The sequence below is a fragment of the Aythya ferina genome, assembly GCF_964211825.1.
Source record: "Aythya ferina genome assembly, chromosome: Z".
Taxonomy (NCBI): domain Eukaryota; kingdom Metazoa; phylum Chordata; class Aves; order Anseriformes; family Anatidae; genus Aythya; species Aythya ferina.
This window is the reverse complement of record NC_140299.1, coordinates 50,700,197-50,765,414: the sequence shown is the minus strand read 5'-3', so window position 1 is coordinate 50,765,414 and position 65,218 is coordinate 50,700,197. Positions and strand designations below refer to the sequence as shown.

Sequence of the window (65,218 nt, the reverse complement as noted above, 5' to 3'; positions counted from 1 at the left end):
CTGTAACTATTTTTTCTGTAACTTGTTGTTGGTTTTTGTTGGTTTTGCTGGCTTCTTCAAAGCACAGACTGCAGCATTTACTCAGATGGACTCTTCTGTAGCAGACATTCCCTGAGTGCTATGGGAATAGAAACGTTGTTTTTGCAGAGTTATATTGTTTAGGGGAAAGGAATGTGGTATTGAGATATGCTTGCAGTGATAAGAAAGCTTAGCAGGCGACCTTGTAAAATACAGACAAACAGACTCCTTAGAGCAGTTAGGCGAAAATCACGGTGTTAAGTCAAGTCAGACAAGTGAAGAAACATTACCACTTCAAGCAGTAAAAACGTCAAAAGAAATCTGAAATTTAACAGGCTGGCAACTGAAGGCCATGCATTGTTTGTGAAGCATCAGATAGATTGTGAACCTGGATTACCCACTCGGTGGGGAAACAGGGGAGGGTCCTGTCATCAAAAGGTATATAAACTGTGTTTTGGAACTAGTAGGGGCACTCTCCTGCTTGTGGAGCGCCCGCCATTGCAATCGTGAATAATTTACTACTTCACTGAGACCCTCGTCTGAGTCTAAGTTACTGGCTATGGCGTGTTTCTCACAATTTGGGGGCTCGTCCAAGATCCAGTCACCTGCTGGGGAGCCCCACCACTGCAGCAGCAGGAAGGCATGCCCCGCTGATTTCAGTGGTCCTGTGCATCGACGGTGGTGGTTCTGCAGAGAGCTGACACAGGGACCGAGACTGATGACAGAGACAGGATCCGTGAAGTAGTGGGGAAAAGGAAGAAGGTAGGCACTCCGGGTTTTAAGAATTGATCCAGTCACTCTGTGCACAGACCAAAGTAAGAAATATTAAGTATTGCCTTGGGGGTCGGGTGAGACTGTGCAATGTGTGATTGAGACGTACTTTTGTGAGTGTGGAGTTTTACTGATCCGTGGTTCCGTAGCTCTGCAAGGGGCACGGCTGGAGACGGACGAAGCATGAGATAAGGGAAGAGTCTCAGGAAATTTGGTGTACAGTAAGCCCTTGCACGGTGAAGTGCTTGGCAGTACACCAGCGAGTCTGGTAAACTCATAGGTGAGTTACCCTTAAAAAGGGTTACTGAAGGTGTTAAAGGTGTGGTATGTAGTGTCTGACAGAGCTGTTCCAAGTTGAATGAGCAGGGAAAGAGGATGTAGGCATTATCTAAGTAACAGTCTAGAAGTTTTGGTATATTTGCTGTAGTGTTTGGTCAGTTGCCCAAGTATCGAGAAAGGCGGGGGTGGGGGGAGACAGCCTGCTCCACCAGGGGCCTCTCCACAGGCTGCAGGGGGGCTTCGGCTCTGGCACCTGGAGCGCCTCCTCCCCCTCCTGCACTGACCTTGGTGTCTGCGGGAAGGTTTCTCATTCCTCGCTCTCCCAGCTGCTGTTGAGCAGCAGGTTTATGTTTGTTTGGTTGTTTTCATGGATGTGCTCTCACAGAGGCACAGACTGTGTTGCTCATGGCTTGGCTCTGGGCAGGGGTGGGCCCCTTTGGGGCCAGATGAGATTGTCTCTTATCTGCCATGGGGAGGCTTCTGGATTTTTCTTGTGGGGGCTGCCACTGCAGCTTCTCTCTCTTCCCCCCCAAAAAACCTTGCCATCAAACCCAACACACTGGGGCAGCTAGGTCATTACTGGCCTGTAAAGTATCAGGGATTAAATTAACCAATGAAACCCTCAAAAGTGATGGGGGTAGAAGGGGCTGGGATAACAGTGCCACTTTTGGGGGATACCAAGCTGAGACTAGGGGATAAAACGATCACTGGGCTATTATTATATGTACCCAAGGCAGGGACTAACTTGTTGGGAAGGGATTTGATGATGAAATTGGGCATTCAAACAGTAAATTGTTAGACTGGAATAACAGTGTTATTAATGGAGTGCTCTCAGGCCCTGAGAGCAAACATATATTCACCTCTGACTGGAAAGACCCTGAAATGGGGGCGGAAGCAACAATACAGGTGGACAGTTTTACCTTGGGTTTACAGGTACACCAATTTATTTGGGCAAGTTCTAGAACAGATTTTGGAGCAATTGAAACCTTCCGAGGAGGTGTTACTGTTACAAATATGTGGATGATTTTTTATTGTCAGGACAGGAGAAAAGAGTTGTGAAGGAAGCTACCAACACGCTATTCAACTTTCTGGGAGAGCAGAGCTTGGGAGTATTGAAAAATAAACTACAATATGTAGAAAACGAAGTCAAGTATTTAAGGCATTTAATGTCTGAGGAAAACCAAAGAATAAATCCAGAGAGGATTCAGGGAATTGTTGAAAACTAAGAAAGAACCAAAACGTTTTAAGAGAAAGATTTTTTTTTTTTTTTTTAAGGAATCAGGAGCCACGAAGTCTGAAGGAAAATGGATACTCCCTGATGGGAGAGAAATGCTGAATAAAGCACCAGTGAGGCAAATATTAATTGTTTTACATCAAGAGTCATTGGGAGGTGCAAGCAATGTGTGACGTTGTGCTAAGAAAGTGTGTCTGTGTAGGAATATACACTTTAGTAAAGCAAATATGCAGGGGATGTACCATATGCCAAAAGGTAAATGAAAAGGTCATCCGTAACCCACCTAGAGGGGGACAGGAGCCAGGGATCCTACTTTTTCAAAGTATACAGGTAGACTTTACTGAATTACTTGTTTGTCCTAAGTGACCACGTGACTGTCTGGGTGTAAGCTTTACTGCAAGGGTTAAAGCAGGCCTTAGAGACTGAGTGGGATTTTCACACCCCCTGGCACCCCTCCTCTTTTGGGAAGATGGAGTGAATGAACCAGACATTAAAGAAGCAATTAACTAAATTAGTGTTAGGAACCCAACTTCCTTGGGTAAAATGCTTACTCCTACAGGTTCAAACAGCACTGAGAAAGGATATAGGAATTTCATCATATGAGATGCTGTTCAGATTGCCCTATCTGGGCAGAAGGGATGAGATACCACAATTCAAAACAAGAGAGTTGCCTTAAGGGTAAGAGGGGCTGTCCTCTTCTTTGTCATCTCTCAGCACCCATGGGCTGTTGGCTCAAACCCCACCTTTGGAATTCCCCATTCACCACCATCACCCAGGAAATTGGGTCCTGATTCAGACCTGGAAAGAATCAACTCCGGCCTGAATGGGAAGGACAATTACTGACCACTGAAACAGCCGTAAGAACTGCAGAAAAAGGTTGGACTCACTATACTCGAGTGTAGGTATCCATCGACCCTAGTACCTGGGAAGCTGTTCCTACAGAAGACTTGTTGGAAGTTGAAATCAAAGAGAAAAATCTCGTAGTGGACTCTGAGCAGGATAAAAGCTTACAATTGTAAACTAACCTTTTATTTTCACAGATAACTAATGAGTGTGGCTTGCGAGTGAGAGAAAGGACTAGCCTATAGCAAATCAAAGTGCTCCCAAGGGGTTTTTGTTCTAGTAGTACATATATCTTATTATTTGTATTGATAATTATTTGGAAACCTAAAGTTTAAAAATAATGACAGGGAAAACTCAACTGTTACTTTTGTTTCTAGTAATTGTAGGCCTTGGAGAAGGCCTCGGTCGATTAGCAATTTGAAAAAGGCATGACCAGATAATAGTAATAAGGGATACCCCATCAAAATATGGGTCACCGTGACAGAGGGTTATGTACACAATCTGTCACAGAATCACAGAATTTCTAGGTTGGAAGAGACCTCAAGATCATCGAGTCCAACCTCTGACCTAACGCTAGCAGTCCCCACTAAACCATATCCCTAAGCTCTACATCTAAACGTCTTTTAAAGACTTCCAGGGATGGTGACTCCACCACTTCCCTGGGCAGCCTGTTCCAATGCCTCACAACTCTTTCGGTAAAGAAGTTCTTCCTAACATCTAACCTAAAACTCCCCTGGCTCAACTTGAGCCCATTCCCCCTCGTCCTGTCACCAGGCACGTGGGAGACCAGACCAACCCCCACCTCGCTACAGCCTCCTTTAAGGTACCTGTAGAGAGCGATAAGGTCACCCCTGAGCCTCCTTTTCTCCAGGCTCCTTTTCTCCAAGATCTTACGGTCCACCCTACCATCTAACTGGGGAGGCACTTGTGCACTTGTTCAATTAGCTATACCCTTCACCCTGGCATTTGAGAAACATCACAAATAGTTTAAGTAAATTACTTTTAATAGGTTTTTTTTTTTTTTTTTTTAATAGTTTAATAGCTTACGTAAATTACTTTTATGTAAAAAGTTTAAATTAAAACTTTGCTGTTAAATGGTGCGTGTTGGAAAGCTGAGACTTTTAAAATGAAAGGAACAAATGCTATATTATCTCAATGAAATATTTTCCTTGTTTAAGGGAGGGAAGTCTCAATGCTGTGTAGTCTGCTGTGTCTGTAAGATATACAGATGACTGATATATACGATTTATGCTGGCTGTAAATGTATCAGATTGTGACAGTGGTGGTATTTCAAAGCTGTGTCAAAGTTCTTGTTCAGAGATCAGTTCTAAGAGCTGCAAAGCATATCAGAGTTTTAATAAGCTGAAATCGTTTTGAGTCAAGTTGTAAGCCACAAGGGTAAACAACACGTTCCTTTGTTTTGCTTTGCTTTGAGGTAGAGAAGACACTCCTGATTCCCTTGGGCAGCAGTCTGTAGGGATGGCAGCGTCAATGCTCAGTCCTCTGTGGCTGTCTTGTGCCTCTGAGCAGTGACCCCTCTGGCTGATTTAATAATGGCACTTACCGGCTTCTCCACACAAAGGAAGCGTACCACATATGTGGTTTCTATCAGGCCCAAGCTGCCAAGAGCAAAGGAGCAAGAACAATATCGATATTCAGTTTCACAAGCAAAGTGTCTGACATCAGCCGAGGCATGATTTACACGCTTTTCTGTTTGTATTTTCTGTCTCAGCCTAGTGGAACAAGATGAATTCAATCACATAAATACCAGGAAGAAATCTCAGGTGTAAGCAAACGACAGGGAGCTTTAAATGTTTAAATATGTCTTTTTAATCTGGGAGATAAAATGAAAAACTTCCCATAACTCCTTTGGTAAAAGCAATATGCTTCACTTCAAGCACAATAACTGCAAATCAAATATGGGGAGAGTTGTAATATACATCTCTAAAACAGAATGAAAGCTCAGTGATTTAACACCCAGCGCTGTGTTAAATCTGTGAAGCAGACATAACCAAAACCAACGCTAAACACCTGCAGAGGGCTCAGCTTGTACACCAGTAAAGTATCCCAAATTTTACATGTCTCGTGTACTGCCTGTGAATACAGATCCTTTCACTCTAGTGCCAGCTGCAGTGTAAAACTACCTTGGGTTGTAATCCTACTTTACTGACAATTTTATGTTGCAGCAGGTGCTATAGAGACGAAATTCCTCTTTTTTTTTTTTTTTTTTTTTTTTTTTTTTCTTTTACCAGCTGTTTTCACTCTTCCTAACTGGCTTTGCTGTTTTCCAAAGGGCTGGGAAAGAAAAGGTTGCATTAAAAGGCAGAAGCAAAAAGGAAGAGAGAACAATCTGTGTCAACAACAAAGGCACCATGTAGGAAAAAACAGGGACTCCCTGCTGTGGCTAAATTACCTGTACTCATATAAGCCCCTCTGACTGGAATATATATATATATATATATTTATATATGTATATATATATTTTTTTTTCCTTGAGGGGATGCCTCTTAATAGCTGAAATTTGCAAAAATGATTTTGCTAAGGCAAACTGAGCTGGGAATGAATGTCTGTGAATGGACATGCAGTCCCCAGCTTCAGATGGGGTCAACCTCATGTCCTGTGGAAAACTACCAGGTTTTTAGCCTCTGCCTGTGCCTCCTTATAGGAAGAACCGTCATAAATGAGGTGAGGAGAAAATCTTAGTGTTTTCCTGCTGACAAACCCTTCCTACAGGAGTTTGTGTGAGAAGAGCCACTGGGTTTCGAAGCGCCCCTTTGAAGCATTCGCCGAGTGGCCCTGGTGTGGACTGATTTACGGAGGCACAGCCTAGTGAGCCGTGCTCGTGGAGGGATGCTGCTGCTTTGAGGCCATAAAGCGGACTTTCAGCAGTCCCCGCCGCCTGCACCCTGTGGCACCGAGGGAACGAGCCGGCAGCCGGGGACACGACGCGCGCCCGGGGGAGCCGGGCTGGCACCAGATCAGGCGCATCCACACGCCGCCACCGAAACCTGGCTGGAGCCGGCTGCGCATAATTACATTTTATTACATTGCGGCTGCCGCAACGCTTGGAGGAACCGGGGGGGAGGCAACAAAGGGCGGCGGGGCCGGGCCGGTCCCCTCAGGAGGGGTGGGGAGGGAGGGGGCGGGGCGGTGCCTGACAGTTGCAGCCGGCGGCGGGTTTTGAATCGCGGCGGGCGCGCGGCCCGCCTCGGCGCGCCATTGGCTGCGGGCCGGTCACGTGGGCGCCGGCGGAGGGTCGGGGGCGCGGGGCTGGGCGGGCGCCGGCCATTTTGGATCGCGGCGCCGAGCCCGGCGCTGCTCCTGGGGCGGGGGGGTGCTGCCGGGGTTGCCGCCGCCACCGCAGCCTGCGCCATGTCGTCCTCCGTGCCGCTGAGCCGCCGCTCGCGGGGCACCGCGGCCGCCGCGCCGCTGAGCCCCACGCGCATCTCGCGGCTGCAGGAGAAGGAGGAGCTGCGGCAGCTGAACGACCGGCTGGCCGCCTACATCGACAAGGTGCGCGGCCTGGAGACGGAGAACAGCACCCTGCAGCTGCAGGCCTCCGAGCGCGAGGAGGTGCGCGGCCGCGAGGTCACCGGCCTGAAGGCGCTGTACGAGACCGAGCTGGCCGACACCCGGCAAGTGCTGGACGACACGGCGAGGGAGCGGGCCAGGCTGCAGATCGAGCTCGGCAAGGTCCGCGCCGAGCACGAGCAGCTGCTGAGCAGGTGAGCGGGGCTGGGGGGGGACGACCCATCCCTTCCCATCCCTTCCCATCCCTTCCCATCCCGTTGCAGGGCTCCCCCTGGCGCCGTGCCGTGCCGGGCAGGGAATGAATGAGCGTGCGGCAGGAGGAGGCAGCGCCGCCCCGATCCGCCCCGGCGGGAAGCGGCGGCCCGGCCCCGAGGCGGGGCGAGGCATCGTAGCTACACATCCATCCCTCCCCCCCCTTCCTCCCCCCGATCCCCATCCCTCCAAAAAACATCTCATGCCATCCCCCTGCCACGGGCAGGGTCTCCTGCCAGCCGGCCGGGTTGCCCGCAGCCCCGTGCAGCCTGCTGCTGGTTTTCCCGTGCCTCGAGGCGCAGTTCTGCGCCTGCTGCAGCTCCCCGTTAACAAAAGGGAATTTGCTGCTCGTTGTTTTTTTTTTTTTTTTCCCCCCCCGCCGTTTGGGCGAGCAGGGCGCACCAGATGTCGCCCTGGGTATGCCGTACTTTACCCGTGGGTTAATCTTGAAAGAAAAGCAAAGAGCCGTGCTTTTAACCCTGCTCTGCTCTCGTATAATCTGTTAATTTTTATTTTCAGCTGAATGCAGTCTCTGTTCTAATTTTAATAATGAAAAAAGATACCGCGTGTGTACAGTACTTCCCTGACGTTTTCATCTGTCTGCAGACATCTCTTGCATCGTCTGGGCTCCTAATGTGCCTCGCTTTGCATGCTTTATTGTGTGCTGCGAACCAGCAGGTCGTTGTGGTTGCTCTTTGTCAACCCGTGAAAGACTTCTATCACAAACAATATTGGCAGTGGCAGGGAAAGCAAAGTGCAGCTGCAGATGGGCATCAAAATGACTTGAAAGGCTAACCAGGAATTTCCATCTCTTTGTGACTTGATGGGGAAAGATACAATCTTCTCAGAAGCTGACAGATGAATAGGTGGAGGCTTGGGATGAAGACACAATCTATAGGAAAAGGCATTACTGCCGCTTCCCTTTCTGTGGCTGTAATTGAGACATTTTAATGATGTGAGCAGGAGGCTCTTCATTTTCTCATTTGCATTTTCCTGTGCACTGATAACCAGTGTAAAAAGATGACTAAAAATTGTTCTTGTGCTGCTATGGCCTCTTATGAAGATGAGTGTAATATTCCTTGATATGAGTACCTGTCTGAGATCATCTTCTTGCACTACAAAGCACAACGAGATTTTAGTTCCGGGCTTGAACTACTCGGTAGCTTTGTGAGATGAACACTCGCTGCTGCATAACACTGCCAGATTCTGTGTGTGTCTGTGGTTATTTGTAGTTTGGCAGATCTTACTATGGCATGTAGTTTCTTAGGCCATCTTTGGGTATTTTTAAGATGCTTATCTGTAACTCTGTTTCCAAAGTCTTCCAAAGAAAAGGTAATTTTTTTTTTTTTCCCATATGGAAAATTCCTGTATTTGGACAATACCCCCTGATGGCTTCTTCATTACAGCTTTTAAAATGTCTAAAAACTGGCAAAAACACTCTGAAAATACTTTGCACAAAAGTGCATGGGGGTACTTTAGGACTACAGATTTCCATTTGCAAAGTGTAGTGAGAATTCACATTCTCTTAACACAAATTCTTTGTTCTTTCAGAAAGCTAAGTGGAAGCATGGTGTACATGCTGGCTGTGGCTTAAATACTGGGTAATCAACTGTACTAGTTCTTGCAGAGTATCTAGACCTTTGCAAAATACTCATCCTGGTCATTGGAGTGGGATTTGTCTCACCCACTTTTGGTTGTGTAAGGTCGTAGATGGACACAAATGAGGTCATTGTGCTGTGTGTTGCTGTGGAAGGAAACAGTGCCTTATCTTCCTACCACCTTCCTATGATTCTGTCCTTTGTCTTGGTTATTCAGTTATTAATCTAGATCATTTAGAATGCAGAAAGTTACTCACTTCTGACATAGAAAAGTACCAGGGCTGGCATATAGGGTGTTACTGAGGGCGAGGGAGAAGGGCAGGCCATATGGGACTGTCTCTGCTGCCAGGCTGCAAACCGTTCTCTTGGCTTGGGTGTCCTGGCAGCCACATCCTGAGAGTCAGACTGGGTGGTGGCTGGTGGTTTGGTTTCCTTCAGAGTCACTGGAGATGAATGGTAGAATGAATTCCTCTATTGAGTCATCTTGGGACTGCAGAAAGAGCACAGATGACTGGCTACTTAGTTGGCTGACTTTGGGCAAAATGATTTCGTGGCCGTCATGCTCCGTTTGAGTATTTCTGTAGGTGGTTACTGTTTCTCCAGATGGACGCACAGCTCTGCTTTCTTTAGTTAGTACAAAAGGCTTCTGCTGCACTTCTTATTATTCCAGTCCTCTTTCGGCCCCTTGACTTTCTGCCTAACGAGGGCATCAAACTGAATCTTCTGGTTACTTCCAAAGTTCTGCAGCACTTCTACATTTCAAGGCTCATTCACCTATTTGTTTTATTTCTTGTTAGTTGACTTCAGTCTCAGGTATATGGTGTGATTTCATGAACTCCGTTCTGTTCTCATTTTTAATCCATCAAGAAAAGCTGCATTTTTTCTAAAGTTGATGCAGCTATATATACTGGACTCTTTGCATGCTCTGCTTGCAGAGCTCCTGCCATGCAGTGGGTACTGCTGTAACTAAATGAATATGAAGGCTTCTCTTAACAGTTGAAATATTGAAGAAACGGGGGAAAAATGAGGTGAAGAAAATCAACTTACTCTGTTCTGAGGAAATAATGGGGAAGATAAGTTGTTTTCTGAAAGCAAAGACAGACGTAACAAGAAGGGAAATAAGCTGAAATAAATCTCCCATCTCAAGACTGTATTGTGGAAAAATCCACGTACTCTTGAGCTTAGATGTACAAAACTCTGGGATAGCTCTCGTGAGGTGGAAAAAAAGGAAATCTGTTCCTCACTTGTGAAAGAATTGGGAGAAGTTAGTGATTTAACAGTATTTCCATTTTTTTTCCTGATTAGGCAAGACTTTACTGTATGCTTTCCTGTTGGTGATAGCTGTTGTAGAGAAATTCCTGCATTTCCTTCCTTCCTTTAAGTAGAATGCTCAACTGTGATTTTTACGTCTCTGCATTCAAGGACTGTAGGAAATGTGATCTGTAGTTCAGCAACCTAAGTTCACTGTTAATTAAAACCAGGGTTTTGGGAACTGTGGGATCCTTGTTCTTGCTTCAGTAGCCACCCACTTTTTTGTTTCACCCCTGTTAAAACAAATATTAGGTTGGCTACACAGTAAACTGAATTGGGAAACTCAAAAATCAGCACCAAGCTTTAAGCTCAGAATGACCCTCCCACCACTGGGCAGCCTTGGCTGGGATTTTGGGTTACCACAGGTTTGGGGTGGGTGGAAAGACCTGAGCAGCTGAGGCGGGCCAAGCAGGGAAAGAAGAGTTGACGTGAAATATCTAAAGATCATGCAAGTGACAGATAAATGTTGGGCTCCGTCATTCCAGCACCCTTCTGACTGGATGAAGTTTCTGCCTTTGGGTGGAAGCGTGTCAAGCTTTCATAGTTTGCAACAGCTGCAAACCAGGGAGTACTGCAGAGCAAAACTTGAGGAAGAAAAGTCCTCGTGTAACTTGAGCAATTAAGCTGACAGCAGTTCGTGTTGTGAAGTTTGACACGGCTGTGTTACCTGATAATGTTAACAAAATACACGAGGACAGTTCAGTCCTGGGACTCGGTTTTGCTGTATCAAAGATACTGGTAAAGGGTACAATGGATTGTCAACTGTTATAGAGTGCAATAATCTGTAGTGAAGTAGTTGTGGCAAGGAACTAATTTTAAGCATTTTTAATATTAAAGAGGTTACCTTTATCTCTTTTGAGCTGTGTCTCAAGACAGAGAGTATACCCTCTCCATCCTTATTCAGAAGTGAATATTCAAGATGGGATTAGGCTGTAATAGCCTAATAAATATGGGCAATAACTATATATCATCCTAACTGTTACTGCCATAACTGCTGTGCCAGCAGGCAGCACTGTGCAGCTGGTACCCTGAGCAACTGCTCGGAAGAACCATGTTAAGGCAGGCAAAGTTGTAACAGCTGTTCGAGGGTCTCCCATGGTGCGCATGTGGTATGCTGCCACGAGCTAGAGGTGTAGTTTGGGGCAGCTGATTTAACACTTTTCAGTTTTTGTTGTGGTGGGTGGTATTGGGAAGTCGGGTGAAGATGGGTGTCATGGCTTGGGAGCTGCTGAGCTTTAATCGGAACCCTGTCACTGTTGTGGTGTCTCCCATAGAGACAGCATCCTGGAGAGGTAAGGAGGGGAGTAATTAACTTGTTGCACAAGAACTTAAAGCCAAATGTAAGCATTTTTCTTGAATGATCCAAGTGTGTCTTCCCTGCAGAGTCGGATGTAACAACATCCTGTGACTTGCTGTGGGGTAGGACCTGAGAGCTGAAGGCTTGTTCTCAGATACCCAGACAGGTAATGATAAGTCAGAGAGGTAGATTTGGAAAGTAAGCTCTAGTGACAAATTTCAGCCATGTACAGAAATTGAGATCTACTGCTGTCTAAGACAGTGAAATTATGACAGAACGTTGTTTTATCAAATTCCTGCTGTATGTTGCTACCCTGCTTTAGAATTGTTTAGACAACTGTCTGCAGCTTGTTCTTCAGCTCTTCTGAAAAGTTTTGGTGCTTTTTTATTTTTTACCTTCTAGAGGGTTTTATTACAAACTCTTGACTAAGCATGTTCTGCAGAAATTTTATGGGTACTACTGTCAGTGAAGAAATAGATTACTTGTAGAGTGGGGGTTTTATTGAAAATTCAGGGTGTGGTTGCACCTTAGAGCTGTAATCTAATCAGCATTTTGAAGTACTTTGAATTGTTTACTCATGTTTTAAGATGTACTTGGATAGGATTATGATCGATTTTATATATATATATATATATATTTATATATAAAAATCTGGCAAAGGGTTCTGCACAACTGTGGGACCTCAGTTTAATTTTGCTGTAGATAATGAGTTCTGTGTTTTAAATCAGAGGCGATTATTTTCGTTCCCACCTTAATCAGTTTTCAAAGGTTAGTGCACCAGTTAGAAGGTGCAGGCTCTCACAGCAGAGCTATTGTTGATTTCTTCCTGCCTTTCTCACCTCAATTATTGAAAAAAGAAAAAATATATGGGAATTTCATATTAATCACATGTTTCACATGTTCTTTTTAATAAACATGAAGTGCTATAGAAAAAAAACTGGATACTCTGCTCATCTGGAATGGTTAATCATTGGTAAAATGGCTTCATACCACCCTCGTGGATTCACAGAATTGTAGGGTTGGAAGGGACCTCAAAAGATCATCGGGTCCAACCCCCCTGCCAAAGCAGGTTCCTTAGAGCAGGCTGCCCAGGTAGGCGTCCAGATGGGCCTTGAATATGTCCAGAGAAGGAGACTCCACAACCTCCCTGGGCAGCCTGTCCCAGTGCTCTGTCACCCTCACTGTGAAGAAATTCTTTCTCATGTTGGTGCGGAACTTCCTGTGCTCCATCCTGTGGCCATTACCCCTTGTCCTGTCCCTGCAAACCACTGAAAAGAGGCTGTCAAAATCCCTCTGTCTCCCACACCTCAGGTATTTATAAACATCGGTAGGATCCCCTCCCAGTCTTCTCCAGGCTGAAGAAGCCCAGGTCTGTTCAGTGAACTGGTCATCGGTTGTTGAATTCTGAGTTACCTTATGATTGGGCATATACAGAAAGAAGCTCATCGGATTTTATGAAACAATGTGTGCATATGCTTCTACACTTCTTTTTCAGATCCTGTAAAAATAATGAATTTTGAGCAGTGGCTTGATGCATGCAATACTTGCGTGAAGGCTCTGCCAAGACTGGTGGTTAGAGTAGTTGGATTCACGTGGTCAGCTGAGCTCTTCAAGAAGAGACATGGTTAAGCAGTAAGTGACTGGGGATATGCATTCAGCAGTAGTCTTAAACACTGACAATTTCCAGTCAAATAAACTCGATAAAATGAGAAAGCTGAAACCAAGTGACATATATTAGCTTACAGAAGTGGTAAGTGTGTCCTATCACTCTTATTGGCATGTTGATATGTTTACAAAATCATTAATGCTTTCAGACAGGTATCTCTTACGTTTTTGTAAATTGTATCCTTGCAAAACACAACTTTGTTTCCTCTCCTTTAGAGGAGAAGGAAAAAAAACACCACTACACACACACAAAAAAACAAATTAAAAAACATGGAAAACAAATGCTTCATATTTTATTTACCTAGCCGTCAATGACTAGATTTGTGCTTTAGTTTTTCAAGGTTTTCCATAATTGGTGGAAAATGAATACAACATGCAATACCATCTAATTTTATAGAGAAGTAAGTATGGTCTGCGTTATCATTAGTTACAACACCTGTATAGCTGTTTCTGGAATTAGCTGAAAACCAAATTTTTTTTGAGGTTACTGCTGGTAATGCTTTCCTTTGTGATCTAGCTGTCTAAATACAGGCAGAAATGAGTTCAGGGTTGCTGGGAGACTGGAAGGGATCTTCCCTAGGGTGCTTGGTGTCTTGCACTTGGTCAGCTTCAAAGGAACTTCAAATCACACCCAGGTTCAGCTTAAGATCTAGCTGCTGACTGAAAGGAGCAGTCTTTCTGCTTCTCTTGTCATTGTGTGGTTTTATCTGACCCTAGGGGTCTATTCATCTTACTAAACTGGTATAAAATTATTTTTATCTGTTTGCAGGGTGGCTTTTCTGCTAGCTTAGTAAGAAATTCAAGGAGATTGCAAAAAGTTCTAGGGTGTTTCATGAACTTCAGAGATGAGGAAAGAGGAAGGGTTACTGCAAGAGCATGAAAAGGGAGCCTTCCTCTTTCATGGAGCTATTCAGTGTCTTGGCCATTCCACTGGTTTGCAAACCGAGTGATCTCGTTAACTCACCAGAGCGGCAGCATCACCATATAATGGCATTCATATTTCTGAGAGCTTTGAATTAGTCTTAAATGAGATGCCACAGGTAACCAGATACAGCTTAACCACAGTACCTTAGAGTTGTATGAGCTCATCTACATGTATTCTGTCTTACTGGCTACTTTGTGGGAACAGTGGGCAAATCAAACCATCTAGGACTCTGTGCATTGACTAGGCTGCATCTGGTGTGAGAAACTATCTTGTGTAAAGGTGTTGTGGGCAGATGAACCCCAGCATCAGAGTTGCTTGCACTCTAGAGAGTGGCACTGTGGCATGCTTGCTACTGTCAACTTGCTTGGGAGGTTGGAGTGTGCTGGGGAAAACACATCGAGTTCTCTTGTAGTATGTGCAGAGCCTTTTCTAAAGCATTCGCAGCTGCAGCTCTACTAGTGAGCAGTGCTGGCAGTATCAGCTGAGAGGCATGCTGCAGAGTCTCTGTGAATTGAGTGATACAGGTTACATTTTTGAAGTGCAAGTTCTCCCTGAAGTACAGAGAAAATAAAGGGGATCTGGCTTGTTTTTGGTCAGATATTAGTTCTGCATTATTTTGATATAAATCACATGATTCCTTGGATAAAAAGATCCGACTGCTACAAAGAGAGAAAAGCAGGTTTCTTCTTTGAAAAAGAGGCAAGCCAACAATTAATTCTTCTCTTTTGTTTCTTTCAAAAGCAGAAGTACTTGAAGGAGCACAGTTCTGAACACTGCAACAAGAAGGTGTTTGGTTTTCTTTTTGTTTTCCATTTTCGTTTGTTTTGTTTTAAAATGCAGCTTCAGCATATCAACAGCTAGCTTTTCTTCCTCTACAGAAAGCTCAAGTTCTTCCTGTTGAAATTACGAAGTGTAAGGGTGAAGTATGTATTGGATACATTTGATCTTTGTTTTGATGATTCATAGTTTTTTTTTCTGATCTTTTTGCCCTTCTTTCCTATATTTCTTTAGGACTGGGATGACACTGCTGAGTTGCTGAGATTTCATCTGACTTTCAACAAATGAAGTGTTGAGCTTGTTTTCTTCTTGAGAATGTGCTCAGATGAGTTGTCTCATAGTTAGACAACTCGTAACACTAATAACTAAACTTTAATTCTTTTTTTTCTTAATATGACTTCAGTCATTAAATTATAGGATAGCTTCACAGCCAGTCTTGTTACAAACAAGCAAAGGGAGTACTTGATGTAACTGGCAGTGCTTAACTTATTAGTACAGGTAGAGTGTTAGGTTGTAATAATTGTTGTTGCTAGTCCACAGTACATACCTTCCTCTGTCTCAGTTGCAAGAACAGAATCACAGAATGCTAGGGATCGGAAGGGACCTTGAAGGATCATCTAGTCCAATCCCCTTGCTGGAGCAGGACGCTGTTCTCAGCTGCCTACCAGTTTGTAAGTGATAGAGGTATTTGCACTGGGGGAGAAAAATACTTTTTCTTAAAAAGTTATTTAAGGAGTATAGAGAACCTTCCCATTTTGAAGTCCAGAATAATTCAGAGAGTGCCACACTACTGCTCTCAAGGCTGTTCATGTAGCACTTCTAGTCTCAGGATCCATCTTGACAGGCTTGACTTCAGCATGAAGCCTAGTGAGATAGGCTGAGTGAGGGTTCCTACATTTTTTTGAATAAATGTTATCCATCCATGATCAAACAATGAGGACCTGGTGTGGGCCCTCATCCATCCCAATAGATGATGGAGGGATTTTTACTGTAGGTGTGGTGTACACCATAGTAAGACATCTTTTCCTGTTTTTCTCCTCTGCCACACAGCACCCTTGAATGCTGAAGTTCTTAGCAGGACTGGGGGAGAGGAATGACAGGGTAGCATTACTCCAATGAGTAATGGAGTTACAAGTAAGAGCCCACATGGCCAAAACCTAAATTCTGTGCTCTGGTCTGACCTATGGACTTAACTGTTAAGAACTGGTGGGTCTAATAAGTGATAGGTAAAGTGCCATTGAGGAAGTAGATAGCATTGTTGTACTGGATGGTGCTGAGCAGCAGAAGTGACAATAAGTGCTTGAAAATATGTTGGAGTTTAGAATAGCCTGTGTATCTCAGGCTTTTGCTGTGTATGACCTCATTGAGCATTGTGTTACCCAACAGAGAAGGGATTAGTTGTACTAAGTCTGTTACATAAAGCCTGCCATCTTGTGGCTGTAATGCCTAAATCATCCCCAAATTACTTTCATTTGTAAAGATTTTTTTTGCAAGCCTTTGTGCACACTTTTCTCTTGAGCATGATATTAATTGCATGTACTTATATGTTATTTTGGAAAAGCCTCTTCTAAATTTAGAAGTCTCTCAGTTTTAAAATTGTCGGTTGACTTGACTGGTCTCATTTTGATGATAAGCTTTGCTTTTGTTTCTTGTGTGTTCTGTATCTTGATTTGAAAACTAGTAGATCTATTAGTACTTTAACCCTTTGAATCTAGTTCTTAAGAATCTTTACCTATTTTTAGTCTCCGCAGTTTAGTGTTGTGAATACTAGTGTGTTTTGTTTTTTTTTTTCATAGAAGTGTGAAAACTGGACAGAAACCTGCTAGCTGTTGTCCTGATCTGTTCATTCTTGTAAAATGTTCATAGTTTGATTATAAGGATTTATATATGCTACTTCCTTCGCTAGAAAAATCTGGATGTTGCAGAGAGAAAGGAACAAACATTTTAGAATTATTTTACTACTTGGTTGCTTTATTTGCATACATCCTTCTACGGAGTAATTCCCTGAGACACTGTTTGACCAATTGCGTTGACCTGAAAACTAATTTGAATAGTAATTTGGAAACCCTGAGTGCTTGTTTTAAAGGAAAAGACATCTGTACCTCATCACCAGTGCAGTTTCACTGATGGCATGGACTATTGTATAGATGGGTCATGGGTATCTTTCCTCTGATCTGTGGACTTCGCCATTACGTGTTGCAAAACAGCTCACTATGCTGCAACTTCTGCTTACAGCTTTTACATAGTGAACATCAATTTTAATTGAGAAGTTGGTCTGTTGCTTGGAAGAGGGCTATTTGCAGCCCAAACAGTGGATTTTCACAAGTTCCTACATGGATAAAAGACAACAAAGATTATTTGTTTCCACTCTATGGAAAGGGCCACTTGATGTGGGAACTTATTTGTGGTAGGAACTTATTAAAACTGGTAAGGACAGGGCATTTTTGCAGAGGCTTCCTAAAGAGAAAGTGAAAGACCTTTAATAGACAAAGTTTCTTCCCCTTTCCATATGTGCCTTACTTTTAAGATCCCTTGACATGCAGTGTTTCCCCTATAATTAATAATTTTCTACAGCTCAAGCAAAGTATTTAGCTTATGCTATGTAGAATCATAGAATCATTAAGGTTGGAAAAGACCTGCAAGATCATCTGGTCCAACTGCATCCCTACCACCAATATCGCCTACTGAACCACGTCCCTAAGTACCACATCCAGCCTTTCCTTAAACATCGCCAGGGATGGGATGACAAATCTAAGATCTAAGGAGTTTGTTTAAACTGAAGTAATGTAAGCCCAGACAGTGTTTGTATTAAATGTCTGAAGTTTGATATTCAGATTAGACCTTGTTTTATTAGTCACCAGCCTACTTTGGGGCATTTCTACATTTTCTTACAGCTTTCTCTCCTTTATTCCAGCTATGCAAAAAAGGAGTCTGATTTTAATGGAGTCCAAGTCAAACTTAGAGAGTTGGAAGCAGCACTCCATTCTAAAGAAGCTGCACTTGCTACAGCTCTTGGTGATAAGAGAAGTTTGGAAGGAGAACTTGACGATTTAAGAGATCAGTTGGCACAGGTGAGCAGACATATTTAACTATTAAGCTTCTGTCAGTAGATGAGGTGATTTGTGTATAATACACATCTATAGGATAAGCAGCATGTCATCGTGGACATGCAACTCTGTAGCCAAAATATGAATAGAAAATTGTCATATGGTCAAAACTAGAAGGAAGTTATATATCAGAATTGGAGAGAGTATTGGATTAGGCGTCTGTGTCCAGTACAGTTTGGTTTATGAACAGCATGAATGGTGAAATAGTGCTTTTAAAACTGCAGACTCTGTGAAATAGCAAGGGATAACAGTTATTGACAAACAGATCAAGAGCTCAAAACAGACTTGACAAACAGGAGAACACGTTGTGGGGAGAGACTGACTTCACAAAGGTAGGCAATGAATAACTAGTTCAGTACCAGTTTTCCAGAAGGAATCTGGAAGTTGCAATAGACAACAAACTCGTCATAGACAGCATGGTTGTAGTCTTAATCTTCAAGACTACTGCAGTCAGTCGTCTGTGTAAGTCAAAAGCAGACCAAAAAATGTCAGTTTTAAATTGCAGCAAAATTTCTAATAAAGATTAAGAATAGTAGTTTTTCAATAGGAAAGTTGGTGAGGCAGTGAGAGAGTGCTGGAGAAAAGACACTTTAGTTGTTTCTCATAATGGGGAAAGACCAAGAACATGGAGTTGATTTTCCACGGAAGCAGAAGTATCAGTATGGTTTATACTTCATGGTGCCTCCTACCTTTGAGTTTGTGATTCTCTGTGCACTACATGTGGTTCTGCGTGTGGCTGTCTAGGTCCTGGACATCTGATAAAACAAAGAAAAAAGTCTTCTGCTAGTTTCGTTGACCCTTTGAAGCATCTGATTTGCAATTCTAAGCAACACTACCTCACAAGAATGAGTTTAGCAGACATCTGAAACCAGGAAACTGGTATTTGCCAAGCAGAAAAAATGAAGATTTTTAAGGACATATGATAACTAGCCTTAAAATACAACTTATCAATGTGCAATATCTGGAATTCACTTGTGCAAGCAATCACAAAGGGGGGGAAAATGCATGAGTGCTTTCAGATACTGGATTTGATTGTCATGTTCAGCCTTAAAATGTAGTTAATTAACTGTACATGTAGGTAGCTGAGGTTATTGTGTTGTGTGAGTTTTGCTCTGTATTTGTAGTGCTAAACATTTTTTCTTTCTTAAAGCTTGAAGCTTCTTTAGCTGCTGTCAAGAAACAGCTAGCAGATGAAACTTTACTGAAGGTGGATCTTGAAAATCGTTGTCAAAGTCTCATTGAGGATTTGGAATTCCGTAAAAATATGTATGAGGAGGTAAATTACCTTAGTGTGAAGTATTTGTATTTATAAAGGAAAGAAGAAATGGGGGGGGGGGTAATTCTGGAGTAGTAGAATAATTTGGGTTGTGATGAACCTCATCTGGTTTAAACTCCCACTCAGAGCAGGATTTATTTCTACTCTAGCTGGAAGATTTCCATCTTTTCAGTATAGAAAAATAATGTGAACTCATTGTGATTATAAATGGTAAAATAGCTTCACGTGTTATGTTGTTCTGTGTTTAAATTCTGCCAACAGTATTGCAATGTGCAATCTTTTCATAGTGTAAGAAAGTAAATTAATAATTTCTCACGTTGTGCTTCTTTGAGAAATAAAGTGGTGAGTGACACTCAAACACATGCTATGAACTTTTTTTTTTAAATTTCAGAGCTTTCTGATAGGATATGTTTGAAGAGCATAAATAGTTGCTGGGTATTTCTTTTAGAACTCTTCTTGCCACACTTCCTTCCAGTTGTTAGTGCATCAAGGTTTTCAGGAGAAAAACTGAAGTAGTAACAAAAATAACCTAACCCTACTGTATTTCATTCTATGTGCACATTTCCTGCTAGTTCTGTTTTCAGCTTAGTTAGGGTTTAGAATCTTTTTTTTAGCCATCAAAATCAAGCATACAAATAAATGGGGAAAATGTTGATAGTAAAAGTGACTGTTTAAATTCATAGTACTTTGATTTTGAGCAAGCATGAAAGATAAATAAGAATTAGGGGTTAATTCTAAAGTCTGATCATATTGAGGTATATTTGTTGAAAATGTAGGCAGCTCAGAAGGAAATATGACTTCGCATGTTCACATCCTAAGTGTTTTCAATTGCAAAATAAGTTGCTTTGCTGGTCAGACATGGAAAAGTGTCCCTGTGAGAAACCTGCAGTAGAAACAGTGTTAAAGTACTCTAAGGAAGACCCACAAGAATAGCTTAAAAAATGTATTACTATCTACTCAGTGAATAGTCTTCTATAGTTTGTTTGGCCTCATTTATTGAATGGCTATTTTATTTTTCTGGTTTTAGGAAATCAATGAGACAAAACGGAAACATGAAACTCGCCTAGTTGAGGTTGATTCTGGTCGCCAAATTGAATATGAACATAAACTGAGCCAAGCACTTCAGGAAATAAGAGAGCAACATGATGCACAAGTGAAGCTGTACAAAGAAGAGCTTGAACAGACTTACCGTACCAAAGTGAGTCTGATGTTCTTTATTTTCGCTTTGATAAATGGAAGAATCCTAACATTATTACTTGCATTTCAAAGGGTTTAATTCTGAAGCTTGGTTTAAAATCAGTGTTTTTGAAGGTAAATTTCTTAGGTCTTATTTTAGAAGCAGAGTTAAAACTCAAGCAGCACAACAATGTAAGTGTAGAGCACACAGTGTGACTGAATTGTGTGGAAAAAGACTTGTACTGGGATTGCTATGAATTCAAGGAAATTAATGTGTTTATTATAACTATATTGTAACAATCCTGATCAGTAAGGTGTCCTGTGTTTTGTACAGAGCTTATTTCGTAAAACAGCTTTCAGAGAAGACAGCATCCTGAGTCCTCAGACCCTATATAAAAATTCTTGTGTGAAAACTTTACCACACCCAATGGTTTCCACTTCTATAGAAGAGTGAAAGCATACTCAAACTGAAATCAGTTATACTTCATAATTTCCTTCCTCTAAATGATTCAGAATTTCTGTAAGGATGGATCCTGATGTCTCAACTGAACCCGGTTTCTGTGGCTGCTTGTTGCAGTTAGTGTTTTTAAAACCAAGGTGGGGTGACAGCATGCCGTTGCCTATCCTCACAGCTTCAATCTGACTTGAAAAAAAAATAGAGAAAAGGTAATTTAAAATAAGATCTAGCAAAAAAATCTTTTCCTGTTTTCTAATCTGAAAAACCTTTTCATAATTGATTTTTTTAATTCCTTTTTCTCAGGTGTACTGCTTCTGTGCTTTTAGATTTATCTTAATTAGAAATTATACCATTTGATCTATAAGTTCAATGCAACTTAAGTCTGTGGTGCTGCTTAGGTAGATAAGGTGGTGATCAGCAGAATGTTGTAGCTAGCTTAAATACATAAAAATATTTGTGTGAAGTAGTGATCAAAATGAAGAAGTAGTGGCACTGTGCACTGAAATCTGAAGGCATGTTCCCAATGTGCTTAACATGGCTAATAATTAGCATCAGTTTGCTTGGTTTTTTTTTTTTTTTTTTTGGTAGAGAACAAGCAATTTTAGTTTAGCTTCTATTTAAGCATACTTTCTTAAGTATTTAAATAGATAAATACTGATCAGCATGAAAACTGAACTTAGCAGTCCAACTTTCAAACTTTCATTGAAGATGTTACTAATGGGTATTTATTAATGGGTATTTATTTATCCTATTATAAACATTCAGAGGATTCTGATTTCAGATAGAGCAATATGAAATGGTAATTGAATTGCCACATTTAACCCTTAAAGAGAAATGTTTCATTGTGTTAAAGCTGCAGAGAGGAACTTTGCAGCTTAATGTAGCATGTGTTTTTGTTTGGTGAATAATTTTTCTTGTCTTAACTTGATCTTCTGCAGCTTGACAATGCTAAACTGTCCTCTGAGATGAGCAATTGTACAGCCAAGTCCGTAAGAGAAGAGCTGGATGAAAGTCGTGTGCGAATTGAAACGCTCTCTTCCCTCCTGAGCAGTCTTCAGAAAGAGGTAAAAAGCTATTTGTGATTCTTCAGTCCCGCTAATTAGTCTTGATTTTTAATGCAAAAAGACTTATTTCCCTTAACTTGTAATTGTGTTCAACTTCACGACTTGGATTTGTCTGTAAGGGTACAAGCACTACCAATTTTCCTATTATGTAGGCAAGTTTGTTTCTGGAAAAGATCAGGTGATGTAATCAGTGTGTGTGAAGTTGCACAAGAAGTGGATTGAGACTTCTCTCTACTTAGCTCTTACTCCTGCCTTTACATACCATTGTGTTTCTTCTGGTGGCTCAGTCAATGTGTTTCTGAGGGGATTTTTTTTTTCCTTCTTTCTTAGTTAAATACCAATGTTCTGTTGCCTACATTAAGTGGCAGCTAGGTTCAGAAAAATTCCTTCTGAATTTACAGGGTTATTTCCTGTGAATTTCAAGACTATCAAAATTGCCCTCTGCAAGTTTGACTATAACTGTCCACCTAAAAAAGATTTTGTTGCTGTGCTTGTTCTAGTGCCAGCAGTGTCAACAAGTACAAGTTTCTTTTCAGTTTGCTAGCACTGATTTCAGCTAGCTTTCTTCTCTTGGAAGAAAACTCTTACCACTGATTGTAGTTTGGATTACCAGCATTGAACACTGTAGCTGTTTCCACTAGGGTCTTCTGTGTGTCACTCGACTCCTTTTCATAAACTCAATATCAAGTCTTAAGATGGGTAACTAATTACAATGGTACTCTGCATCAGCCTTGCAGGCTGCCTGTTTTCATTGTCTCTGGACTATGATGACTTCCTGAGCAGCATGCCTGCATAGCAGACGTGGTTACTTAACACCAGGCATGGCAATTCTGGGGCATTGGTTTTTGTCTGTCCTTCAATTAAAAGATTTTCAGAGACTAGTAAACAGAGAAAACATGCTTGGGGAAAGTAAATCTTAAAGATGTCATTATTTAGTTATTCTTTGGTAAGCATTCAATTCTGTGTGTACAATATTAAATTTTATTTGCTTGATGTGATTTTTTTTAAGTATGTAACAAATTTTCTTTCCTTGTGGACCAATAACCACTAATTTCAGCAAGTAGGCAGACAGGTTTTCTCATTCACTGAGAACAAACCCTATTCCTTTAGAGAAACTTTCTCGTAGAATTTTGAATTGGCAGCAGTAGGCTGAAGCACAGAACGGACATCTGAAACAACACTTACTTATCACAGGATCTGAAGTTCACTGAACTGCATTTCATTCTGTGTTGTCTTGCCCGGCATGTCTTAAACTGATCTAAAGAGTCAGACTGAGTAAGTTCAGCTGTGGCAACATTTTCAGATTTCAGAGAAATTAAGTAGGTAGCTCTCTTCCAGAGTAGGTTGCAAACTTCATTGGGATTTAAGGTGTTACCTTTTTAGAAGGAAATGTGGAGAACAGGAGGAAGAATATGGGTGAGTTTGAATTCTGCAAGGGGGCAAAAATGCTTAACCTATTTTTTTTGAGTTTGAGGCTACCTGTAAAGTAGAATGCTTGGAGACTTGGTCTTTAGACCACTGATGTTTTGATGTTTTTTCACTGCTTTCTAGTCTAGAGTATGGCAAGATAAAGTACAAGAGCTTGAGGACACCTTGGTCAGGGAACGGGAAAACTGCCGCAAAATGCTATCTGAGAGAGAGGGGGAAATGGCAGAGATAAGAAGTCAGATGCAGCAGCAGTTGAATGACTACGAACAGCTTCTGGATGTTAAACTGGCACTTGATATGGAAATCAATGCGTACCGGAAACTGCTGGAAGGTGAAGAGGAGAGGTATGAAAGAACATGACAACAGATGTTGGTGTCTCTATATGCTTCACTTGCCTAATTCTATTAAAAGGCACATCTGGGAATGCATTCATGAAGTGTCTAATATACACTTAAGTCTTTGTGAGAGCAACCTGCTTGAGTATCAGACCAACAGTTCTCCCAGGGAACAGATATCATTCCACCATCAAGAGTCATCCCTGAGGAAATAGTGAATTGTCATTTGTCGGTCTATTTCGCACCACTGCTAATACTGTTTTTCAGGGGTAATTACAGCATTATTTAATTGTGAGCCACTTGTGAGATGTTGCTAAAATAGTTTTAGTACAGTAGTAGCTATTATGATTACTCAGCTTATCAAACAGATATGCTTTTCACATGTGATCCCAGGCTTCAGCAATACTGAGCAATATTTTTCTTGGCAAGCTACAGCTGTCATTTGAAATTTTTTGATATTTCAGTGTTTTTGACTGACATATTACTCATATGGGCTGATACCTCTCAAATGTAGGGATAAAATACAAAATACAAAGAGTTGTGCCATTGGCTTTTTGCATAAATTTCATACAAAAGAATAAGCCCCTGTAAGACTGTTTTTGTTTTTTTGTGGTGGTGGTAGTTCCTTTGTTTTCTTTTTTGACTTGTTCCAGATACCTAGGAATACAGCCACTAGCAAAGGCATACAGATACTTAGTAATGTTAACATAATCCTTCAGTATTCTGTGTTCCCACAGCGTTAATCACCCACTTGAACAACATTTTATTTTATTTAATTTGTTAAAGTACCTATAGCTTCAATTTTTGCTGTAATGTTGTTTGTTTATAGTATTCCTGTACCTTTATCTATATAAATCTTTGGGAAGAGGAGGGGATAGGAAAAAATTGTATAATTCAAGGTTTAAAAAAAAAAATGTAAAAAGTGTGGTTTGTGTGTGTCTCGTGTCCTTTGATTTAGGCTCAAACTTACTCCAAGTCCGTCCTCGCGAGTGACAGTTTCACGAGCTTCATCAAGCCGTAGTGTACGTACAACCAAAAGAAAGAGGAGGAGGATTGATGTGGAGGAATCTGAAGCCAGTAGTAGTGTCAGCATCTCCCACTCAGCTTCTGCCACTGGAAATGTCTCCATTGAGGAAATAGATGTTGATGGAAAATTTATCCGCTTGAAGAACACCTCTGAACAGGTTAGAAAATGCACATGATGTGACTTTACAGTGGGCTGACAACTAGTGGTGGAAGGCATCCTCCGCAATGGTCAGATCCCAGGCTTCATGTTAATTCTGGAGCTAAATTGGGCTGTGTAAGAGTTGTCATGAAGAAATCAGTGTATCACAAAATGAGCTTTCATACAGTATTCTGGATTGATAATGGTTGGTTTTAATGATTTAGTTTTCTTGCTAACTATACCCTAGGTATCCCACCCCCCTGAGTGTTGTATTACACTTCAGAGTTTACCTTGCCAAGTGTGATCTGGCTTTACAGTTAACATTGTCACTGATAGCCTAATGTCTGCTTACACCATTTCCTGTCTTAAAAATCTCTTCTGAAGTTTGTCTCTGCTTTAAAACGCCCCAGAAGAAGTACATACTGATGGAAAATTAAGGTCTAAATGTAGTTGTCAGTGTCCCTTCTATTTCCATATAGCTTCTTTAAATCATAATTTTCCTTCCTCCTTGGTTGCATCCACAGTTTCTAGAAGTAGGAGCCCTCATTGCCTGTGCCAAAGCTTCCAGATTATTTTTCTCTGAGTAGTTTGAAGTTTGTATCAGTTGGAGAAGCAAGACTATATCTATTTATCAAAGGGTATTTCATTTAAGGAAGTGTGTTGTTACTCATGTTTAGATCCAAAGGATGTTAACTGTTACATTCAATAATTTGCTCCCTCCCAAGACACATAAAAACTCTACAAATGATCATTTGTAGATATGATAGGGCTGGACAATGGAGTACAGGGAAGAAAACCTTTGGTATCCCTTTGGGCAGAGGGAGGTTCTTTCCCTCCCTTAGTTTGGGAGAAGAAAAAATGAACATTGCTTCAGTAGGGTGCTGGAATTAAGAGACCTGATTTCTTGTAACCTCAGTTTCAGAGAAGTCTAATTCTTGTTTTCTTGTGTGCTGTCTGCACCTAAACTGTGTTCAGAATTGCTAACTGTTCTTTGTTTTCAGTGTTGCACAGGCTTTGTCTAATGTAGTCAGATCTTTTAGCTTTACCAAAAAGGGAGCTTATCTTGATGTTTTAAATGGCAAAGATTAATCTGGTTGCCAGCATCTAAGTTTTCCCTCTAATTAATGAAGATACTCCCCCTGGTGTTATAAATGAAGTCTCAACTCAATCTGAATTTAGTAATATTTATAAAAGGCAAGTAAACAGTGCTGGGTGCATGGGGAGTCTGTGCTCTACCAACACACACACACATGAACATCAGACTTTCTAAATATACAGAACATTGCTTTTACATACTAAACCCGAGTACGCCTATACATATGTACAATCAGAAAAGGTAACAAACAATCCTTTAAGTCTATCACTATTAATGTGCATTACTGGGGGAGCATAGTTGGAGTTGGTAATCCTGGTTGAAGTGCTCCCCTATCTTCCATGACTTCAGTCTCCATTTTCCATTCCTTTTCTTGATTACAAACACCGGAGAATTCCAGGGCAGGAACAATATGTCTTGCTTATGTATCCTATTCTTCCTGGATCAAAAAAAACACATATCCATCTCCTTTTCAAGGCCAATAGGGCCTAGGTCAAAAGGCATGTCCAGGTATCTAGGGGGTGTAACAGCAAAGGCCTTTGGCTGTAGCAACAGAGGGGCCCATGGTGTAGCAGTCAGGTCAGTAAACGAGCCCACAACTCCCTCACTGTCTGGCAAACCACACGTTTCTGACTGTGGTCCCACACGGCTATTTAAGGCCTCAGAGACTGCTAGCTAGGTGCTGAGCAATCCCACCGCAACCTTGTCATTTTTAGTTGCAGAGTCCCACACCTTGACCTCAATTTGGTTCCATGTTTCAGGATCATAAACTGTCCAATTGTTAAGAAGGAGAATGAGCTGTAAGGTTACCAGGACAGTCTTTGTTTCCAAGGACGTATGATTCCCCATAATGTGCAGCTGCTTACCAGCGAGGGGCAACTGTGTGCGTGGCTCCGCTTCTCTCAGCTTGAGCTTCTTCCCAGCTCCGGTGCGCCCATTTCCAGAGACTTTCTGTATGAGCTTCTTTGAGTGGTTTGCTGAGTTTGGCTGAACCTTCATGAGGTGATCAATGTGCCTGTTCCCATCCTGGTCCCTGTTCTACTAGCCTGTCCCCATTCATTCCTTTTTTCTGCTTCTTTATTGATGACATAACTTCATTATATCGTATTGCCTTTTTTTCATCTTGAGGACAGGCTCCCCTTTTGTACCCTTCACCCCACAGCAGTCCTTTTCAAACAACTTTTCATTGGTCAAACAACTTTGCATATAACAGCAACAGCAAACACCCAGCAACTTCCATGCCTTAATGGCTGGAGAACAAGCAACCCTAGATGGCATGGCATCTCCTGAATCACCCTTCTTTGTTCCCTCCAAACTCTTTACATTCCTTATGGCCTCATTGTTAAGAGTCTGATGTTGTCATCAACTATGGGGCTTGTGGACCCCCATGGCCCCACTCCCACATTGCCCCCTTCTTTATTAACAATGACTATCTTCTTGACACGAGTTATTACTCCATATATCACAATTCTTTCTCTTCTTTTGAATGTCATTAATTTGTGTTTTGGCTTTGAATTTGGCCAAGGCCAATTGAACCATAAGAGTGACTCTGTCTTCTTGAGGACTTTCCGCTGGGTTTGTGGTAAACTGCATTCCTTGGATTATTATTTTCCATACAAGGAGTGTAGTACAGGGAATTAAGAATGGGAATGTTAATAGTCCTCCACAGACAAAACAGTTCATTACATTTAATGCCTTCGCAATATTCTCTGATACTATCTTATCTCTACTGGAAGTGGCACTCCCCCTGTGGGGTTTTGAGGTCCCCAAATACAAGTTTTAATATACATACGGTTAACATCCAAAGGGTAGCTATGCCCCGATATACTTCAAGTTCTTTTAAGCTTTACTTTCAAATCTCCAGGAGTAGAATCAACCTCCCAAGTTCCTGTTATGGGTCACTTTTCTCCTGACCCATCCTGGAACCTTCAAATAAGTTCCGAATCCCCGGAACCCTCCAAGAGGCTCCGAATCCCCGGCTGTGTCTGTGTCTGGAGGTGTCTTGCAAGTGGTTAACCCACCCACGAATTCCTAGACCAATTGCTTCGGTCCTTCACCAGCCAAGTCCCTCACGGGATATTGGAACCACAGTTAGAAGACCTCTGCACTTGCTTCGGAATGAAGTTCCGTCTCAGCCACACCCTCACACACAGTCACACAGCCGAATCCCACCCAACCGAATGGTACACTCACAAATCCTCTTCATTCGGGTCTTTGCACGCAGAATTACGGGTCACAGAGTTGAGAGCTTTTGGTTCTTTACTTGCCTCTTGCCTCACAGTGTCAATACATGAATTAATCTTAATTACCTGTCTGGGATAAGACTTACAGGCTGGGTGTGCTCAAAGGACAAAGCCTTAACATTTAGCTGTCTAGACCAAGATAGTTGTCTAGATGTCTTTAATTTACCAGAATTTAGCTTGCTTCTAATGAATCAGGACCAGTTGTTTTTTACCTTTCTGAGTTGTTCTAGTAATCCCCCGTGTCTGTGTGTAATGCAGATTTCCCTCCTATTGTGGGTCACAGCTAACCACACATTCATTGCTCCATGAGTGGGCCATTGGTTCAGTTATACATATAAGTAGCCACAGATATGATTCATGGTTATTGTACTTTGGCAGCAGTATAGCAATAGTCTGTAGCGCAGTGTTATAAGTTGTACTTAGAGATGCTCAGAAGTGTTGGACAGAGCAACGTGCGTATCTAAGTAGATAGAAAATATACCATACTCATTTAAAGAGGATTTTATATATTTGTATTGCAATGACCAACTGAATGTCAGAAACCATTAAGGTAAATCAGATTATTTATTTTTAAATAGTGGAATCTGGAAAGTTAATCATTTAATGTTTGGAAGGTATCTGTTGGTTGGGAGAGGGGAGAATTTAAGATATCTACACCCATTTTGAAATTGTCATTCTGCAGTGATGACCTGTATATGTTTTCCTATTTGATTTGCCAATGCTTATTATTCCTTTCTATTATTTTTTTATCCAACAAAAAGAAGTACTTAGTGAGAGGTGTGTGTATTTAGACACATCTTTTTAAGAAGACTAAAAGGAATTGTTTTTCAGAAAATAATTTTCTTATTATTGTTGTGTCTTAAATTGTAGTATTTATTTAGACCAAGCTGTAAAAAAAAAAAAAAAAAGTAAACAAACATTAATTTGAAAAAATGTAACATGAGAATTAAAAAGCAGGCTGTATTGAGCTTTCTATTGAAATAAGATGTAATATCAATTTGACTAAAACTAACTATTTACATGCTGAAGGTAAATTGATAGTAAATGTTTTCACTGAAAATTCTATGTATGCATTTGTGGCATAATGACCACATGGACACCAGGGCTCTTTTAGGGTCAGTAACTGCTAACATAACTTCATCTCTCTCTCTCTCTCTCTCTCTATCTATCTCTTATTGAGGGAATAACTTCATCTACCTTATTGAGGACAGGTTCCCTTCTTACACCATCTGCCCCACAGCAGTACTTTCCCATTAACTATTCATTGTTCAACCACTTTGCCTGGGAACCAGCCACCACCCAGCAACTTCAGTGCCTTAGCAGCTGGAGAACAAGCTGGAGAACAAGCAACCTGAGATGGCATGGTGTCTCCTGAATCACCCTTCTTTGTTCCCTCTAAACTCTTTACATTCCTGATGGCCTCACCCTTAAGAGTACGATGTTACCACCAGCCATGGGGCTTGTCAACCCCTATGGCCACACTCCCACATCTCCCTCTTCTTTATTAACATAAAAAGCGTGATTAACACAAATTAAAACACGGAAAAACTACCAGAAAAACTACTTTTTTTCCGGTATCAAGCCCACTCGAGGCAGCTGCCAGGGCCTAGCAGCCCTCATGAGGGAGGTTGACAAGGTATAGGCAGAGCCAGCAACAACCCCTCCCTGGCCGTTCAGAAGCTGCCCTTAGGGAGCGCGGTGACCAGGACGGGCAAACAGGGCTGAGGGAATAGTGTCTGGACCAAGGATTTGGGTATTCCGATCTTGGGCAGCCCTTTGAGAAGCTGGCTGTGTGGGCTGCTGACCGACTTCAACTCAGCATCACCAGCTGGATAGATGAGGGGGGAGCAGTGGATGTCATCTACCTTGACTTTAGCAAGGCTTTTGGTACTGTCTCCCTTGACATCCTGCTAGCAAAGCTGAGAAAGTGTGGGATAGAGGAGTGGACAGTAAGGTGGGTTGAGAACTCACTGACTGGCCGAGCTCAGAGGGTGGTGATCGGAGGAGCAGAGTCTGGCTGGAGGCCTGTGACTAGTGCTGTTCCCCAGGGGTTGGTGCTGGGTCCGGTCTTGTTCAACATATTCATCGACAACCTTCATGAGGGAACAGTGTCTGCCCTCAGCAAGTACGCCGATGAGACAAAGCTGGGAGGAGTGGCCAACAAGCCAGAAGGCTGTGCTGCCATTCAGCGAGACCTGGACAGGCTGGAGAGATGGGTGGGAAGTAACCAAATGAGGTTTAAGAAGAGCAAGTGTAGAGTCCTGCACCTGGGAAGGAACAACCACATGTATCAGTACAAGCTGGGGGATGACCTGCTGGAGAGGAGCTCTGAGGAGAAGGACCTGGGGGTCCTGGTGGACGACAGGCTGACCATGAGCCAGCGCTGTGCCCTCATGGCCAAGAGGGCCAATGGGATCCTGGTGTGCATAAAAAGGAGCATGGCCAGCAGCTCAAGGGAGGTGATCCTCCCCCTCTACTCTGCCCTGGTCAGGCCTCATCTGGAGTACTGTGCCCAGTTCTGGGCTCCCCGGTACAAAAAAGACAGGGATCTCCTGGAAGGAGTCGAGCAGAGGGCCACAAAGATGATACGGGGCCTGGAGCATCTTCCCTATGAGGAAAGGCTGAGACACCTGGGTCTGTTCAGCCTGGAGAAGAGAAGACTGAGAGGGGATCTCATCAATGTGAATAAATACCTGAGGTGTGGGAGACAGAGGGATTTGGCCAGCCTCTTTTCAGTGGTTTGTGGGGACAGGACAAGGGGTAATGGCCACAAGATGGAGCACAGGAAGTTCCGCACCAACATGCGAAAGAACTTCTTCACAGTGAGGGTGACAGAGCACTGGGACAGGCTGCCCAGGGAGGTTGTGGAGTCTCCTTCTCTGGAGATACTCAAGGAGACTCTGGATGCCTACCTGGGCAGCCTGCTCTAAGGAACCTGCTTTGGCAGGGGGGATGGACCCGATGATCTTTCGAGGTCCCTTCCAACCCCTTCAATTCTATGATTCAATTCTATTTCCAGCGACTTTCAGTATGAGCTTCTTTTAGCGGTTTGCTCAAAACTCATCTTAAGAGTCTGATGTTATCAGCAGCCATGGGGCTTATCGACCCCCATGGCCACACTCCCACATCTCCCCCTTCTTTATTAACATAAAAAAGGGTGATGAACACAAATTAAGAAAGCAGAATTAACACAAATTAAAACAGAGGGGAAAAGTACCAGGCATACTAATTCTATCTTTAATAAACTTGGTAACCACATCTTTTGGAGAGGCAGGCACTGACTGCTGCCCAGCTGGAGGGCGCTGGCTGCACCTCCAGCTCCTGGAGTCCTTGTCTGTGTGTCCTGCATATGCCAGCGGGACCCTCCCTACATTGTTTTTTGTTTGAGCTGGAATCCAAACCATGGAGGAGAGCGCTGTGATCACGGTAAGGCAGATGATGAGACGTCCGGAGGGACCCATCATGCTGACACCCATCTAGGACGGGTTCCTGTTGAAGCACAAGCACAACCTCGGCCCCAGGTTATTAGCGAGTAGGGCCCTTCCCAATGATTGGTGCTTTACTTTTTACCATGACTTGTGCCACATTGATTGTGTCTTTATATGTAGAATACCCAACGTGTAATAGAATGACTGCTGATGGAAACATTTTTTCTTCTTTTTGTTAGGATCAACCTATGGGAGGTTGGGAGATGATCAGAAAAATTGGAGACACATCTGCTCGTTACAGATATACCTCAAGATATGTACTGAAGGCAGGACAAACTGTTACAGTAAGTTGTTGAGCTTCAGCTGTTCGTCTGAAACAGGCTTGAGGCCAATTTGTGTATATCGGTCGGTATATATATCAGTATATCAGTATGGAGGTTTTAATTTTGCTCGTACCATACACATGTTCAGAAAACAATCACTTCCATTTATATTTGGCATTCTTTGTATCAATTGCTGGGAAAAATAACTCCTTGGTGAAGAGAACTGTATTTTTCAGAAACATGTGTTCTTTATGGAACAATAATTCTGACCATAAATAAAGGCATTTATGTATTCAGAAGTCTGTATTAAAAATAAAAGAATACTTTACATTAAAAAACAAAACAAAAAAAAAAAAAACACAAAACAACAACTTGGAAGTGGCTAGGCAGAGACTTGTATTTTTTTTAACTGGAGGATATTCATTGGCGTCACCTAAATGGAATTCATTAACTCAGTAATATGGAAATGTAGTACATAAGACTAGCAAGTAATATTGTAATGTTCATTTATGACCTTTAACAGATTTGGGCTGCAAATGCTGGAGTAACTGCTAGCCCACCTACTCACCTCATCTGGAGGAACCAGAATTCTTGGGGCACTGGTGAAGATGTGAAAGTTGTACTGAAAAATTCTCAGGGAGAGGTAAAGTACCTCAGATATGTTTAAGCTTTTTTGACTGTTTAGCCATCCCAGTATTTACCCCTATAAAGATGAAGGTAGAACCACTGTAAGAACTTTGCACAGTGCACGAGTGTCTAGTAAGATTTTCTGCTGCTGCTTTTCAACCCAGCATACTGTACCTGTCTTAAAATTAATTGCAGTATAGGAATGTGATGTTTGGAAGATTGTGGATTCTTTTATTTCCTCTCTGCCCCCTCCCTGTATGGAGTAGTAGAATGACTTGTTCAGATGTTGCCCAGATGCCAAGAATTAGGCAATGCCTTAAAGTGTATTTTGAGTTAAAAGATACTAGTAAGCTTTTCTCCTCTTTTAAATTTGTTTTTCATTAAAACTGTGTTCATGGGGAGTTGGTAAGATTAATTTTGGGTAGATAAGTCACTATGAGCTGTAGCAGTTGAAGTAAATTACAATATATTTTTTTTTGTAACAAATTTTGGAAGAACTTGACAAGTGTCTTGTTAGAAAGACTTCTTAATCGTTCAGAGAGTTAAAATTGAAGTGCTAGGAATGCTGTTTATATACTCCTTGTGTACTGCTCTGCATAGACAAACTGTACAAGTAGCTTTCCAAACAGATGGCTCTCCAGTTTCTCAAAATACAAGTAGATTGGCATCAGATCTTTAGGAGAGTCAAGTCTTTAAAATGTAACTCTGTTGCAGGAGGTTGCTCAGAGAAGCACTGTCTTTAAAACAACTATACATGAAGGGGAAGAGGAGAATGAAGATGAAGAAGAAATAATTGTTGAGGAAGAAGACCAGCAGGTATGTGTTAGCAGTCGTCCTACAGAGGTTATTTAGATAGTAAAAATCAGATACATGAGGAATGGATTTTTGCAGTTATGTCTGTGTGGTGGGTGTTCTTTTGTTTTGTTAAATTTTTAAATTTAAATTTTGTTAAGTTTTTTAAATTTTGTTAATTGTAACATATGAAAGAGGTTGTATTACAGCTTTATGGCATTCTGACTCTTGGCTAGACGATACCAGGCTAATATATTTTTAATATATTAAAAATATGCAGTATATTATGTTGAGTTGCTAATCCTTTTACTAATGGATTTTTTTCCCAAACCTGTCTTCTTCTGTTCACAACAGGGAGGCCCAACAGCATCTAACAAAAATTGTATGGTCATGTAAACTCCTCCGGCCAGCCAGGTTCTTCAAATAATGGTAATTCTTGTCTACAGAACAGAGCCTTCTCAGAAGCACAACATATTTTTGTATTTCCTTTATGTGAATTTTTAATCTGAGAGTGATGGCCTTAATTTCCTTTGTCACTGAAAAGGAAGTTATGTAATAGAAACTATCTGTAACTTTCTTGCAGGATGTGAATTGTTGATTCTGAACAATGTACTGTTTGAAAAATGAAACTCCTACCCAGTTTTATATGCCAGGTTTTTTTGTAATAGAAACCTTGCTGGAAGGGTAATACACCACTGCTTATTGGGGATTGATATTCTTAGACTGTACACCTCTAGCCATGTACTGTTGACCTCTTTATATTTAGGTGCTGTTGGGGAAGGGAAAGGTGTTTTCAATACTATGAACTCTTTTTTTACTGAAGACTTGGTCTTTTTCTACAGCACAATCAAGGTTATGAAAGTTTCTTATAGAAAATAACAGCTTTTTGTTGTTGTTGCTTGTTTTTTAAAAAAAAAAAAGTTTAAAGAAAGCATAGATCATGTGAGCACTCAGCTGATGAAGGATGCAGTACAACTTTCCATTGGTACTCTTTTCTTTGCTTAGATTTCTTATTCTGAAAGGGGATACATGTTACATGCATTAGTTGTGTTGTTAAGATAGTGTAACCAGCTTAAATTTGCTTACGTGATTTTTTTTTTTAACAAAAGTAGGTTTTAATATGGAATGCCTTGCTTGTTTATAGTTTTTAGAAACAAAACCAAATCTTTTAGAGATGTAGTCTACATTTGTATGGAAAACAACTGTAATTTTGTCATTGTTGAAAGTTTTTGTCCTTTTTGCCTTTACTTGATGTCGAAAGCTTTGAATAAAAAGTATCTCTGTATAGACACTTCTGATAAAGCTTTTGGGATTTGTTTTGTGATAGAACTGAGCTAAAGTTGAATGATTGCTGAATATTTAGAATTGATAAGCTTTGAAGCTGGAAAAACTTCTCTGTGAATGGAATAGTGGCATTTGACTTGTAAAGATTTCTTTTAAAATAATGGGTAATATAGCTTGACACATGGAAAATGAATCATTTAGAGCTTTATTCAGACTGCATTTTATGCAGTTATCTTCTTAATCTGGAAGTATTTTTGAAAGCATGGATAGAATCATTGTAGTCATTGGAGCTTTTTTTCTATCATTAGTTCTGTGGCAGACTTGACTTTTTTTTTTAACATATCTTCCATGTTAGATCCATTTCCTATTCTGGTGAACTACATAATGGCATTTCAAATCTGTGGCAGTACAAGGTGATGAAGGCGGACAAGGGTTATATGGATGGAGATTGTAGTGCAGTGTGGAGTGATACTGCTTATTTTGACAGTAAAGGTGGCTTAAACAATTTCATTAAGCCTCAAAGTAAAAGTTGATTTAATTCCCTATTCACATGTAAGTGTTCTTACATAGTATAAACATCTTCATAGATTTTCAGTATCATTTTTCATATCCTGTAATATTCTGAATACTTCAAAATTTGATTTGTAGGAACAGTGGCTTTCTCTTCATTAGTCTTGGGTATCTCCAGGCATTGCCCCTATAAACACTTAAGTTGTGGGAAACTTTATTCTAATCCTTGGATGTTATTTTCAAAACTAATAGTAAAGTCTAGCAGCAGTCGATGCCAATAAAGACTTAGCTGGGTCAGTTAAATAGGTTTGTTACTGCTCTTCACCACAGATTATTTTGCATGTAGCCATTGGTTGCTATCTTATTTCATGCTAGGAACCTGCCAGTATAAGTGTTTTTGGCTCTAGCTTTTTATAGTCTGTCTTTTATCACCACAGAATATTGAACAGTGCTGTAACTCTTACCTGGGCATGCTACTTGATGCTTTTGTATAAAGAGCTTTTAGACGAGTCTTTACAATATTCAGGTAAATCAGCACTCTTGTGACAGATGGCAGTGGGAGAAATGCTGGTTTTTTAGAAAGATGGTTTTACTTTCAGAAGTACTTTACTTAGTACATTACCTGGCATAAAGAATGTTAGGAAATGTAAATTTCTTTCTGCTGTGTATTGTTAACTTTTAGAATGAAACATTCTGCCACCAGATGGAGATGTTGTTATTGAAATACATACTCTTTTTTTTTTTTTTTTTTTTGGGGGGGGGTAGTGGGTGGGGCACAACAAAATTTCCTGCACTATTCTGCAAAGTACCATGTTAACTTTAGAAGGTTTCTGCTTTACTGGACAGAGCAAGTTCTCCCACCTCCTCCCTACCTTTCCCACTCTGAAGTTGGGTGGACCTTTAATTAGTGTATTGAAAAAACAACCACAAGCTTGAAAGAGGTATTGCACATGTCATAAATGTAAATATGATTTTATGTCAATACTAATTCCCATCCGCCCCACTAACATGAAACAAGAGTTTTCATGTTAGTCTGGAACTGGGTTAAAATACACTACCTGGACTATTGTCATTACTGCCATAATTACACCAGCCCAGGTGAGAGAAGGCAGACTGACAGATTTGGTAAATGTAGCATAACGCGGAAAAATGAGCTTATTAGCTCTATTATTTTATCACATATTTATTTGTGATAGCTTTATTAGCTGTTGTCTAAACTGTATTTGTGTTCTTTGTGCTTCCTGCTCTACTCTGCGCTGGTGCAGCCTCACCTCAAGCACTGTGTGCAGTTTTGGGCACCTCAGTACAAAACGGATGTAAAACTGTTGGAGAGTGTCCAGAGGAGAGCTACTAAGATGGTGAAGGGCCTAGAGTGGAAGATGCATGAGGAGCGGCTGAGGGCACTGGGCCTGTTCAGCCTGGAGAAGAGGAGGCTGAGGGGGGACCTCATCACGGTCTACAGCTTCCTTGCGAGGGGGAGTGGAGGGGAAGGCGCTGACCTTTTAGTGACCAGTGATAGGACCCGAGGGAGTGGTGTCAAGCTGTGACAGGGGAGGTTCAGGCTGGACATCAGGAAGAGGTTCTTCACCGAGGGGGTGGTCATACACTGGAACAGGCTCCCCAGGGACACAGTCACTGCACCAAGCCTGTTGGAGTTTAAGAAGTGTTTGGACTGTGCATTTCGTCATATGGTCTGAATTTTTGGGTAGACCTGTGTGGTGCCAGGAGTTGGACTTGATGATCCTTGTTGAGTCCCTTGCAACTTGAGATATTCTATGATTCTCTGGCTCATAAGCTAGTTTATGACCTTTAGAAAGTAAGCAAACAATGTCCTAGTTAGCTCTACAGACATTTTCGTTACTACTTTTATAGCAGTACTTAAAGAATATTTTTATGCACATTGTTTCTTCTAGAGTTGACAGCAGATACAAATTAGCAAGATGTGATACGGATCAGTTATAGTTTACCGAGATGCATATTGTGTCCTCCTGGCACATAAAAGCTGCTAGGGATTTGCTGCATGCAACTAGAAAAACTTTGCTAGAAATCTGTCTGCTAAAATGGATTAATTCCTGTAAAAAACAGAAAAAGAAGATTTTAAGAAACAAGTAGTTTAATTTTTACAGCACTAGTGTTGTATGATTGTGGTTTTACCCATCTGGGCAGCTGAGCTCCACCACAACTGCTCTTTCACTCCCACTTCTCGAAGGGGAAAGGGGAGGAAATATGATTGAAAGGTCTCAAGGGTTGAGATAAGGACAGGGAGATCACTCAATTGTTATGGTCATGGGCAGAACAGTCTCAGTGTAGGGAGATTAATTAAATTTATTATCTATTACTGGTAAGCTAGAGAACAGAGAAACTCAAAGCAAACTACAAACATCTCCCCTCCATCCACCCTTTCCCACTTCTTTCCACCAAACAGCAAAAGAGAACAGGGAATGGGAGTTGTGGTCAATCCCTGATGCTTCGTCTCTGCCGCTCCCCCTGCTCCCCGTGGGGTCCCTCCCATGGATGCCGTCCTGCGCGAGCTGAGCCTGCAGGGGCTGCCCACAGGCAGCAGCTCCTCAAGCACTGCTCCCACACGGCTCCGTCCCACGGGGTCCATCCATCCATCCCCCAGGAGCAAACTGCTCCAGCACGGGTCCCCCACGGGTGGGCGGCAGCTCCCCCCAGACCCCCTGCTCCTGCGTGGGCTCCTCTCCATGGGGAAGATTCCTTAAATCTCTTCTCCCAGAGGCCCAACTGATCTCGCTTATTGGCCCATCTCTGGCCAGCAGCAGGTCCCTTTTGGAGCTGTCCGGAGCTGGCTCTGCTCTGCACATGAGGCAGCTGCTGGGCTCTGCTCATAGAGGCCATCCCTGCAGCTCCCTGGCTACCAAAACCTTGCCAGGTAAACCCAACACAGCGATGAACATTTCTGAGGCAAGATGTTCATTCCTGTCATTTGTTTCTATTTCTATAGACGTCTGCTTTTCACACTTCTCTTAGCAAAAGCAGTAAAATTTTAGATTGCTTTGTTTGTTTATAGTAGACAAGTTCATTGCTAAACCCCAGTGTAATGAACTGTAGCTGTATGCTACAACTTGTCTTGTGTTTTATCTGACTTCTTTATCCCTGCTCTATGTGATAGGATGAGGAAATGGTCTCAAGTTGCACCAGGGGCGCTTTAGGTTGGGTACTAGAAACATCTTCATGGAGAGTAAGGTTGATCAAGCATTGGAAAGGTCTACCCAGGGAAGTGGTGAAGCCCCCATCCCTGGAAGGATTTAAGAGACGTAGTAGTGGCACTAAAGGACATGGTTTGGTGATGAGATTCACTACATCAGGAGCGTGGCTAGACTCGACAATCTCTAAGGTCTTTTCCAACCTAGATCATAGAATCATAGAATGGCTTGGGTTGGAAGAGACTTCAAAGACCATCCAGTTCCAACCCCTCCCTGCCATGGGCAGGGATGCCACCCACTAGATCAGGTTGCCCAGAGCCTCATCTAACCTCCTCTTGAACACCTCCAGTGATGGGGCATCCGCAACCTCTCTAGGCAACCTGTGTCAGTGCCTCACCACCCTCTGAGTGAAGAATTTCCTCCTAACCTCTAACCTAAATCTCCCTTTTTTAGTTTAAAACCATACCCTCTTGACCTATTGAGGTTTAGTTTAAAACCATTCCCCCTCATCCTTGATAGTTCTATGGTTCTATAGTCCAACAAAATGTTTGTGCAAACAGGGAGTAAAATACACAAAAATACAGTAAAATACATTTGTCTACCTTTGTAAAAGAGGAAGTTTTAATGCTGTTCTTAACATCTCACAGATAAATTTAACTGTCTTTAACTAGTGTATTGTTTTGATGCTAATTTGAGTGTTTCCAGAGTGAAAAGGGGGTTCTTATGGAAAATCTCCAAGTCTGGAAACAGTGTCTTTAAAATCTATGCAGCACTGTAAGTAGTGTAGGTTCTTCTGCTTGATAAAAATGACTTTGTCTTGAAGAAAAGGCTACAACAACCAACTATAAATAGTTTTTGCCAAAAAGTACTTTTCGTCAAAAAAGGTATGTTGTTGATGGGAAAACTCTTGTCTGAAGTATCACAGAATGGTCTAGGTTGGAAGAGACCTCCAAGATCATCGAGTCCAACCTCTGACCTAACACTAACCAGTCTTCCACTAAACCATATCCCTAAGCTCTACATCTAAACGTCTTTTAAAGACCTCCAGGGATGGTGACTCCACCACTTCCCTGGGCAGCCCATTCCAATGCCTAACAACCCTCCCAGTAAAGAAGTTCTTACTAATATCCCCTGGTGCAACTTTAGCCCGTTCCCCCTCCTCCTGTCACCAGGCGCGTGGGAGACCAGACCAACCCCCACCTCGCTACAGCCTCCCTTGAGGTACCTATAGAGAGCGATAAGGTCGCCCCTGAGCCTCCTTTTCTCCAGGCTGAACAAACCCAGCTCCCTCAGCCGCTCCTCGTAGGACTTGTTCTCCAGGCCCCTCACCAGCTTCGTCGCCCTTCTCTGGACTCGCTCAAGCATCTCCATGTCCTTCTTGTAGCGAGGGGCCCAAAACTGAACACAGTACTCGAGGTGCGGCCTCACCAGAGCTGAGTACAGGGGGACGATCACCTCCCTAGCCCTGCTGGTCACACTGCTTCTTATGCAGGCCAGGATGCTGTTGGCCTTCTTGGCCACCTGAGCACACTGCTGCCTCATATTCAGCCGACTATCCACCATCACTCCCAGGTCCTTCTCTGCCTGGCAGCTCTCCAACCATTCCTCTCCCAGCCTGTAGCTCTGCTTGGGGTTATTGCACCCCAGGTGCAGGACCCGGCACTTGGCCTTGTTGAACTTCATGCAGTTGACCTCAGCCCATCGGTGCAGCCCATCCAGATCCTCCTGCAGAGCCTTCCTACCTTCAAGTAGATCGACACACGCACCTAACTTGGTGTCATCTGCGAACTTACTGAGGGTGCACTCGATGCCCTCGTCCAGATCATCGATGAAGATATTAAAGAGGATTGGCCCCAGCACCGAGCCCTGGGGGACGCCACTAGTGACTGGCCTCCAACTGGATTTGACTCCATTCACCACGACTCTTTGGGCCCGGCTAGTACTAACTGATGATTTTATAAAGGGAACAGGCTGTATACAATGGATTTCAATGCTTATTTAGGCTTTCCCTTTTTATGACAGATAATATCACTGAAACATTGGGACATTTAATTTGTAATACTCAAGTAGATACATCCCAGGATTACAGCAAAAGTTAGCTACTACTTACCTGTGGTTTCGCTTAGTGTATAGTTACTGTTCTGAGTTCTTTGCTGCTTCTCTCCAGTTTCCTATCATGTGTTTGCATATTGTTCCCTGTAAGATTAACTCTGGAGAAAGAAAACTTAAATTTAGTGGTATCAATAAGGGTACATTCCAGCTTAGACTGATTGTATGGTAGGTTATTTTCATTTAGTTACCAATTAAATATTGGATGTGAGTTTTCAAAGCTAATGTCACTTGCATTTTATGAACAGGAAAGATTATTGGCAATAAAGTCCTGACTTTCTCTTTAAGCCTGAAAACAAACAAACAAAAAAATACATCAGTTTTCTGTGCAACTGCAGCATCTTTTTTTTTTTTCCCAGAAGGTGGTGTGTTTTGCTCTTTGTAATGGGGTTTTGTAGGGAGTGTATCAACACTGACTACGTATACTTAAATTCTGCTGTGAAACTATTTTGTACACTTAGGATACAGTTGAGGGAAAAGTTGTAATCAGTTCTATAACCTTGTGACATCAAAGGGAGGGAAAAAAGGTCTGTAGCATTGCCACTGTCAGGTGTAAGAGGCAGTCAGTAAAAATTTGATAAGAACAAAAAGCAGTCACAAGTGCTAACAGACTTGGCAGCTGTTGGGATGTAGCCCTTGATCTTGAAAAAGCTAATTCTCCTACTGCTACATGTGGGAAAGAAGTAGTATATATACATAGTGAGAGAATAACAATAATGAATTGGCATGCAGTGTAGTGTCATCATCAATTATGGTGCACACTACACTACATATCTATAATGTAGACTTTGTTTTACAGGTCTACTAGGTATTTATGAAAGTGGGGGTCTCTGTTGTGTATATTGGTTTGTCTAAGAGCTTTAGAATTACTTTGAATGCCCCAAATCACCATTAGGCAGTAAATAGGCATGACTTAATTCTTATGTTTGTCATAGAATGGCTTGGGTTGGAGGGGACCTTAAAGATAAAGATCAGCTCATTCCATATCCCCTGCCATGGGCAGGGATGCCACTCTGGCTGGCAGGGCCTTGTCCAGCACCTCCAGGGATGGGGCATCCACAGCTTCTATGGGCAACCTGTTCCACAGCCTCACTACCCTTACAGTGAAGAATTTCCTCCTAACATCTAATCTGCACCTTCCCTCTTTTAGTTTAAAACCATTCCCCCTTGTCCTGTCATTGTCTACCTGAGCAAAAAGTAATTCTGCTTCTTTTTTATGCCCCCTTTAAGGGCTGAAAAGCTGCAGTGAGGTCTCCCATGAGACTTCTCTTCTTTAGTATGAACATCCCCAGCTCTTTCAGCCTCTCTTCACGGGAGAGGTGCTCCAGTCCTCTAATCAACTTTGTGGCCCTCCTCTGGACCCAGTCTAACAGCTCTTATAATGTTATTATTATTTCTTTTAATGGTCTTTTATTAATTTTTCCTCAATAAAATGTCTGGGAGGCCATTGCTAGTTGCTTCGCCAGTTAGTTCTGCTGTACTTGCTGGTGTGGCACAGAAACTAGAGCAGCAATTTAAATACATTGCTAAACTGGACTTAACTTTCTGTTTGTCTGCTTCAGGTTGCCACCTTCTGCCTAAATGACATGTCTTGAAACCAGAAATGGAACTTGAACTAACACAGACCAGCTGGCTGAAGTCATTATGTTGTTCTGTGTGCAGATGATCTGCAGCTTGACTTGAACGATCATTTTCTTTGTTACTTTGGGAATTCGGTATCATCTCAATTTTTTGTTTTATAAAATAAGAATACCTCTGACTTCACATTTCTTTCATGGGGCAGCTTTTTGGGGTATTGCCCAAAGAAGCAGAAGCAGCAACTTAATTTTAAAGAAATCTTACATACAGAAAATGTGTACGCATTAAAATCTTGGTTGTCCTAGTGTGGCAGTGTTGTGATCCAGCTAGGCTTCCTTTATTTCTCTGCCTGTGGCCAGCAGGTTTCTTTTTAACCTGAAACACTCTGCTTATGTGAGTTTTCAGTCTTCTGTCCAGAGTTACTCTGAAAAGATGGTAACAGAGCAGTAAACACATTAGGCAATCACAGTTTGATACACGTTTCCTCAGAATTTTGTGAATTTTTCCCTGTTTTATACTGGAAGAGAAGCAGGTGTCTGATACCAAACATATGAACGACTCTAGACCTTACCATCACACTAATGATTACAGACCTGTAGGTTCATGACTTCTTTAGACATAAGTTGATTTTTTCTTGCTGTGAAACTGCAGTTTTATCTCTGAATAAAACTGTCATTACAGTATTACGTAGATGGTTGATTCCTTTACCCCTATGAAAGTTGCAAATATTGCTAAATAGCTTCTTTATACTATTATTTGGACAATTCTAGGTTCAGTCATGTTAACAGATTTGTACTGGTGTACAAAGCCTTCCCTCCTCTAGAAGAGAGCATTAAATAAATTCTGTGGGTGAATACCCATATTCCCTTGATCTGTCCAGATTATGTAAATCATTATCCTTTTTGATGTCTGTTCCTTTTATTATTAGTTGCTGCAGAGTTTGGAAAATAATGCACATGGTGGCATTACCATCTACAGATACTTCTAAACCAAACACACAAAAACACATTCAAATAAGTTATGTATCACTTGCTAATTCTAGTAGAATTTGTTAATGACATAGTTTTGTAAAAATAAATAAATAATATATATATATATATATATCTCCACATAAATGTTATGTCTCATTTAAGAGTAAAGAATTCTTGAATGATTTGGGAAAAAGCCAATGGGGAAATAGATAATGCCATCCAGGAATCAAGTCTAGTATTTAGATTGCAAATTCAGTTCAGTCACCACTGTACATTGTGTTCTACATTTTTTAAAAAAAGCCCTAGTCTCAATGCTACAAAGAGAGGTCAGGGTTTACATACACTGCTAAATCTACCTGTCAAGCTGAAAATTCTGCAGCTTTAAAGGAATGTTAATAATTATGCAAGACAACTTCCTGCTCCCTAAAATATGTCTAATGATCTCATTCATTATGTATGCAGGGTTTGCCTTACAAAATAAATTTATACAATTAGGGTTAAATTCAACTTGGTGTAAATGCAAAGTAAATTCACACCAGCAGAACTTCAGTGCAGGATGTGATGCCTAATTTGTTGCTTCTGAGTGGAAACAGTGCAATTTTTTTTGTTCCCTGAGTGTTACTTAATAGAATACTTTCAAGAAGATTATTGCAATTTATGTCACTTCTTTCTTTCACATATTCCAAATTTATTCATGAAGAATTTTCCTTTCAGAACTTCTCTGTCAAACAAGAAACAGAAGATCATCTTCCAATCACTTCATAGTGTTTAAATAATATGCCAATTTGTAGAAGTCATCACACACAAAAAAAGTATTTTAACAATCCAAAGTGCTAGTATAAAATCCTTCAAATAAAATCTGTTGGGGAAAAAAAAACCATCTGCAATATTGCTAATGTGACTCAGAAAAACAAAATACAGCACTGGTTACTATACATCTACCTGAAGACATAGAACTATGGGAACAGAAACAAAAACAAAACAAAACAAAACAAACAAACAAACAAAAAAGCACTCTTTACACCTGTTTTGCATTGTTAATTATCATAGTTTAATATTTTTAAACAATAGAAAAGTTTGCATCACTTGTTGATGCAAGTATTAACACGAGCTTCCATATAGTATCTGCTAAATAAACACATTTGGCAGCTTAGCAAATATCATATGATTGCAGCATCCATGATTTGAATTCAGACAGTGATTTCTTCCTCTGTGAAGAGTTTGTAAATCAGAACAGCACACTAGTGGGTTCTGGACGGTGTCTGAGCCCGAAGAGTTTGAGGAAAATATTTTTAGTGCATGGACCCAGTGCAGAAATCCCCAGATCAGACGATTGTTTCCTTTGAGTTCCTTTTGACTGATGGCAGGCCCAGCAGGGACTGCTGGTTGGAAGGAACATTGGCAGACTTCGGGATTAGGAGTATCACCCGCTGATTGGTCCGACGCCATTCGTTGTATAATCTGCAATGATATCTAAATGATACCTGCAGGGAGAAAAGAGGTGTAGTGCACTTAGAATCACTTCATTCCTCTAAGGAATCAATTAGAGTTGCAGGGGGAAAACCTTCAAGTGGAACAAAACACCTATAAGGAGCTTTGTTGGATGGAATAAAATTGAACAAAAAAGTGGTTGGCAAAGATCAGACCTAACATACAGATGGCAGGTTCCACACATATCCATGGCAAAAGAGAAAAGCAGCTTATGTCCTACCTTCTGCTGTTGCCCACCACTCGTTCCCTTTTTACAAAATTAAAAGTTGGACATCCTGCCAGTATTTCCCAAGAACTGGAATTACTGGTAGCCATTTACAACCAGATGAATTTGGGTTTGAGTTGTTAAACTGACAAAACATGGAGCTGGCTGGATGGTGAAGACGTGCAGGTAGCTAAGGTGTGCATACACTGACAAGGCTATACGTTCTACCTTGTAATGGCTTTACTGCTGTATGCATCGAGCTCAGGGTTGCTCAGAGACATGTGAGCCGTCTTCTCACTGTCTTAGAATTAATGTCCCAGCTGAGGTTGTCTTTTGAGTTTAATCAGATAAGCCTCGATGTGGTTCTGCTAGCAGTGGAAGAGAAATGACTGCTATGCAAGATATACAAGATAGCTTGGTCCTGTACATTTTTTTTTTTAATAGTTTACTGCTTATTTTAGTGACAGTCAAGTGCAGTGAGTTAAGTCTGTGTAAGATGCTGTACATTCACAGCTTTGTTAAAAGCTGTTAGCAGTCTTGGTACCTTTTGGGTGAAACATGCCAAATGACAATTACAACGTTACTGAGCTGTGGGCAGAAGAGACCCAAGCAGTGAGCGCAGAAGGAACCTTGTCTTGTTAGCTATTCTGTTTCCATGCGCAGCCTGTTATTTGTTATTAATTTTTATGCACCTGTGCCACTTCTGTGGGTCATTGCTATTCAGAAGGTAGAAGGTGCCATGCAGATGCTGTATCTGGAGGTAACACGCTTGGTTTACACAGGCAGATGGAAGATGCTGCTGTTTGCAGTGAAGCATTTGCTTCCAACCAGTGCCTTTGTCAAAGGGGCTGTGCTGCTCGGTTCCCTACCCTCTGCAGCAGTGCTGGTGAGGTGTGGAGTGACTGCAAAGCCTGGTGCTTTTGTGTTAGGTACCAACATGCCTATGAATATATCCTTCAAAACCCTTTCTTAGTGCAAAGGGGTGCTTTTAGCTAAATAAATGATTTACCATTCTATAAAATCCTACTAGCGACAGGAAAAAAAAAAAAAAAAAAAGCTTTTTTTTTTTTTTTTTTTTTTAGATCTTTATCCAGTTGTCTGCTGTTAACGAGGGAAACCCACAGAGCTTTTGTTCAATAAGCGGTTGCCCAAAGACAGCTCTTCCAGCAGATGAATACATTCCCCACCTTTCGATCTCCTCTGCTTCCCCCGAAGGTAAAGCAGCCTGCATCTTCATTTCTGTGGAACATCCTATATGTAAGGACATGAGAAATCCCTTTTAAGAAAGAGCTGCAGCATCAGCAGAATTCATGTGGTAGTTAAAAAAAAAAAAAAAAAAAGAGAGAAAACTGCACAGATGAATGCCATGCAAAATGCTGTGACTGGTTCAGAGAAGCAAGCTGGAGTTTAGGATGGGTTTTCCAGTAGCATCACACCAGAGTCTTTGAGAAACAGCTACATTGTTAATCCAGGCTTTATTGTTTGTTTGTTTAAGGCATTTTCACAGGATATCCCAGTTAAGTTTGACAGCTTGTTTACAATGGGTTCTTGCCTGAAGGCAGTTTCCAAGTTATGTCAGCTACCCAATTTCATCGAGAGCCAGCATTTCTCACCCTAAACACTTGCACTGGATGGGAAACTCGAGATGCTGAACAAACGCCTGTTTTTACACTGGTCCTTGCCACACTGAAGTTCTTTGTTCACCTATTCAATAGGATAGCAAGGGGAGATGTCTGTCTTTCTAATTTGGATTCATTTAGGCTAGCCTTTTTTTGTTTAACATAACCAGCAGTTATGTTATATTGGAAGCTACATGGCCAAATTCTATTGCACCCCAATCCCTGCTGATCTTGTAGAAGTCAAGATTACCTAGGTCTGAGAAAGCAGAATGTGGCCCTGAATTCTTAAATAGAATTTTGTCTGAAGCTTGTATCTTGGGCATAGCAGGATATAAATATATATATATATATGGTGGTATATCAGTTACAGTTATCAAATACATTGGAAAAGTAACAGTATTTTTATGGAGAACTTGGCTGTTTTAGGGGAAGGGATAAAATAGCTTCTTGGATGCTAAAAACAGCATCACTCCCATTTTCACTGGGCTACTGTGGTGTGCAAATAATCTATACGCCAGCTTTTGCCTCCAGAGAAAATAAGCTGATTTATTGTAAGTAAAATGAAGCTTTAGTTTTCTTAATTTTCCCAGGTCCTAGAGGAGCATTATATCACATGTTGTGTGTAATTTACCCAACAGCACTCAGTATATTCCCTGTACAGCCTTAACTAAACAAGTACAGGATTCACCCATCTGCTAAGGGAAAAAAAAAAAAAAAAAAAAAAAAAAGTAGGGAATAAAAAAAAAAAATAGGCTGAATCCTATTACTTCAACTTGCCAGACGTTAACTGGGAGTGCCACATGGCTGACACGAGCAAGTCCAGGAGGTTCATGAAGCACCTAGATGATAACTTCTTGGTGCAGGTGCTAACGGAGCCAACTAGGAAAGGTGCCCTCCTAGACCTGTTGCTAGAAAACAGAGAGGGTCTGGTGGGAGACGTGGTGATTGGTGGCCGCCTCGGTCATAGCGACCATGAAGTGGTTGAGTTCAAAATTTACGGTGACAGAAGGAAAAGTGCCACCAAAACCTCATCCCTAGATATGGGGAAAGCGGACTTCAGGCTGCTCAGGGAACTAGTCAGCAAGGTCCCCTGGGAAACTGCTCTTGAAGGCCTCGATGTCCACCAGTGCTGGTCATTCTTTAAGCGATGCCTCCTAGAAGCACAAGATCAGGCAATTCCTAAATATCACTAGTCAGGCAGGCGGGGCAGGAGGCCGGCGTGGCTGACCAGGAACATTCTAATGGAGATTAGGCGGAAACAGAGAGTGTTTCGCTACTGGAAGGAGGGCCAGGTGTCATGGAAAGAATACAGGGATGCTGTTCGTGTTTGTAGGGAGAAAGTTCGTGTGGCCAAAGCACACCTAGAGTTGAAGCTGGCTGTGTCTGTGAGAGAAAATAAAAAGGGTTTTTTTAGATATGTGAATGGAAAAAGGAGAACTAAAGAATACATAGGGCCGCTCCTTGATAGGGAAGGTCTCCTCACAGACAATGACATAGGCAAAGCAGAGACGCTTAACGCCTTCTTTGCCTCTGTCTTCAATGCCGATGATGGGCTTCGGGACCCAGGGTGCCCTGAGCTGGAGGACCGGGACGGTGGGGATGACAAACTCCCAACCGACCCTGAACGTGTGTGGGATTTGCTACTCCACCTGGATCCCTACAAGTCCATGGGTCCGGATGGGATTCATCCCTGGGTGCTGAAAGAGCTGGCGGATGTCATCGCAGAACCTCTTTCAATTATTTTTCAACGATCCTGGGAATTTGGAGAGGTCCCGGTAGACTGGAAGCTGGCAAATGTTGTGCCGATTTTCAAGAAGGGTCAGAAAGAAGACCCTAGCAATTACAGGCCTGTCAGTCTCACGTCAGTGCCTGGTGAAATCATGGAGAAGATGGTTCTCAAACTTATTGAGGCGCACCTGGGGGACAAAGCAGTCGTTGGTCCCAGCCAGCATGGGTTTGTGAAGGGTAGGTCCTGCATAACTAACCTGATTTCCTTTTATGATAAGATCACCCGTATGGTGGACCAAGGGAAACCAGCTGATGTGATTTTTTTGGACTTCAGCAAGGCTTTTGACACGGTTTCCCATAGGATCCTACTGGACAAACTGTCCACCATACAGCTAAATAAAAACATCATACGATGGGTGAGCAATTGGCTAACGGGCAGGGCCCAAAGGGTTGTGGTAAATGGGGCTGCGTCAGGCTGGCGGGCGGTCACCAGTGGGGTCCCTCAAGGCTCCATTTTAGGGCCGGTACTTTTCAATATTTTTATAAAGGATCTGGATGTAGGAATAGAAGGTATTTTGAGCAAGTTTGCTGATGACACCAAACTTGGAGGAGTTGTGGACTCAAATGAGGGCGTAAAGGCCTTACAGAGGGATCTGGACAGGTTGGAGAGTTGGGCGATCACCAACCGCATGAAGTTCAATAAGAGCAAGTGCCGGGTCCTGCACCTGGGACGGGGAAACCCTGGCTGCACGTACAGACTGGGCGATGAGATGCTGGAGAGCAGCCTAGAAGAGAGGGATCTGGGGGTCGTGGTAGACAGCAAGTTGAATATGAGCCAGCAGTGTGCCCTGGCAGCCAGGAGGGCCAACCGTGTCCTGGGGTGCATCAAGCACGGCATCGCTAGTAGGTCAAGGGAGGTGATTGTCCCGCTCTACTCTGCACTGGTGCGGCCTCACCTCGAGTACTGTGTGCAGTTCTGGGCACCACAGTATAAAAAGGACATGAAACTGTTGGAGAGTGTCCAGAGGAGGGCTACGAAGATGGTGAAAGGCCTGGAGGGGAAGACGTACGAAGAACGGCTGAGGTCACTGGGCCTGTTCAGCCTGGAGAAGAGGAGGCTGAGGGGAGACCTCATCACAGTCTACAACTTCCTCGTAAGGGGGTGTCGAGAGGCAGGAGACCTTTTCTCCATTAACACCAGTGACAGGACCCACGGGAACGGGGTTAAGCTGAGGCAGGGGAAATTTAGGCTTGACATCAGGAGGGGGTTCTTCACAGAGAGAGTGGTTGCACACTGGAACAGGCTCCCCAGGGAAGTGGTCACTGCACCGAGCCTGTCTGAATTTAAGAAGAGATTGGACTGTGCACTTAGTCACATGGTCTGAACTTTTGGGTCGACCTGTGCGGTGTCAAGAGTTGGACTTGATGATCCTTAAGGGTCCCTTCCAACTCAGGATATTCTATGATTCTATGATTCTATGATCCCTCGATGGGGTTAGCCCTTGTGCTGGCAGGTCACCCCTCGCTGCAGAGTGAGGGCAGTGTGGTGCTTCCCAGAGGTAAATGCAGGCTGGGGCTTTCCTGTGTGACTGGTGCATCCCAGGCTGCTGAGCGGAGTGTAGAGTGCTCAGTGCTGTTTGTAAAGTTGTATTAAACCTCTTCCTTGCCTTTATAGCCCTGCCTTCTTATGAAGCAGGTGAGAATACGCTGGCACCTGAGCCTGTTGTCTTATTTTACAGATGTACATAAGCCTCTGCTAAACTCTTTCATCCAGCGCTAATGCTGGGAGAGAAATGAGGGCACCTTCTGTACTGAGCAGAGCCTGAGCATCCTTCCCACCACATCTCCCTCTGCTCTACCCACTGAATTAACTCACGCTGAACAGGGCGGTTACTGTGTCCTGAAAGGCCTCCTGCCTTGCTCTTGCCTGATGGACAGAGGGCTTCATTAGCCCATTCGCCTCCTGTTGGGCTGAATGGCAGGTTACAACAGAGCGTCTTACACAACTCGCTGGGCATTGAGGATACTGTATTTCAATTAAACCAGCCGAGGTATGCGTTTACATCAAGCTTACTATCAACACGTTCTCCGAGTGCCAAATAACCTTAAGGTTAATAAAGGGCATACAGATTTCTCGCTAAACTTCTGAAGGCGTGAAAGTTATCAAGTAAACAGAGGTCATTTTTACCTTTACCAGTGCAATAGCAATAAATGCTGATGGTGATTACGGCTGAAATGCTGCAGAAGTCTTAATGAGCAAGGTTGGATGTGTCCACATGTCACAAGTAATTTAACCAAGCAAATCAGCCAAACTGCCATTTCCAACTTAAAACCATTCTGATGTTGGTGATTTATATACATATGTATATATATATATATACACATATATATATAAAACAAAAACAACACACACACACACAAAGCAAAACAAACAACAACAAAAAAAAAAAAAACACCAAAACTGGGCAGCATTTGGATTTCTAAGGCAGTCGTGCTAAGGCAATTTCAGCAACCTCAGCTTGCTGAAATTTGCTGAAAAGATGTTTCCCAAAGGAAATGTCTACACACAGTGTGGCAGGAAACCCAAGTGCCCTGTTACTGCTGGAGTCACTGCTTTCCTGTCAAAGGGCAGAGCTGCTGCTTTATGGGGAAAGGAAGCAGAAGCAAAGAAAAGTGAAACTGCAGGACGCTGAGGCAAAACTCTGAGATTTCTCTACTGTTGTGTTAAAATTAGCCTGAACTTCTCTGTGGATGAGCTGAGGTTTTACTGTTCTGAATGAAGTAAAAGAGCTGTTACCTTTCATAGCATTCTTGGAGCTCCTCATTAGTTATTGTGGGAGGGAGGGGGGGTATTTATTTGCTTGTTTCTTCCTTCTCTTTTTTGAGCTTACTATTGATACTAATGCATAGTTAACTCTCTTATGTGTGAAAGAGATAAAAAAATGTACTTTGAGGAAAGGGCAAGATAACCCAGGCCTTGGAGATGTCTAAAGGATGATTAACGGAGGAACTGCTCATCAGGAAGACCATTACATTGACATTCTTGGGGGAAACATCCTGATGTATGCTCTTGAATCAAGGTAACATGAATAGTTCTACCACAGCATCATAGTTGGCAGAAAAACAAAAGATTAGGGGTATTCTGATGTCAACTATCAGTGAACTATTCTCATCATAAAGTAAAAATCATGCCTCTAGGCTGGGAGACCTCGACCCAGCAAGGGTCCCTTCCTCTCTGAGGATGTGCAGAATGACTCTGTGGTGTCAGCAGTGTGTTAATGATGTAACCACTCGGGGGCTATGGGCTCCTACAAACGGGTAAGTGTAGTGATAAGGGACTGTACAAAGAGCAGTGTGGAAAATTCTTAGGTGTGCCAGATTTGTGGGAAACCAGCTGGTACCTAGACTTGCACAATTCTTCCTCTCTCCCTCTTGCTATCCTCTCCAGTGTCTGGGATTTGGGAATTACTGATCTGAAATGTACAGCATCTTTCTAGCTTTCCACAGAACTTAACACCTATGTAACCACGAGATTTCTTGTAGTTGTATATTTATACCAGCGCTAAGCGTAAGTGACACTTCATACAACAGTCCACCCACTCTGCAGCACTCTGTGGCAGAGGTGCAATTAATTTTCTGATTTACTCTTTCCCTCGGTCCTGTGAGTTGAATAGGAAACCAATACTTACTAGGGTCCAAAAGAGGTAAATAGTGAAGAGTGCGACAGTGAGTGCAATGAGGCCAACAGCTTCTAGCCTACTACTAAAGTGCAGGTGGTCCACAGCTCCTCGTAGACACAGCCAGCCAGAGATGGTCGCCAGTGGCGTTATGAACAAGAAGCACACCATGTCTCCAAAGAGAGTCCGTTTCTCATGCTGGGGGCCTGGGTTCCTCAGCCACTGCAGGCAAAACGCAGACAGAGCAAGTGTCAGCAAGGGGAGCACGCGTGGCCCGAGACGAGCTGCTTGCTTGTGAAACATGGGCCTGCCCCTCTGAGAAGGGCAAACAGAGATCACACTCAGGACAGGGCCTTGGCTGTCCCTAGAGAGCTCCCACCTGAAGTTGTCCCTCTTGCTGAGGCACACCTCCAGCCATACCTACCCACAGCATCATTTGTTCACCTGTAGAAAAGCTGACCTGAGAAGGGGACATGTTTCACCAAAATGTGCTGGCAAAGTGCTGCCCATGGCATTTGGCTGCTGGAATGTCTCAGAAACTCCCTTCTCAATGCAGAAAGAATCACACGCTCTTCTGACAACTCCAGAGCACAGACACTGTTTGTTAGTGCTTTGTATCCTACTTTAAGATTATTTATTTTAATTCCACCAGTAATATCGCCAAAGCCATTTTTAACTTGCTTTCAGGTATCTGCATGCAAACAGAGTTGGATTCACACAAGGTTACTTTTACTAAGAGGACATTAATCTTGCAGAACAGAGTGCCTGAAAGTCAACTGCTGGAGTGAACGCTGATTGAACAGCTATCAATCCTGCATGCCCCTGTTTCTATAAACAGGATTTCAGGTCACAGAGGTGAAGGAAGTTCAGCCTACAACAGCACACTGAGCTCTTTTAATATAAAAAACCTCATCACTTAAGTCAATCTTTAAACAGGATGACTACCAAGCCATGCAACTTTTTGCTGTGGAAAGGTGAAGGATTTGGACAGATCATCACACTCCTGCCAGAAGTGCTCCTGTTCTTTGCTGTCAGTGCAACAAAAAAGCCATGTCGGCTGCAGCAAGTATGCTCACCTAGGCATCCCACCTGTTCTTTTCAAACCCTGCTTCATCTTTTCCTGCTTTGCCTGCTCCAGGAAAACAAATGCAGCACTTCTCTCTCCATCTTAATACAGGGTAAAACCACAGTCAGGAAATCGATTACAACCAGGAGCAGGAAGCCATTGGCACTAGACCAGCACTATCAGGACAGGTCCAAATCAGCAGACAAGTTTGCCTCGACCTCACCGTCTCTCAGATGGAAATACACAGTAACTATTTCACAAAATTTTTGTGAAGTTTCACTGCAACACAGTAACACAGTAGCCTGCATTCATTTTCAATTATGACTCAGGAATTCAGGAGAACATAAAAATACATTTTAAAAAATAGGAATTATTTTTTTTTTTCTTGAGTTGCCTTTTAAAATCCTAACAAAGTGGGAAGTGCTTCATAACTACTATGTACGACTATAAGCCACTTCTGCAAGCAGGTGCAAAAGAGGGAGGCTGAACGATGATCCTTCCTTTCCAAGGGGGGTCTAAACCTGAAGATAAATGAGAACACCCAAACACCAGGATCAGGGGACTGATGCCAACCAGCAGCAGAACACCCACCCATCCACTCACACATTCCCCCGCAGCAGGATGGAGCAGAGGGCAGGGGTCTTGCATGCAGAGCTTGCCTCAGCAGGGCTTGCACAAAGTGAGGAGACTAAGCTTTACACTCGAACAGGTTGTCATTTTACTGTAAATTTACAGAGAAAACCATAAAGTCACGTGTGAAAGGCTTGCAGCCACTTTCCTCAGTGTCTTCATTCCATTTACTGAAAAACACTCCCCGGGGCATATGCTTCACTGTTCCAGGTTATATTTGGATGCTTCTAGACATGACTGATTGCAACCTTCACCTTGTTCAATTTCCACGAATCCCCGTAATGAGAAACCACCAGGAAAATGAGAGGAACTGAAAGCGCCTGGCAGTGGGGATTCTGCTTTTAAAGGCGACTGCCAAAAGGGTTTGCGAGACATATTTGTTTAAAAGGTGACCTGCTAGAGAACTGCTAAGCACCTGCACTTCTTCTTCACCTCAGTGGGAACAGCAGGTGTTCGCTGCTTTCCCAGGGCAGGCCTTAAAAAGCCAGCAGCTCCACAGCTCAGCACCGTGTGTCCCAGCAGCTGGGTGGTGAAGAAGGCACGGCCACATCCCTGAGCCCTTTTAGTGCAGGTGACACCCTTGGACAAACATAGTCTCTGCCCTGAGGTACACAGGTGGCTCAGCTAGAGAAGAAATGCTGCACATTGACCTGAGAGACACCAAAGAACACCCAAGAAAAAGCACACTCAAGGAATAATGCACAAGGGTGTTGTTGTCATCTCCCACTCCATGACTTTCACAAGATGCAGTAGAAGGCATTGGAAGTATTTTATGGTGTTCCTATTACTGTGATCAAATGCTTAAGCAGATAAAAAACAGCCTGTGCACGCTTCACAGGCTGATGTCTCCAGGCGCTGTTTCTGTCTTGTCTGACCCACATGAACAAAGAATTAAACCTAAGCGATTCAGATATTAGATGAGGCCAGGACAGACAAAAGTAGTATTAAATAATAAATTAAAAAATAAAATAAAATTTTTACAGTCTAACCTTAAAAGCTGGCGTAATTTCACTAGCTATTTCTGAAATGGAAGTCAAAAGCAATGAATAACTAATTTCAATGGCTATATGGATTTCAGTCACAGCATGTATTTTTCTCCTGAAGTAGCATACACGTGTTTCTAAATATGCTCCTGTTTAGATTCTAGGTTTCAGTCTTCCGTTTTGGAAATGTGCACTGTCAAGTTACTTTATAGCTAAGAAGCCAAGTCAGCAAATCCTTTTGTGAAACTGAAACTCAGACAATGATTCCAGCAAAGTGCTGAGCTGATTAATTAGTGTGGCTGTGCAGGAGGGACTACCATGCTGGCAAAGAATAAGATGTAAGGCCAGATGCCACTGTCAGACCTGCACTATGATACTCTGAAATGTATTATATTAAGATGTGTCAAGGTACTCAATTACTTCTGCAATAAATTGAGACCACGAGCAATAATTTCCATTTTTGAAAAAAAAAAGGCAGCTCATAAAAAGGGTCACATTTGAAAAAAAAAATTGGCCGAGCTGGCAAGGCATTTTTTCATTAAATGCCATCTTAAAGTGAACATTGATTACTGTTCCGGATACACAGGCAGAGAAACATGCGGAGGTTTTGCTGAAATTACCCAAGATCATTTGTCCCAACTCTGGGGAAAGGGCCCTTCCTGCAGGGGAGCAGCAGCAAATAGCCAGGGAAAGGCCATGACTTCAGCCATGCAGCTCCTTACAACGGGGAAGTAGCAAGGAAGCTCCCCCAAGATGCACTGGTGATGGTCTCCTGTGCTCAAGAAAGAATCACTTCAGCTGGTACAGAGAAGGGACACCAAGAAAACTGAGAGCCCATTTTACAAGGGCAGACTTTAAAAGTTTGACTCATTTACCCCAGCAAGATCATGCTCTCTAAGTGCACCTTGGGGACGGCCAGAAAATGGGAGAACAGATGGGGGACATCAGTGAAGGAGAAGTGCTACTTAAGCTAATAGACAATGCTGGCTTAAGAACAAATGGCTAATAACTGGCCATAAATAAATTTAGGGTAAGAGTCAGAATAAAATTCCCAGCCTTCGTAGGATCCAGCTCTGGAAGAGCCTCTCTAAGAGTGGTATAGGCTAAAACTCCACAGTTAATGAAAGAACTTTTGAAAAGGATGCTCAATGTACTGCGTTTGGAATAGGAAACACCACTAGCACATCCAAGGCACCTTCATGTCACACTCTGACATGTGTAGTACACTTAGAAGGATCTGTTGCAGTTACATCGCAAAGCAGTGTTGAATTTAAATGATTACCTACTCCAGAAAGATAAAACAGAGCTCCCGACCTTCATCAGAGGGTCTCTGTGCTTCTTCCAACTGAATGGCAGCTACAGCTCTGGGGAACTTTAAATGGATTTTCAGCAGTCCCTGGCAGTCTTTTGGTCTGTGTGCCAATTACTGGCTTCCAAAATTTCACCTGATATTTAAAACTGCACACAAAGCCAGATCTGTCCCCAAACCCTTTTCAACAAGAATATACTGAGATGTTTACTTGACATTGTCAAACAATTTGAAACTTCACGCCCCTGAGATGAGCAAATGGGCTCAGTTTCTTTTTAACCGGTTTATTTCATCATGTCTAAGCAAACATAACAAACCGGAGAAATGCTTATCTGAGATGTGAGACAGGCTGATGCATGTGTGCAATGTGACAGAAAAGTGAAGTCTTTCATTTGAAGATGGAAATAACCAGAACAAGCAGCAACTGAGGACCAGACACTTTCGAGAGGCTCTGGCTCATGAAAATGAGTTGCCAGCAGGAAGCTGCTCCAAAACACCTCCAGAAGTCTGAGCTATTTCACCACTGCCATAGGCCAAATTCTAGAAGCGCTCAACTCATAGATATAACTTCAATTAAATGACTCACATAAACCAAGTGAATTACGTGCACAGTGTTTTCTGGATCAGATCCTAAGGCTACAATCAGTTTCTACTGAGAAGCCCTTTTTAGTTCAATATGTTCTGTTTGGAAAATTGATTTTACATAAATACTGCTTGAATTATACCAGCAACAAAGGAGACTCTGCAGAATATGAAGAAAATCCATCACGCTGCTTTTTAGTTAAAGGTATTTAAATTGTTATCACAGATGAAGCGGGGGGGCGGGAGGAGACAGGAAGGAATTGTCTTCCCTAAATGTGTTTCCCTTTGAACTAAAAATAACTTATTACACATCAAACATGTCACTTCATTTCATTCTTTTCATGCTGATAGCCCTGCAGTGAATCTCAACAAAAGCAGCCTGTGAACAAGCAAAACTGCCAGTAATTATTGTCATTTCTGGTTTCATTCCTGCAATGACCAATAGGAGCATTTTCCTTTAGGCTTTAGGCCAAGAAAGACTGATACTGCCTGTTTTTTTGAGAGCATTTCTCTTGGATGAAGGACATTTTTAAAGACCAAGAGGACCACTTATTGACCAAAATATATATATATAATAATAACATCTGAACAGGTAGTTTTGTTCAAATATTTACTTGAAAAAATCTGTTTTAAGATTATTATTTTTTTTTTAATGTTTTGAAACTAAACTTACTGGAATGTAACTCAAAATAAAGTCTCTCAGAACAGAATGGTACGTATGTTCAATTCCAGTGCAATGAAATACTTTGGTTAACTCAAAACTTTTCTAGGTTAATGTTTTGCCAAGGAAAACAAATATATGACTGCTACTTTTTCATTGGAAAACAAAACAAAACAAAACAAAACAAAAACACTTAAATTTCAGTTTTGAGTTTTCCTGCTTAGATCAGATAAGCTGCTTTTGTCAGTGAGCTGCTTTTGGAAAGGTCATAGTGATAACTGATGGAAATGCTCCTTTAGTCCCAGAGTCTAGACTTTCTAGATTTCTTACAGGTAGAAACTAAAGATCTGAGCTCTGTTATCTTTGCTGTGTTAGTGCTATGGCCTCTTCAGAACTGAGTCTGCACTTAACCCTCATTTTAAATGAGGGTTAAAGTTCCAGGGAATACTTTCATTGTTGATGTCCAAATGAGCCAAAGCTACTATGTGAAATACCAAAATAATTTCACTTTCATGTTTTTTAAGTGGAGAGAGTAGAGTGTTTATTATAAAGATGGTATAGGATACATTGTTGTTGTTGCTGTTGTTTTGAAAGAATTAATATGCCACAGTGCAGACAAGAACCAACCCTAGGCTGAAAGTAAGTGAGCAGAGTACTGCAGGTTGTTGCTCTCACACTACAACAATTTGCCATCTAGACCTTGGGTAGCCTGCAAACTGAAAAGCAGGTGTTTGATACACAGTGCTCCACCAAGCTGTGGAGGTGGCAGTGGCTGGTAAACGTGGTGTTCGGTTTCTGGATTATAAAACATTAATACCTAAAAACATGATTAGTAACTATATGATAGTGAAAACAAAGAACAGAGCTTGCTATGTTGCAAAAAATCTGTGAAACTTTTTGCAGGTCCAATTAAATGATATTGAATCCTTTAACATTAGTCTGGCTTCCTGCTGGTCAGTTTTCCTATTACTCACTTCTAGTTCATATTTCAGGTGATACTTCTAACAGGTAAAAGTTTTCAAGATACGTCAAGAAAAAAGATTTTGTGGAACTCTGGGAGAAGCAGTTATTTCCTTTTATCTGTATGTTTTGCAAAGCCACCATTCTATTTTTGGATGAATGTCTTCCCAATTAACCAAACAAATGTATGCAGTCAAGAAAAAATCAATCAACAAAAATCACCTTTTTGCATTTTAAATACAAAGCAAGGCAAGCAAGGCAGATTTGCTAGCTGCAACACAAAGTTCAATACACTACAAATACCTTGATCTACAAGGTCAAATATATGGAAACTAATGATCCAATAAAAGCTTGTTATCCCTCCCAAAATTCAGACACACTGAAATTTTTCATCTTAGCAATTTTTTCACTAGAATAAGCAGCTTCTTGTCTGGCTCCTGTTGGTGGTAGGATATGCTACCTGCAGGACAGAGATGATAACCCCACAACCTAGAACTGCATTAGAGAATCACAATGTCCACACAGAAATCACCAGTACCATAATGTGAAACACAAAGAGCTCTACCTTTAAAAAATCACTGTATCTTCCCTCATTTTAACTAGTCCTGAAAGACGTGTTTGGCCTTTTCCATGGCAGCTATTTCCTCTCTGAGTGTCCATTTACTTTCTCCTGGGAACTTTCCTCAACCCTTGATCACTGTTCCTTTAAATTTAGCAAAGAGCAGTTACAGATGTGACCCATGATCTGCTTGCTGGTAAATAATTTTTACTTTTCTTCCTCAAGGTTTGGGTTTTGTTTTCTTTTGTGTTTGGCAGGGTAGTTGCTTTTGTCTGCATTCTTGTTCCCAGAACTATGAGAAAGATTTGTGCTTGAGAAAAGTGAAGCATTGTTGCCAAACTTTTCTGTAACGAACATAAAATAACTACTTTGTTTCTCTTTATTAGACTTATGAAGCTTTATGCAGCTTGTCTTGGTCTCTGGATTTTTCCCCACTAGGAATGAATACAGAAGGGTATTCTAGGTGCAAAAAGTCATTCTTGAACAGCTCAGGTTTTAAAAACTGCATATGTCATTGGGTTTACTGTTACTTCTTTTTGTAATACTTTAACTCAAACACATTTCTGCTAGAAATCTACAAGGCTGCTTCAAATTCCTCCCATGTGAATTGGATCTCAAGGGGTCCATTTTTGCAGTTGAGGACTATGAGGTAAAAAAGCATCTCCACCACCTAGCTCTTTTTGGGTTAAGACAAGAGGCGAGATGTATATACATATGTATGCTAGTCAGTTAGTCCCCTGCAACACCCTCTGGATCTTCCGTGACTCTCTTTTCCAAAGTGCTAGTGCTGTCCCAGTGCCCTTTTGTTTAAGGTTAGTTGGTGTAATTTGCCTTTTTTTTTTTCTTCTGGCTAGCCTCTCTTTCCAATTTTTATTTATTTTTTTTTTTAGTTGCTCATGGACACTTTCCCTGTTGCCAGTGCTTCTGTGTTCCTTCCCCATCTTTGCAATGTGCTCCAGCGATCCCGAGTGCATCCTCTATTCCCTTCAGAAGCACCTACCTGCTCCTGGCATGAACATGCTGCACAGACTGCCACAGCTCCTCTGTGCTCTGAGATTTATGGAAGACATCCCTGTTGGTGACTATGCCAAGTCACCATTTTTCTTCTGGCTTTGAGAGCAACCCTTCTACAAACTACGTGCAGCAAATCTGGTGTGTCTTCATCATTATTTAATGTAATCGATTGTTAACGACGTGCTTCACTGAGTAGTGGAGGGAAAAGTAAGTGAAAAGAAACCCAACAGATAAAAAGAGCATGACTCAGAGCCTTGCACGAAAAGTAAATTCAGATTTCAGCGTACAGCTTCTGGAAGTTTTAAATTATAATGCAAGCTCTTCTTAACCACTTCCCCTCTTTCGTTTTCTTTTCTAGTACGAGTTCCAGAGGCAGAAATAGATTAGGGAAAAACCTGTAGTTAATTTCTTCTCTTTATTGTGATGTTTATCCTGATTATTCATTCTTTCATGCTGTTTTGCTGAAGAGTTTTACGTTGTTAATGAAATGCTTGTTTGCTTGGAAAAAAAAAAAAAAAAAAGGAAAAAAGAAATAACGAACCACTGGATACCAAATGGATTGGCCTTATTGAAAGAATAATGTAAAAGTGAAAGGTCTATAAAATCACTAACTGAAACTGCTGTAATTTGATTTCAATGTGTTTGTTTTGACATCCTTCTAAGTGTGTCATAAGGAACATCAGGTCTACCCATATCAATCCCAGTATTAGACCTTCCTCCAGCGTCTGGAGTTTCTGCTACTTTATCCTAGGTGCTCTGTGCCAAATGTGCTAGGCTCCCACTGTCACTGAGGAGACAAGGACACTGGGGAAAAGTAGGGCTACTCATCAGTAGCTGCTTTTTGTTCTGAAATTCATCATCCCCAGGCACATGCCAAACATGAGACTTTCATGTGCGCAAGCTGACATGCTGTAGACCTCTTGTTTCCAGCAGACTGTACAGGCAGGGGTGCAGCACATCTAGTATGTGGTAGAATAGGTGGGATCAGATCTTTCCTGTAACAAGCTGTACGTTTTGAATTGAATTTTGCAGTATCACAAGGGACTGAGGGGAATGTGCATGTACTGGAAACGTGTAAATTGACAACGTATGTTGGATTAGCGGCAAATAGACTGTAGTGCAGTGGATGACTCCAAACAATCTAAAAGGAGTTCTGAAATCAAGAGAAATGCCTAGACTTGCTATATTGATGCTTGTCAAGTGCCTGAACAGCAGCAAGTGGTCTAGCAAAAACATGACTAAATGGCAACTCCAAAGATGCTACAGAAAGTTTGTGCTCCAGCAGATTACCCCTGCTTGATGTCGGCATTTTCTCAGTGCCGGAGCTTTCTGGGTGCCCTCTCCAGAAGGGAGATGAACAAAATAACTCAGTGACTTTCAGCCTGGAAAAGTGCTTTTTCTATCACACTCCATTTCCTACTCCATTTTAACAATATACCAGGTTCTCCAATGTACTAAGAACTTAACATTTTAACAATGTGCCAAGAACTGAAGGAGTTATGCTTCTGTGACTTGGTGAAGATCAATACACAGAGAGCTTCCACCCAATGCAGCAGGGGGTAAAAGATGAAAACAAGAGGGTGGCAAAGAGGTATCAAAAACAATTCATTTGATTTCCTCCTGTTTTAGTCCATTCCATTTGTCCCAGCGTCAGAGAAAGAGAAAGGACCATAGCATGCACATGCTACTACCCAGAATCATGACATGATGACTCATGACACAAAAGATGGGTGGCAAAGAACAAATTGCTCTCCTTGGATACTATAAGCGCAGCCAATCCTTACCATAAATCTAGATTAATTGTTCAGAAACACATTTCTTCTGGGAAAAAGAATATGGGTTAAAATAAGAAGAGATCCAGGAATGCCTGAAACTTCACAAAGAGAAGGTTGGATGGATCAGCCTGACACTGTGCTACCGGTTTCTGCCTCTCTGTTGAGGCTGTGGGCTTTGGCAGATAGTACACCTACATTTTGGCAGATACTTCTCCCCCAGACAACAGAAGCACGCTGTATGTCACGGATAAAGGAATGTCTCCCATAAGAAGTGCATAGTTTGAAACTCAGCTGACCAAAAAGAAGCTCATGATGAAGAAAAGATACAACAGATAAAATAGAAAATGGAGGTCAAAATCAAAGCTATTTTACCTATGCTTTTCTTTGCAACAAAAAGCCAGGGAAAAACAACAGCTACAAAAACAACAAAACAACAAAACAGGCTGCTGCCCATAATGTAACTTGAGGAGAGAAAGCAAAGCTGGATCGCTGCATTTTTGCATCCTGTGCATGAAGTATGCAGGAGGCAGGATACAGCTGTAGAGATCTCTCCCTTCTATCTGAGCTAAAGATCTCCAGTTTGAGCACATGGGCCCACATCCTTAGAGTGAACATGGGCAAATGCTTAAAAGAAGGCAAAAAGCCATCTTGCAATAAATTTTCATGGAGTACTTGCTCTTGTTTCATAATGAACTGACAGCATGGGTGAGGGAGAAATGGAATGGGTTCACTAACCTGCTCTGACCAAGTCATTAAGCGCAGCAAGAAATTCTCTGCTGCTTCCGTAATAATGTACACAGGGGAGGGAGGAATATGGCTGAACAAGCAGCCCTGCCACTTACTGCTCACTTCATTTCAAGCCCACTACTGATGCAGCATCTCTTGGGTGCTAACAGCATGAATGCCTGTCAGATATGACATTTCTGGATAAAGCCAGTAAAGTAACTCAATTTGGTCCCACCGAGATTTCCTTCACACTCATGGCTAAGCCCCATAGGAGGTAGTGATCAAGCCAATTAAAGGGGTAAGGAGAAATAATAGCATGTTTTTGTTGTTGTTGTTTTTGTTTTGTTTTGTTTCCCCCCTTTAAGAAAGTGAGTAGTATTTATTTGAACAGGCAGAAGTATCTTTTTTTTTTTTTTTCTTTTCCTGATGGAAAAAATTCTAAATCTCCAGCAGAAAACACAAATACGATGATTGATTGCTTCGAGCATTTTTATACTACTTGTCACTGACCAATGGGTGGGATACAGTCTCTGCATGAGATATGACCTGCTGAGGAATTACTGGATAAGCTTGTATTGGCTACGCTCTACAAATGGCTTTATGAGTATAATAGTCCCTCTTGACCTCCCAAAATGCATTGGTAAACTCATCTTTCACCTCCACTGAAAGGACCATTTACCATTTCCATTATCTAGTTGAGAGGAACATTTGGAGAACTAATTATCTTACTAAATGAAGAGAACTTTGACTTTGGTATTGCCTCACACAGTCAGCTGTGCCAGCACCTCATGGGAGGGGAACAGCTCTAGGGAGCTGATGATACTTGCCTGATTTGTCATCCCCTCAGACAAACACAACCCTTTAACTGCACTTGATGGAGGTAACTGCACTTGATGGAGACCACTAGAAGCAGGTGGTCACTCTGGCTTCTCCCTAGTGAAACATTACAGCAGGTTTTTGTGAAAATTGGTCCTGCTGCATCTGGTAATCCTCCCTCCATGTCCCACTACCCTAGGTGATACAGGAAGATAAACAGGACAGTGCTCTTAGGGCACAGGCAGTGACATAATCTGGCAACTTGCATCTCATTTAGTTGCACTTTGGGAACTTCTAGATTCACTGTAAATATCTGCATGGGGAGGTTTGGGGATTTCAAAGCACTGTGCATTAAATTAGTACAAACTTTAAGTACAAACCTAAATTACAGCAATAGAATCAAAAAGTTTGGCTGATGTCTTTCTGCTTAGATTTGTCCCATTACTCTTTATCTCTGCTGCTCTCAGCATTAAAAGTATAAATTCAATTCCCTTCTAAATCAAAAATGTACTCCTACAAGGCAGCAAAGGACTTTAAAAGAGTGAGCTGCTGTCATATTACAAGCTTTTCTGCAACAGCACATAATTTTTATCGACTGTGTTAAAATACTGTGGATGTGGTAGCTGAAAAGCAAGAAAAGGTTAGGTAGTAAAGAGAAAAACAATTAACAATGAGTACCACGTTTCAGAAATGTTTCTGCACCTGCTCCTCATTTGTCCTCAACTGAGAAACAACAGGCAGTTTTTAGTTATTGTTTTTATAGATATACACATAATATATAAATCATATAATGTATATAATATACAGTATAGAAAGTACATTGTATCACATTAGAATAATATTATTGCTCTTTTGGCAAAAGAGAGTTTTGCTTCAGCAGGGAGCGATCAAGCAACCGGACTCCCTCAGTCTGGGCAGGGTTGGCTTTGCCTTCAACATCTTCAGTCCCCATTAGCCCAGGGAAATGTCACACCCCATCTGTGCAGAGGAAGCCTCATGAGCAGCCCTTGTGAGGGCACAGCCTGAAGAAGGCAGAATCCAAAATCAAACCGCTCTGCACTGTTTCAGCATTGCTCGTTTTGCAGTCAGTATTATCCCGTATCCTCCGACCTGTGAGTGAAGGCAAAACATGACACCCTCTCTCCCTTAGTTTTAATAGCGTGTCTCCTTCAACAGCTCTGCTACAGGTTACAGGAATGATGAAGGAGGCTTAGCATGAGAGCACCTGTGTCACCAACTGCTACAGCAAGATGCTTCTCATTACTTCTGAAAAATGTTACTCTTTTTAATTCACTTTTAATTCCAACACAAACCATAAATTTTACTTTTTTTTTTTTTTTTTTTTTTTTTTTTTTTTTTTTTCCCCCAAAGGAAAATAAAGAAGAGAAAGATCATTAACAGTGCAAAGATCATGATCTTGGCTTCTATTTTTTTTTTTTTTTTTTTTTCCTGGGGGTACAAAAAAAAAAGCTGGCAAATTTCATGCAGCCACTAAAGCTTCTACAATTGGCCCATAACTGAATTTTAATTGATAAGGGAGAAACAATTGCCCAATTCACTGTCTGGTCTGGTACACAGGCAAGAGGAGGCCAAAAGGTCGTTCAAGAATGGCTGGAGATGCCAGACACTGAGCAAAACCAATTCCTTCTTGTGGGCTTGACACAGAAGCTAGGTTTATAAGGCTCTTTGGCTTGTTTTCTCTCTCTCAAAAGCAAACAAAGTAAAACAAAAAATAGTTCCTGGCCTATATTAAATATTCTAAATAAAGATGCTGTTGAGCAGTAACTACTGCTTTGTAGTGACACACCTCTCCTCCATCCTCTATCAAGCTCCTGGTGTACTATGTATCCCCAGCACACTGCTCCCCAGACACTTCTGTTTACAATGAAGCAAAAACATCATTCCTGTTCTTTTTGCTTGTTTCGATTTTGTTTGAAACACGGCTTTTGCTGTTCCTGACCTTTCCTTGAGCTCCCACCACTGCCTTGCAAAGCCCCAAGCTGACAGCTTGCCCTTGTTTGGCAGAGGCTTCGTGATGTCTATGTAAAAGCAGACGGGGCTCACTCACTGAGCTCTGGGGGACGTGCCCCGAGTACTGACCTCTACCAGCGGCCTGGGTTTGCGCTCCACTGCAAACCTGAAGTGGCAGAGCTCACAGTAGCTGGTGTTGGAGGATGACAGCCAGTGCTCCAGGCAGCTGCGGTGGATAGTCCCCAGGGTCCCCGTGCACTCGCAGGGGGAGAGCAGGTCTTCCTGGCTGCTGCCCTCGTGGCAGATCCTGCACATTGGCCGGTCATTGAAGGGGCTGCTGGAGGAGAAGGGAGAAGCCACTGGTCAGCACGCAGGGCCACGATCTGGAGTGTCCCTCTTCCTGCGTGCGTCACCGACTCACAACACAGGAAACTTCTGTGGCATGTGTGCTGTGCTCTCTAGTCAGCACAGCAGGCTGCTAGGCTAGAGACCGAAGGCACTCTGATACGCTTGTTTAAAGCACCCCCTCGGTGGGGCTCAAAACGTGGAAGAAGAAAAGAGGGAAAAAAAAGGAAAAAACAAAAACAAAAAAACACTCAGGAGCGGGCAGGTGAGTGCGGGATGCCCCTGTACCGCCGTATTTCTCACCTCCTTGCAACAGCAGAGGAGCTTCAGGAAACCCCCAAACCCACCAGGTAAGTTCCACACCTGCCTCCAGCGGGCCGGCGATGATCCGCACCACCTCCTCGGGGCCAGCCGACCCCAGGCTCCACAAGCAGCCAGCACCAAGGGCCTGGGGGGCCGGGGCGGGC

At 42.1% G+C, this 65,218-nt stretch overlaps 2 protein-coding genes across 2 annotated transcripts in view; one reads left to right on the top strand and one right to left on the bottom strand.

Annotated features, from left to right (window-relative positions):
• The first annotated feature begins 6,438 nt into the window (after positions 1–6,438).
• Positions 6,439–34,306, top strand: LMNB1 (lamin B1). The gene is made up of 11 exons (XM_084503487.1): positions 6,439–6,870; positions 17,416–17,572; positions 18,759–18,884; positions 19,912–20,082; positions 21,456–21,581; positions 23,133–23,353; positions 24,303–24,528; positions 31,513–31,617; positions 32,120–32,239; positions 32,938–33,039; positions 33,370–34,306. Exons 1-11 carry the CDS (start codon positions 6,518–6,520, stop codon positions 33,409–33,411), a joined length of 1,749 nt encoding a protein of 582 aa, XP_084359613.1. The 5' UTR covers positions 6,439–6,517; the 3' UTR covers positions 33,412–34,306.
• Positions 34,307–43,661: 9,355 nt separating this feature from the next.
• MARCHF3 (membrane associated ring-CH-type finger 3) overlaps positions 43,662–65,218 on the bottom strand; it is a 22,615-nt gene continuing 1,058 nt past the window's right edge. Inside the window, exons 2-4 of the mRNA XM_084504027.1 lie at positions 64,536–64,743; positions 51,367–51,576; positions 43,662–44,118 (exon numbers count right to left, since the gene is read on the bottom strand). Of these exons, the coding sequence (XP_084360153.1) occupies positions 43,960–44,118; positions 51,367–51,576; positions 64,536–64,743 (577 nt within the window). The 3' untranslated portion in view covers positions 43,662–43,959. The remainder of the gene's footprint in view (positions 44,119–51,366; positions 51,577–64,535; positions 64,744–65,218) is intronic.

Excerpts from the sequence above, each read along its gene's own strand:
- LMNB1 (XM_084503487.1), top strand. The coding sequence starts at position 6,518 with ATGTCGTCCTCCGTGCCGCTGAGCCGCCGCTCGCGGGGCACCGCGGCC. Across the intron at positions 23,354-24,302 it reads CTGGAAGGTGAAGAGGAGAG|GCTCAAACTTACTCCAAGTC; the intron begins GTATGAAAGAAC and ends CCTTTGATTTAG. Across the intron at positions 33,040-33,369 it reads TTGAGGAAGAAGACCAGCAG|GGAGGCCCAACAGCATCTAA; the intron begins GTATGTGTTAGC and ends TGTTCACAACAG.